General features: G+C 37.2%; 1 protein-coding gene across 2 annotated transcripts; it reads right to left on the reverse strand.

Moving 5' to 3' along the window:
- Positions 1-4,380: 4,380 nt before the first annotated feature.
- On the reverse strand, positions 4,381-51,021 carry LRP12 (LDL receptor related protein 12). Of its 2 annotated transcripts, XM_030444389.1 has the most exons (7): positions 50,645-51,021; positions 24,595-24,651; positions 18,360-18,495; positions 16,655-16,857; positions 11,055-12,156; positions 10,311-10,443; positions 4,381-7,600 (listed from the first exon to the last, which is right to left on the reverse strand). In XM_030444389.1, exons 1-7 carry the CDS (start codon positions 50,721-50,723, stop codon positions 6,737-6,739), a joined length of 2,574 nt encoding a protein of 857 aa, XP_030300249.1. In that variant the 5' UTR covers positions 50,724-51,021; the 3' UTR covers positions 4,381-6,736. The 2 variants fall into 2 exon arrangements, with proteins under 2 accessions (XP_030300249.1, XP_030300250.1); XM_030444390.1 differs by lacking the exon at positions 24,595-24,651 and having other exon boundaries at positions 50,645-50,975.
- Between the last annotated feature and the right edge of the window lie 21,068 nt (positions 51,022-72,089).

Genomic DNA, 72,089 nt, shown 5'->3' on the forward strand with positions numbered 1-72,089 from the left:
TTAGTCTGAACCTCCTCTAGTTCAGCTTCTGGCAGTTTCCTGTAGTCCTGTTGTTGTTTACGTAGGTGAAGAGGCCCAACACCCACCTCACTGCAACCTCCTTGCAGCCCTGAACTTGAATCTTACACTAATGCTTATGTAGTCTGCAGCAAAACAAATAATTCTGGAAATCTCAACACTGTGATGTCTTGTTTAGTGTAGCTGTCACAGAAATATTATCAAAGCATAAAATGTTATTAATTTCTATCTTCTGCTGTTATTACCTCATCTGATTCTTATCCTCCCTTTACTTCCATTTTCACATCCTTCCTACCATATGCTATTTCTGAAAAACCTTTCCCTTCTTGCATCACTCACTTTTTCTGAACCCAAAGATTCTTCCTGGCATTAAGTTTCAAATAAAAATTGGTGAAGAGATGTATCTCTGAATGCAGGAGCTTTGGACAAGTAGACTTTTGGACAAACAGTAAAGATGTTTAGTGATTAGAAGTAGACACTGATTATGAGCAATGGGGAGAAAGCTCAGCTAATGAAGATGCATAATTAATAATATTTTCCATTTTTGACAATTTCCTCCAAGGAAGAAAGTCAGGAGCATGAATCAGATATGCAGCTCAAGAAAACGTAACTAGTGCTGGATAAAGCACCTGGTTTTAGATAATCAATGTAAAGATGTGCTGGTTTGAGGTGAACTCTGGATTTGTGGAAGGGAATTAATGGTTCTTTTCTCATGTTCAGCAAGTCAGAAAGACTTTGAATTCTCAGCAGGCATTTCTCTGCAATTCCTATGAAGAATTCCTAAGACTTGTTCACCTAGGATTTACTTTCACACCCCTCTTTTCCACAGTGATAATTCAATACACATTCAGTAAAACCAGATAGTCTACCTGTAATTCTACCTTGAAACTCTTCAATAGTGTGAGCCCAGTCAAGTGCCTCTTGTGAAAACTTCCTAACTAGTTTTCTGAACAACCTCATGCTGACCACTTTCATGAGATGGTTTTGCAGACACAACAAAGAAGATTTTTAAAAATCTCATTTCTACAGGCTCCCTCAATTGTAAATGCTTTCCAAAAGTAGCAAGTACATCTTAACTGGTTTTCTGTAAGACTAAACAAAATACAACAAATACAAGAAAAGGATTTGATTCATATAATTTCATGGCATCTGTTCAACTATAAATGTGATGTCCTTAATCTAAGTACTAATCCATATCCAAACTCCTGGTGCCAGTCTGGCATCCCGGTGCAGTGATGCTACAGCCCATTAGCATCCAGCCTTGGATATCACATCTGTGACACAAAGGAAGGCAGCCAAAAGCTCCATGTGCTGAAGACCATCCTAGTCTTCTTTAAAGCAACAAGTAGTGACTATTCTATCTCATTTTCGTAAGACTGAGTTCTTCTTGCCCTGTGGACTTGCTCAACACATATGACTGAGTACAGAAACCAGCAGAACAGCACCTGGTGGATAATCTCAGCTAAAGGAAGCCAGTTCATAGCTGGGATTTTTCCAAACTCCAAGAAACTTAATGACAAAAGCAGAGATAAGCTTCCTTTGGAAACTCTTTTTACTAATGTAATATCTGGGAAAAAATCTGGAAAGCAGATTTCTATGTTGTTTTGGATGATCCTTTGACTCAGTACCTCTTTTGAAGGAGCTTTAGTCAGAGTTATAACTGCTACCCTACATACCAGGCAAGAGAAAGCAAAACTAAACTCTTTGGTTCTCCATACCACTGCAGAAATAAGATGTCTGTCCATGGCCTTCCTCATCATTCTCCAGACCCACTTCCCTTGAAATGCCACTGTCACAGGTCCTTCCTAATTGACCAGTGGAAAGATGAGAAACTTTACCAATCATTCTTGCTCCATTTTATGCACCTGAGGAAACAGCTAAAATTTATTTCTGCATTTCTGTTGGCATACCTTTGGTCATGAGTTGCAAGGTCCAAATGCAGATCTGGTCGTTGTTCTGCCTTACCTCTGCAACACTACAAATAAAAAATGCTGCAACAAAATCTGAGGTTTCTGATCTTGATTCAGATACCTACTCCTGTAAGAAAATATCTACAACGTGTCTTTATTTCAGGGATGTTTTCCTTATTCCTTTAGACAATCTTATTCTGTTGCCCTTTTTATTTTTGATAAGGAATTATTACTATGTGTTAAAGTAACTCTGAACCAGAACTCTTCCTCTTACACATTCCTGATTTGACATGCTCTACCCACTGATTTATTTTTGAGGGGTCTCTCCCCAGTTTCGTACTAAAAAAAAAAAAAAAAAAAAGACTTTGTGCAATATAATAGATTATGATTACATTAGAATTTCTAATCCATATTATTACAACTCTAGTTATAATTTCATTATTATAATTTAAATAAAAATATACTGACTCATCTTTTAATGGTATTTTTTTTGCCTCGCATGTTCTACCCTTTTCCTTCCTGCATAAGCAGCATACAGGCTTGACTGTAATATGCAATAATATTTCAAATTGAATGCAAGTGAAGTTCTTTCAAATTGTACCTTTGGTACTTTGATAATACAATTACAACTTGAAGCTGTTCTGCTAGATTTTAGCATGGGAGGGGTGGAAATACAAACATTAGTATCACGATATTCACTAAGATTAGTTACCTTTTGTTAGTGCTGGCTTTCTGCCCCCTCCAAGTGCAATTAGGAATACTCACCTAGCGTGTCTGTAGAGCTGATTCATTTCCCCCAGCAGTCACAGAAGTCTTCCCTATCTGAATTGTCAGACAATATTTCAAATTTGGTGAATACCCCCAAGTTACTCGTTACCAGACAGACCACAGTGTGGTATTGGATGTCAATGGAAGCCCTGACTGGGAAAATATATTGACATAATAGGAATGTTCTGATACAAAACTTGATATCAAGATAATATGCATGAACTTAATTTACTTTGATGAGGTAATGATCGCTACAGTAGCTGAATTCCAAAACAAGTTTTAACTATGGATCTGCTTACCTATCCATACCTTCAGTGACCTGGCAAAGGGACAGGACAGACTTCTCCCTTCTTTCAGAACCCCATTTTGAGCAACTGGACTGTAGACTGTAGGAGTTCAAGTTACCAACTGCTTATTTTCAAGAACTCACATGTGAGGAAGAAAAGGAAAACAGCCAAAAAAACCCTAAACAAAACAAAACAAAGAAAATCACCACAATTACAGGAAGATTAAAGCTGTTAGAGATTTATGGAAAAGAAAACACGCAGTACTTCCTCAGGACAAGTGCAACAGTCAAACTGCTGCTGGAGAATGAAACATGCCAGTAAACATCCACTTCAGAAAAAAGTAGAAATCCATCTCCACAGGAAAGTCCATGACTCATTTTGATCTGCAGTAAGCATTTAATCTAAGAACTCACTGAAAAAGTATTTAATTGTGATTTTCCTAGACTGAATCCAAGCTTTGCCTCAAGCTTTTGCTTTGGCATTTGGATAGGAAATGGAACATAAGATATTCTAACTAATTCCAACATCCTCTCTGGGAACCTGTTTTGAAAGAAGAGCTATCAACAATACTTGCTTAACTTGTACTGAAAATAGACTTCTCTTTGAAACAAAACAAGCCCTTGTAGCATCAGAGTCTCAGCCCCCTCAATGTTACAGTGAAAAATCAAATGACAAGAAAAGTGACATGTAAAAAGGAACAACGACAAACCCCTTCCATGATTAGAAATCTTTACATGAGGAGAAAAATCACCTCACAATAGCCTACATTCTTCAAAGCTTTCAGATGAAAGTGATTTATTACAGAAAAAAAAGATAATTCCACAGAGAATCATCCTGACTTTTCTTCAAATTATCCTAATGTCACAGCACACCTAAACCAAGAATCACTTAAATAAAACATTATTTTTAGCAGCTCCAAATTAAGAAATGAAGTAACATGACTCAAAACAACCAACCAAAAAAAAAAAAACCACCAAAATCTGTAGTGAAACGAGGCAACCAGGTGCCACTATTTGCCAGGTAGTGGGCGTGAGCTTGTGTTAAGCCCACCTGTGCCTGATTAAGGCAGGCCCCCACTGTGCATGAGCAGGACCAGGGGGCCAATAAAAGGTGAGGTTTAAACTCACAGGCTCAGCTCAGTCCTGAGCTAGCCAGCAGAGAGATCAGTCGCTCTCAGAGCAACAGCACTGATCCAGGCTAGTCAACCCTGAGGGCTATAGGCTTAGAGCACTACTCGTGAGTCTCTGCTGGAACACCTGGTTGGACCTTGAAGTGCCGTTCCCTAAAAGAGGTTCTTCTTGCTACAAAAATCAATCAACCAAAGGAAACCCAAGCAGAAAATCTGATCACTCCCTTTGAATTCACTAAGAAAAAAAAAAAAAAATCACCGCAACAAGTTAGCCTCATACAAATATGGATTTTATTTACAGTATTCCAAATTCTCAATCAAATCCAACTTCTCAGTTAAATATGTAGCATTTCTCCTTTAAAACAAATTAAACATTGTGTTATTTTTACATCTGCAATATGAAGTCCATAGGTACATGCTATTTGGGGCATCTAATGGAACAAATTTAGATCAGTATCTGTGTGTATAACACCAAAGGTATTCTGGAAAGATTCTTTCTTCAAAATGTACCTGCCCTGGGGACAAACAGTTCCATAATCAATTTCTAATGACAATAAATGAGGAAGGTTTAAAATCCTAGTATTTTATACCAGGACATACTGTTCAAATATATTTTAGGGTGGGTTTACCATGTTCATATTGCAAAGTTGCTCTATAAGCAATGCCACTGAAATCAGACTAAAGATTACTCACAGATTTAGATATTATTCAATGTGAATAAAAATGGCCATTGATGTCTTTTACTCGGGTATGTGTAATTATGGGCCAATCTGTACCTGATCTGGTACCAGTGTGATGTGATTTATTCTGAAACTTGAAACCACATGGGTCATAATAATAAAATCTTTCACAACTGTATTGCACATAAGTTCCTCAAAAGCACAAATTAAGTAACTGTGTACTGAACTCAGAATTTACCTGCTAACTTGCATGAATAAAATCAACCAGATGGTAAAATTGTTTATTTTTCTCATCCCAGTGTCTATGAAAGAAGAGAAGAGGGAGAAGATATATACAGTTTGGAATCCATTCAATTGTTTGGTTTTTTTGCATGTGATTTGTACTCCAGAGATGAGGATTTTAAAAAAATTAACAAAAAAGCCAGACAGACCTTGGATTTATCTTAAAAAGTACCTCAAAAACATAACAAAATGTCAATTTAATTTTGATACATATTAAAACATTTTAGTCAGTTCTGCCTGACAGCATAACACGACAGAAATGCACAAGACTTTAAACATGCTTTAAAATGACATTCAACAAAGTATTTAAAATTTAATAAATAGCATACAATCACACACAAATACATTTCATACTGGATCTTTAAGCCTACTAAAAACAGACTGGCAAAGAATAAATAAAACAGTAGTTGACATTTTTGTTTTAAAAAGGTGTAGGTTCTTGTCACACTAGTAGCCACATATTAACCTGCTTATTCAAAAAATTTGAAGTTGAGGGGGTTTTTTTCCACTAATCTTTTTTTGCTCCAACATGTAGTATCATAAAAATAAAAACACTGAATGAGATTTTTTTTTTTAAACAACCAGTCTGAAACCAAGTAAACCAGTTTTTAAATACTACAAATAAATAGGGAATTAGTAAAGCAAATTCAATTGCAACAAAAATGCAACACCCCAAGAAAAGAGCCATGGAAATATATAGCCATTGCAATATTAGACAATAATAGTACTTAAAGTGATAGTGCTTGTGCACTAAGCTCATTAGAGACCTTAATATGATTTTAGTGCAAATCCCTTGAGTCCAAACAAGCTTTATACCCTACAGCATTAGGGAAAGATCTATTACCAGTTGGAACTTATCCTGTAGTGTATTTGTACATATCGGATATTTAAACAACTAACACATATTGTAATATCTTCGGCCCTTTTTTACTTCAAAAAGACTAATAACTGGGGATTTTACATACTATTTGGCTGTACCATATTAGATTGCAGTTTAGGAAAGTCAGTGCTATAAAAGCTTTCACCACCAGTTTATCTATTGTATCTAAATTTTACAAATCATTGCATTTTGTACTTCTGAGAAAAAAAGAATGCTCCTGGAGAAAGTTTCTCCTCCCTTTAAATAAGTTCACATTATGATGAAATTCAAGAATATTTAGACAAAGTGTTGTATAAACTCAAAGAAAAGTACATATTTTACATTAACAATCCTTATCAGCATTTAGTATATTAACTTACAGGTATGTTGGCAATAATATAACAGAGTCAGTTCCTAAAGGAAAACAAATCTGTACAAATTCACCTGTTAATATGGGGTTAAACAGGCAGCCAAATAAGTCTTGAGCAGCCAAGTTTCTGGTTTGAACTACAGTACCAGGATAAACTAAATTTGAAACTAACTGGGATAACTTCAGTTGTAAGAGTAATCAGATTATACTGGGTAAACCCATTGTGTATTCAGAGCCATTAAAATGTTCACTCTCGTAGTTCCGTAACATCTTCCAGTATAAGAAATGTTTACTAAACCACAAAGGCTAAAATAGTTTTAACATAACGTTGTCCTGGATTTTTTAAAACTAAAAGCTAGTTTTAATTGTGAAGTACAAAACAATGACAGATATTGCTCCAACTTGTACACAATCTTTCCTAAACAATCCGTACCTAGCAGAGTAATAATGCCTCATCGTCACTAGTTTCATTTTTCACTGTTGCTTCTAAGCAAGTGTCAGGTATCTGGGCAGTGTGTACGATGCCACAGCTCTCACAGGGGCCATCTCGACTGCATGACCTTACACCGTGATGTGTTGCACTGTAAGGCTGCCTAAGCCCTGGTGCTTGATCTGAGCTGAGATCAAGTAGAGGTCTTGAACAGTCATTCATGTCAAAGTCTGATGCTACATCAGAGACTGGAATTAGCATTTCAACATCATCATCCTCTTCTCTTCCACTTACCCCATTATCAAGCTGTCTCAAAGGACTTTGGTTCTGATTCACTGAGCTTGATCTCCCTAAGGTAAAGCGTACCCAGCGTAAGCCTTGAGTCATGCGACTTAGCGCGCTACTGAGCTGGTGACGTGCGGGACTCGTGTTTGGGGGCTCTACACTTGTCACTTCTCTTCCACTATCCGTGTTACTGCTACTGCTGCTCTGAGCAGAGGAACTCCCACATGCTCCAACTGTTGCTTCTATTGCTGTTGCAGGAGGGACTTTCTGAGGCAAGGTGGCAGCAACACCACCAACTGCTCCTGCTGTGTCTCTTCTTTCGTTTTCTGTGTCTGTATCATCAGATTCAACTGAAAAGAGACTTCTGTGAGTATTATTTCTTTCAGATTCTCTACTAGTACTTTGGCTTGCAACATCATCTCCATCTGCTGAGACCAATGCCAACGATCCAGAATGACGTGACCTTGCAAAATTAAAAATTCGATTCCAAATGTTACTCGATCTGCCAGCAATAGGAAGTCTGATGGAGGTAAATCCAAGCTGAGATCGCACTGCCAGTCTCAGGTTTTCCAGAACAGAAGCCTAAATGAGAAGACAAGCAACAAGTAAGTCTTGACAGTACTCTGGCAGTGTTCTAATACAGGAACAACTGTTGTGCAAAACAGCATGTAACCACAAAGTTAAATGTAAAGTATTAAATATTTTAAAATGCTGCGTCTTTAATTTTAAGGATCTGGTATCTGTCTATGTATGTCAGACTATTTTACAAACAATGCAGAAACGAAGCCTAGGTTCTCTTGAGGAAAAAATATTATGAATAGGGAAGAGGCAATATGTGTGGAAAATAGGGGAAATAAAAGCACAATGAAATATATCCAAGGAGCACTAATTAAAGGCAAAATGAAAACCAATGCTCTGTAACATGGATGTGCAACATTGATTACAGAAAAGTACATCCACAGACCCAATGCTGACCCAGGACGGCAGGAATGCAAGGTCTGTTACATACAACCTTACCAAGAAGATAAAGTAGTCACGGTGGATTTTAGAGACAATACATAGAAACATGCCTCCAAAAGTTTAGGATTTAAAAATGAAATCTTCTAGAAACATTTAACAGAGGTGACCTTTCCTTATCCACTACCATGGGATAGTGCACTACCACTGCCTAGACTAGAGACTAAATTAAATATCCTCTCTAGCAGAGCCCTGTAGTTTTTTTTTTTCCCTCCCATTCTGGCATTATCAGCTAATTCCAGTTTCAAAATGCTTTAATGCTTCTGTTTAATTAAAATTATCTTATGTGTTCTAAATCATATGTTTCCCCTATTTGGTATACATTTTCTAGTCATTCAGCTACAGAAAAACGCATGCCTGAAATTTTTCACTTAAAACCTTGTGTAACTTTCAAATTGTAAGGTAACACAAACATATTAACACCTTTATCTTGGGGATCCCTTACTCAAACTTACAGAAAACAGTGCCTCAGCTAAGTAGCTCAGCTCTTAAATACTAAGGCAGAAGATATGCCAGATGTCCATGGTTCTGAAAATATTAATTGATGTGCTTAATTGCCAGATAAAATCCATATTTACATCTTTTAATGAAGATTATGAAAAAATATTCTCCAAAACCCCCCTTTTTAAGCCCTGTTAATCACTTAACACACATGCTTGTATTTCACTTTGTTTACACTGAACTTCGCTGTTGTCATGCTGTCATCTTCAGCTCACTTCTAGAACCCTTCTGACACCACAGGGCAGACACAGCACAGTATTCAAACAGTATTTCATACTCTTCCCTTCCCATAGTCCATTGAATGAGTTTTGAATTCAAGCATATAAATACCTATGTTCAGCAGCTCTACTTTCAACCCTTGAAAACCCAGCTCTGAAGGCATGTATCAGTTTTAGGCAAAAGAGCATTACATACAAACCAGAACAATCAAGATTAATTTCTTCACTGAAAGGGTTGTCAGGCACTGGAACAGGATGCCCAGGGAAGTGGATGAGTTCCCATTGCTGGAGGTGTTCAAGAGGTGCAGATATGGTGCTGAGGGTCATGGTTTAGTGGTGGGCTTGGAAGTGCTAGGTTAATGGTTGGGCTTGATGATCTTAAAGGTCTTTTCCAACCAAAATGATTCTATGAATTTTTAGGAAATCTCATCTAGTTATCTTCAGTCCTACACAGATTTGCAACCTTAAGATGCATATATTATGCTAAACAAAGAAAGCTGAACACTTCCTAACTTAATACTGACTCCCTCCCCCCAACACTTAAACGTACTAAAATTTAATTTGAGCTTCATGGTTTATAGAACAGAATTTACACTGCCTCTTAAGCTTTTTACTTTTACTGATGTTCTCTCCTTTGAAAAACAATTTTTTTAACAATGCAGCTTTGCTAATTAAATAAGTGTAAACATTTCTATCATGGAATTATAGTGCTTGTGAACATGTATGCGTGAAAAACTAAGTGAAATCTATCTCAAAATAAGTGTAAATGTATCAGTTTCAAACTCAGAAAAAACAACTACCCTTCTTACAGTCTTGTAACTGTTTTTCTTACGTGTTCAGCAATATTAGCTAACAGTAAACTTAACTGTATTAGCTGCAACACATAATACTAGATAATGCCAACTCTAATACAGCACCCCAGCACGATTCCTAGACTGAGTCTTTTCTTCTGTTTCACAAAAGAGACTTATAATGGAAAGACATTTTCTTAAAAACTGAAAAGGTTCTTTTGATAGCAATTCATTCATCAACCAAATAAGAACTGTGCTAATGATCCAGAGAACCAAGCTGGCTAGATACTCTTATTTACTAGCTTTTACTTTGTTACACATTCCTGTTAATGTTATATATTGCAGCCTGCTCTTGCCATCACCTTTCCTATGCTTAGTGGGGATCATCATACTTAAACACATATGTATGGTGGATATGAACTATCACTTTGCACTACAAGTCTCAATTCTTTCCCAAATTTCAAAGTCCTGGCTTGTAATCTCAACTTATACGTCAACACAGGACATACAGACAGATCTACCAATGTATTCTTTCTATGCAAGCAGAATTCTATAGTGTGCATTACTGGCATTCATAACTAGAAAAAAAAGCCTGCAAATAAAAATGAGTGGTGCTACCATATCAAGGTTTTGTCTAATGGCTAGTTCTTAGCATAACTGTATTCACCTGAAAGGGAAAAAAGGTAACGCTATAGAGCAAGTAAAGTATCTTTGTTTCAGTCTCCTGAAAATTTAAGTGCTATGCCTGATACTTTGGAATGTTACCTGATTTGGTGAACAAACTGGAAAATCTTCAACTGGTGGAATTAAACCCTGGGCAATTAACTGTCCATAGGATGGAGGAGCTTCTCTTCTTAACAGTTCAGCCTCAACCCTTGACAAATGAGTTTCAAATGATCTTTTAAAGAGAAAAGAAATTTCATAATACATAAGACTATGATGTATATATGTATTTAAACTACATCAGACTATTATAGTCTGAAATAATAAATTTCAGCAGATGAATTTTTATTAATTTAATTGAAATTTAATTGACAAGGAATATAAAGCAAGTCTTTGCAGTCACTCCTATGGGTCTGTCCTGCTGAGATAAGAGTAACAAAATCAACCCAACAATAAATTCCTTTAAAAAAAATAAAATCCTGGGATAAATACAAAAAGACACCACAAAATATACTTGTATTATTTTATAAAAATTGAAGAAAGGTTAATACTGGTATGATATAGTCTACAATAGAATCAACATGCTGTTAAATACAGAACTGAGATATTAGGGTGCAAAAATGCAGTGCCTCCACACTTCTTTTGGTAACAACATCTGAGAGGTTCTCTCTCTCAATAATTAAGTGATCAGAATACTTATATTCCCTTTTAGCTAGCTGTCAGAGAAGGGACACTCTCTTTAGAAATTACATGCAACACTAATTGTATATCAATGTTTCAAGTATAAAAATAAAAGATATGAAAACAGTGTAAGACTAAGTTCTTGAGGCCAAGAGTTCCGCTTACCTTCGCTCAAACATCCTGAGTGAGTACAATTTACAAGTACATCCCAGTGCAATGACAAGCAGCAATCCACAAATAAGACTCCCAATGACAGCTGCAGTTATTACTCTAGTGGGTACAATGACTGGGCAATTCTCTTCATCGCTGCCATCACCACAGTCATCTTGAGAATCACAAACCCAGCTCTCAAACACACAGCGGTTATTTTTACAATGAAAATTTCCTGGCTGACAGAAGAAACAGTTTTTTTCATCTGAACCATTAGGGCAATGATTCTGGTAGTTGCAGCGATCTGAACGAGGGTAGCACACACCATTGCGAGAGCAGGGAAACTCATCTCTTTGGCACATGGTGCAGTTGGTTTCATCCCTTCCATTGGGACAGTGCCAGTAGCCATCACAGCGTTGCTGCTCTGTGTAGCAACCCCAGTTTCCACCACATGGGATTTCCCAGGGCAAACAGAAGCCATCTACTTGATAGGTGGCATTGAATCCTCTTGCAGCATTCACTTTATCAGCACAAAAATGTACTCTTATCTGTCCTGAAGATGAAACAACTGTGAGGGGAGCATGAGAATCAAATGCTGTTAGCACACGCAACAACCTTTGTGGATTCTCCTCTAGTCCATCATATATTTTGACATAGTCTCCAAAACCTGTACCATCAAGTTTAAAATCAGTGAATCGCAAAATTACTTTGCGGTGGTCACCAGTGTCTATCAGCCAGGTGCAGTTGCTTCCAGGTGGATAGAAGTCAGGATAGTTGGGAGAACTGAAGGTACCATAAAAATATTTTAACCACTGCCCACATGTTGGCACTTCACAGTCTATTTCATCTACTAGGTCAAGACAATCAATGTTACCATCACATTTTGATGATTCTGGAAGGCAAGTGTAAAGCTTGGTGAAGCGAGAAAGACACTGGAACTGCTTGTAAGCACAAGTTTGAAGGGAAGAGGCTGATGGGGGATTAGCTTTGGCACAGATTTCTTCATCTGAGTTGTCTCCACATTCATCCATATTATTGCATTTCCAGCTTTCTGGAATACACTTCCCATTAGCACAATGAAACTGGTCACAATCACAATTCGGTTCATCAGACTTCCCTGGAAGGAAAAAAAAGAATGATAAAAATATTCTTTTTTAGAATTCAGCACTTTATGGTTTGTGTCACCATGTAGTTCAAAAATGTCAAGTCTCTGTAAATCATCACAACTTGCAGTAAGTTTCAAGATAAAACATTTATTTCAAGTCAGAATGCTGCCAGCACATCAGCATGAGCCTCAACCTTAGCTGCTTTTGGTCGAACAACCCAAGCAAGAAAACAATGCTCATTCATTGTGACTGAAAAATCTGTCTTCTAAGGTGCAATAAGTCAGAAAAATACTGTTTCTCTCTTTTATCACTCAAAATATAGAAGTTTTTTGTTCTGCAGTACTGGTTATCTCCTCAAATTCCTTGTAAAAACAGACAGGCACTCTTCTGTTTTTTTAGGTTCCTACTTTTTACCAAAGGATTTATGGCAAGAGAGAAGCTGACAGTTGAGTATTACCACCATCCACAAAAAAACCCTCTGCCCTCAACTCTCCCATTGCTCCTGGCTCTCTAAGAGGAAAGTGCAGCCAATGCAGAAACATATTCTTGCCTGAACACAAAATTGTACTGTAAAAGTTAAGGATCCAAGAAAAACATCAGTGTGTTTTTTTGTTGTTTTTCTGTGGTTTTGGTTGGTTGTTTTTTTTAGATTCTGCAAAAAAATTAGTCAAGACACACCTTTGGTTAAGAAAGTGTGGTCTACTGGCTCCTACCACAATTGCAACATCAAGAATATTTTTTCCAAGGCTTCATTTATGAAGTTGCAACCATGTTAAAGAGAAGCATAGCTGGGAAGGCAAGATGCTTCAGCTCTGCAACAGCTTAGCTGAGTCAACTACTGTTGTATCACCTATAAAAATCACTGCAATTTCTAGAAACCATGGCAATGACTGTAAAACTGGCTATAAAACAAACTACTGTGGTCAATCCTCAAAAAACCCACCTTAAATACTCTGCAATGCAGACGGTGCTGCACAGCAGCAATTCAGGAAATAAATTATATACTACACCTAAGTAACACTATGCTTTCGTTTTCAAAAAGAAACAGGAAAGTGTGGTGAATTTACTGAAATACAGACTTTCCCAGAAGGTTCCAAATTGCGTTACAACAGAACAATTCAAATCCCTGTTCTATTGCTATTTTAGTGTTGTTGAGAACATTTGAAAGAAATGCTTTACCTTAAAATATTTTTTTAAAAGATGCAACAATATCAGCATTTGAAAACTTTCACAAATGCTAAGGCTTTAAAAAAATTAATCCAGGAAAAACATGAAACCAACAAGAATGAGAAAAATTTAAAGTACTGCTGGCTGAAGACTGCCAGGGATTAAGTTTTAGGAAACATTTATTTCATTAAGAAAAATACCAATAACAAATGTAGTTTAAACCATCCAATCTCTTTGTTCTGTCATACACACATATTTATACATACATGTCTGTATGTATTTTTGTATATGCACTCACAGATACATGCACACACGATTCATATTAGTGCAGCAAATACTTAGTAAGGATTTTGACCTTGAATTTGAAACTTGGAAAAGTGTACTACTAGACCTGTCCTGCCTAAATTGAATGACTGTGTGCCATGGGTGGAGGGGCAATACAGAAAATGTTTAGGAATAGTATTGATTATAATCCAGGTCAATGCTTCTACACTGCAGAACCTGGATAAAGGCTGAGGAGAAAGACACAGCAATAAGCTGTAAATATTAATGGCAATACTGTGGTAATAGGAAGAGGACACTATTTCAACCTAAGCTCTTCCTTCTGCAGGCTTTTAAACATCCTAGAAAAGAGCTGCCTACTTGATCCTGATTTAGTATTTTTAATCATTGATGCCCAAGTCATTACATCAAGAAAGTTTACTTATGAGTCAAAAATTAGAGTGGTAAAAATAATAAAGACATGTACAAAGTAAGAAAAATGGACGCTGTACCTCAAAGACTCCCAGACAGTACAAGATAAGTAGCAGAACCCACGTGCAGTTCTAGCCAAAGGGCTAACACAGTCTCTATATGCATTTACAGTGAACATAAACCTCTGTACTTTTACTAACTTTGTTTTCCACTCTATCACCATCAATCTGTGTTCCATACTGATACAACTAAAGAGGCTGACAAATTAAAGAGTGGGAGGAAGACAGCAGGCAGAAAGACAAGTGACACAAAATTTAGTTTCTGGTCAATCGCTGTTGTCTCTGAAATGCTTTTTTTGTTGTTTTGTCTGTTTAAAATTAAATGTCAATATTTAGCTGGAAGATACTATTTATTTTTACACAAGAATTAATTCAAAGAATTCACTATCTTCCACATTAGACTTGAACATGGAGCTCCCTAATGATGTCTTTTAGGCAATGTAATCTATATTTTCCATCATTCCAGCACAAGCAGGCCTATCTTACATCTTTGTAATTCAAGTATTTACTGTTTTTCCTTTTTTTCTAAGATCACATGCAACCTTTAAGAAAAGCCTTAAAAACAATGGATTAAATAACTTGATGAGATGTTACACTGAGCACTACTGCATAACTCTAATGAGAAGAAATCTCACAACATAATTGCAAAGCTGAATGTATAGCAGAAACATTGTTAGTATTGCAGTAGACTCCACAATGGAAAGCAGAAATGATCAGGCAATCATTAAAGCAGGTTTTTCAACTCTTCTCCTATACACAGTTCAATTTACAGCATTAGAAGATTACTTTGATCACAGAGAAACTACAAGAATCACCAAGATCATGAAATACTTCCAAAGTACCATATCAAGCATGGAGACTAAGCTCAAACAAGTTTCAACAAGATTCATTAAAAAACAAATGAACAACCAAAACACCAACAAAAATACATACACCAAAAAACCCAAGAGACTCAAACAAACAAAAATTCAAAACTAAAGGAAAAAAATGGGGGGAAAACCACTTAAAAAACATTAAAGCCTTAATTACTCTAAACCAAGTACTTCTGTGTGATGCTACCAAGAAAGAAACAAGTAACAGAATAATTTTAAGAAAAAAAAAGTTATTGTTTAAAATGTTACAGAGGAAAAGAGAGGAAAGGATTCTCAGAAAAAATCTCCTAGAGCCTGTGGCTTGCCTCCTTGGCACATTCCACACCCTTATTCAAAATGTTCTTCCTTCACAAAGCTCTGGGACAGAGCACTCTCTTCCCTCCGCCTGCCAGGAGAGGGAGATGAGCAGAGCAGAATCAGGCAGTCCCACGAGGTAATGGTCTGTGTGTGGACAGTCAGTAAAACAGCAGTAAAGGATGACTCAGTAGATCTCGGCTTTTTTTTACCCATCATGTTTTTTGGTAGAAACAATAAGCAAAACCCAGGTAGAACATTGCCCTGACTGCTGAGCCAGCATCAAACTCAAGGCTGTGTTACTTCTGCCAAGACTTGCTAAGGTGCAGAGCTGAAGCATAGAGGAAACTTTTTGTAGATATGAAAATAGGCCATAAAAAAGGCATAAAAGCCTCCTGGAAACCTTAGATTGTGAAGGAGCTCTGACAAGGGGGAGGAAGCTGTTAAGCAGGAGAGTGCAGAATACAGAGCAGGGTTAAACATGGCTTAAGATAGAGGAGATCAGGGCTCATTTTACTGAATATTAGTGGAATAGTTTTAAAGATGGATGGCAGTGGATAGCTGTAAGAGAGTATGAATTGTTTTATGGACAAACTGAGTTAAAAGTGCACAGGGATTGGGAGCAGGTTGGAGAGTGGAATATAGGTATACACTGAGAAAACAAGAGAACATAACCATTAAAACAGAGGAATTTAGTTGAGTATTTTCGATCATCAGAATATAGAAAACCATGATCATGCTGTTACATAAATTTCTATTACCTCTTAAAGCCAGAAAAAAGTTTTGAACTGTACTTTACCCATGATGGTCTCTCTCCACTCTTTTGGCAACAGCTACTAGAGTAAAAACTGCCCACGAAACAGTCTTAAACTATTACTATTAGTGACTAGCTTATATTGCATACTTACATTACCAACAAAAATGTTTCTTGTACAAAACCATGTCTACACTTGACTAGAATAATTGATGTTAACAGATAAATTGTTTTTTTAAAAGAGTGTATTTTATGATAAATAATGATGCAAATGAAAAAAAAATTCTGCTGTTTCTTCCTTCTCTCGCCTTACTTCTGCTACTCAGAAGACTACCAAACTACTTTAACTATTGATTTTGTTCTGATGAAAAAATTTCAAATCTTAAACTATGCTAAAAAAACCCCTTCCAAGTCACCTAGTATTGATATTGAACTTCCGCCCACCCAAATCAATCACTCTGCTTATTACTGTGAACACAAATTCCCACTTCAACTAGATGAGTTGTGTATGGGATTAAAATAATCTATGCAACACATTCTTTCAGTAAGCCTTGAATTGATACAGGAAATGTATATACTGTACTGTACCCTGCTAAGAGGAAGTAGTTCTTGAAAGGGCAAACAAAAAAATGAAACCATGATACTGAACTAGGTATCATTTGAAACATACCAGCAAAGTAGGCTAATCTGAAACCTTTTCTGGAGATGCTATCATCTGAATGAAACCTGATCCAAACATGATCCTGTGAAGAGATGTATGGTGAAGGAATGGAGGAGCCACATGCTCTGTAGCCTTCAATATTCTTGTAGCTTCCAATTGTTAACCAATCTGAGCTGCATCGTCGGGATCCCTCAACATCAAAATCTTGAAAGCTGGAGGGAGGGGGAAGGGGGTAAGAAGAAAAAAAGAGGTCAAAATTGCTACCAAACTGAATATTACACAATCAAGCTGATGAACTGTTACACATACAAATGGAAATTGCCTGTAAGCTCTTTTCTTGTCTGAAATAAAAAGAACAGCCTCTTCCCATATAAGAGCAGGATTCAATCTTCCGGTGATGACACTTTTATGGAGACAGCAAGATTTTATTCTGTTAAAGAAAATAGTGCATCCACTACCTAAAGAAGCTCAGTTTTGCTCTTAAAAAAATCATCTAAATTCATCTAAAAAATAAAATTAAGCAATTCTGTTTGCGATTGTCTTAATGAGCCTCATTTAACGATGTTCCTATACTACACTAAGTTTTTTTAATAAAAAACCCAAATGTCATCAGCAATCTAGCTAATGTGGTATGACTTGACATTATAAATATAGCTGAATTTTTCAGAAGTGTGATTTCACGTAAGATTTGCTCCCAGTTGCACTACTCTGTTACCCATTAGGTTATGTCACAGAATGTCACAGTATGGCTACAGCTTTATCAAGACATGCTGCCATGGTAATGAAGTATGAAAGGAAGACAGTCTGGGTAAAACAGGTCAGTACAGACAATACAGCAGTAAACCAGAAATGAAATGTGAAAAGTATGCTAGATAGATGAGTGGAAGAAAACAACATGTGAGAAAAAAAAGTTTTATAAAAAATAAACTTAAGAAAAAGTTCAGAAAGCATTCTAGTAGATAAATAGATAAACTCTAGGTACCTTACATTGCATTTATGCCAGTTTAATATTTAGTAGAAAAACTGCTTAAATTAAAAAGCAGAACATTTTAGAAGTGTCTGGTATCAAAACAAGTACTTCATAGTGCAGAGCTGCTTCGTAGTTCAACAGGTCTATACTGCAAATCGAAGTAAACCTGCAGCCAATGCTTTACCAGCCTGTGAAGCAGTACTGATTTACATCTTGATGCCAAAACAAGCCTAGATTTCCTTAGTGACAGTAATGAGGAATGAAATGATGAGGACTTGAACCTACGATACAACTTTTTCACATTACTTCAGAAAAGTTACAAGGTAAGTGAAACTATAAAGAGCTCCCTGCACCAAAAGTCAGTTATTTCCAAAACTGCAATCATATCTGTTGAATATACCATTACTGTACTCCTTCACATTTAAGCACACCATGAGACTTTATAGCAATAGAATATTACAGAGATTCCCCTATCCGTTTTCAATACAAAATTATTGTATTTTAGAGATGTTAAATAAATTTTAGAAAACTTCAGAAAACTAGAAACTTTCTAGTCACCAACTTTCCAGTTGAAAACAAATGCTATCTGGCTGCGTAAGACAACTCATAAAAGGAAAAGCAGAAAACAAGACAGAATAGAAATGCTACATTTACAGGAAGGAAGAAGGAATTGTAAAATTGGCATTTATAAATGCTCAGTTAGTACTTCTTTAATCCACATGGTTAATCCTCGAGCACTCTCACCTTATAGTAATGATCTCTCCTGGGTTTGCATGGATGTACCAACTACAGTTGATTCGAGCAGGATACTCAGAGGGCCATCCTGGACTTGTGATTGTCCCACTTGGTGATCGAATTTGTTCTGGAATATCTCCACAAGCTAAAAAATGCATATATATTGAAAGCAAATTGATTAATGTAATTCTTTTAAAAAAAACAGACAGACAAAAACCAATCAACACTTCTCAGGGAACATATCACACTTGGATGAGGTAGCAATAAAAACAGGATGTAAAGGAGTTCATAATGAACACAGGTCATAGCATGTCAGCCAAAACATGTTTTCCAGTGCTACCAGTGCAAAAGTTTAAACTAATGCTGATTAGTACTACAGATCAAATAAGATTACTCTACAGGCTTTGTATAACTTCATTAGTAATGTGAAAGATTTTTCTATGTCCTAATCTTTTGAGCCTTCACAAAGCCTAATTTCAATTTAACTGTGTATTTACTCTTTAATGAAAAAGATGCATTAGAAAATGAAAAAAAAAAAAAAAAAGTTAAATAATCAAGTAGTCGAAATTTCCTATCTTAAGATGCCTGGCCATCATTTAAATACCCACTTCCAACCCTTAGCATGAAAATCATCATTACACACATTATTTCAAGGCTTAGAAGGCAAAGAGTACTGACTGCAGCAGACTTCATTTATAGATATTAGAATTTAGGTTTACATGAGATTATTCTTAAGATGGACGAGTAAATAATGTTCTGATAATGGACTAGAGAGCTTGTCTTTATAGGACTAATTTTACGCAACTGAAATAACTTAGCCACTTGCATTCTTACTTTATTATAGGTTTAGCTTTCTTCATTGGCTGTAACTCATTGATTGCTCATTCTCTACTGATTTTATTTCAAGAAATGAATTTATTTTGGTGGCTTTGTTTCACTGTTGTTTCCCATCACTACCTTAGCAGCCTTATATCCAACACCTGTCAAATAGCGTATTCACAACCTCTACATACACAGCAAGGTCAGAATAGTCTTGCTACAGAGCCTGGAATTATAAGGAAGTTTCAGAGGACAGAAAATACAAAAATATTTGCCCTCTGTGCCCTTATTTTAAAACTTCCTCACTGATAGTCCAAAACTTGTGGGCTCTTGAAATCTATTGGTAGCACGATCAGTTACATACTTAATTTAAGCACAAGAACGATTACAAATTTTCATTATTGTCTGATGATCAAAAGCTTTGAGATTTTAGAACTATTTTAATTTTTTTTTATTTTTAAATAAATGATTAAAATAACCAATGTGGACTGATGCAGTGAACAAAGAAAATGAAGAATGATCTGCATCTGTAATAGTGCAGAAGTTGTAATAACAACTTGTAGACAGGTTATTTTCTTTGTTTTTATCCACAATCAAGTATTTAGGATCATTTTCCAAGACTACAGGGACCTGAAATGACTGACTAGCTGTAATACAATAAAAAATTATACTCTTAAGAGATTAATATTACTATAAAATATTTTTACTTAGCAGAATAGAAATGTATTTCTAAATACAGGCTTAAAAGGATTAAAAAAAAAAGCTGAAATATGCATACAATTTCCGAATTATCTTAAAAACAGAAATGCAGAAACAAAATTAAAACCCAGTAAATTTACTGCTTTCACATCGAGCTGGAAAATATTGCTTTAAATAGTTTCTCACGTTTCATATTAGACCTTCATGCATGCTGTACAGGTAAGTGTTAACATACTTTGCCTGTAGAATATAGGACCTGTCCTAATATCTAGGGAGGAAAGAGTCTTACAGTACAGAAAGTTATAATTTTATTTGAATATTCAATCAACTATTTCCTGGAAACTTTGTTTTAATTTTGAGCAAATCCTATAGGTGGTGCTATAACACCATGAGATTTTGAAACACTACTCCTGTATGAATGGTCTGGATATACTTTACATGTGTTCAGACAAGAACTGGAAAGACTGGAAAGAAATACTGGTTATTTATAATTAAATGACAAAGTAAAATAGCATTTTTAATAGCTATGGAACCAGAACACATGCAAAAAAGGTATACGTAAACCATATATAACAAGCCTGCAGATCCTTAACTTCAGGTTAGCTACATCAGCTAAATGTACTTATATACTTGGTACACATTCATGCACTGAAATCTTATAATTCAGGAGACAAAATTTCCCATTTGCTTACAAAGTCTGTAAAGGTCAAGATCAACTGTGCAGAAACTGCACTTCAGAAGTGCTCTCATTTTGAGAGAGAATAATTTCTCAGAAAGATTTTTAAAATCAAGGATAGCCTTTTGAAATAAAACAAGTTTTAAAGGGAATCTACTATGTAAAGATAATTGCAAGCCTTCTAAAATCTACTGATGACCCTCTGGGTCATCTAGCATGTTTCTTCTAGAACTTTTGAGAATTTAATGCAACATTTTATTCATGTGTTTGTAAACATGGAAAATGTTAGCAAAATCAAGATGCGCAAAGGAATCAATGAGCAGAGGCAAGCAGCTTTTCTCTAAGTTGTGAAGAATTTACACTTCTAATTTCAATTACTTGTGGCCATGCAGGCATATGGCACAAAGGTCAGTTATGTTTATGGGAAAGTAAAAGTACAGAAAAAACTGACTAGGTCTGGAAGCATTTCTTAAAATTATTAAAAATCCGTAAGAAAACACCAGAATAAAAATTAGAGTCAGGAAAAGAGAGTTTGTAAATGAGTTTAAGAGGAGTTTAAGAGTTTGTAAGTGAGACAGAAGCACAAAACAACCTGAGAAGGTTGCACAGAGAAGCAATGATACATAGTGATGTATACCCAAAATGTTTATCTCAAACTTACGGCTTTTAAGATATTTGGGTAGGAACAAATCCCTCCTGCACAACCAATTGTATATGGGTGTTGTCTGCCTACATTTCTCTCAATCTACCTATATTCTTTGGAAAAACTCGAGTCATCCATCTCCTGTTTTCAAATTCTTTCCTTTGTAGCCTTTTTTTATTAACAGTCTGTTTGCAATTACATTTCTTACCTTCTATACCTGTTCAGTAAATTTCAACACTGTAATAAGGACTGGAGATGTTTCATAAAAGTATAAATAATGGTGAAAAAACCTGCTGAGAGGATAAGCTGTGCACATGGTTTTCTGATGTATATGGGTTTTCTTCTTGATTTAAAAAAAAACATATGCAACAGTTTTCCTTATTCCTTTCTTCCTGAAATGTGTTCATTGCCCCACATTACCAAACATGACAATAAACTACCTATAGGGTGTTGACTGCTAAACAGAAGAGAGCCCATGAAAACCTTAGGGTACAAAATTGAAGTTATAACAAGAAAATAAATAAGAAACCTATGCAAAAATTCTTTAGCAAGATTCAGAGAAGTGAAGTACCTGTAGTAACAGTGAACAACATGTCAAGTACAAAAGTCACTTCAGAAAAGCAGGGAGAGGGAGATTAGGGATTTATCTTCACACTAATGCCAGGAGATTAGTTTAAGAGATAAAAGAATTAGCTTTCAATGTGAACCACAAGATGATAAGGTATGCATTATATTGGACATCGTAAGGACATGAATGCAGCTGGATAAATGATCTGAAGGTGTTTAAAACAGCTTAGAGTAAAAAGAGAATAATGTTGTGATAAAGTCTAAATCATGAATAGGGAGGATAATTATTGCATTTGTAACTCTCAGGAGCCACTAGAAGTCTTATTTGGAGAACTAAGGAGAAAGAAAGCATAGGAATCTTTGCCTCCAGGTCAAGCTGTAAAGCTCTAATTTATAAATGCCCTTTGCTCTGCAATACAGAGGTACACTCAGTTAAAAGGGGTAATTTTTTTTTTTAATTGTTATGAACAAATGGTTTCACCACTGACAAAGTTCTTTAAAATGAGTGGATGGGGAAGGAGAGGGTGGCACAGATCAGTTTTGCAGATGTGACAACTGTGATGCAACATACCCCACAGACAGACCTGAAAATATTTCTTAGTTTTTCAGGCATAAAGACTTGTTCTCCAGTGCTGGCTTATACACAAGACCACACTCCATTACTGCTTTTGGTAGAAAAAGCATGCTCATTTATTAGAGATGTATGTGTAACCTGGCAGATATAATATACAGCAGAAGCATAAATACCAAAGATCACACAAAGATCTGTGTTATTAGAACATAATTTAGTAAGGTAGGTCATGTAGCTTTACAGCAGTAACATGACAGGAAATCTACCATCAAGACAATTATTTAATTTTAAATCCCTTCTCAGTAGCAACTGTCCAAGAAAATCACTTGCTTGTTTTCAACACCAAGTTAGAGTCGGATTTAGAAAGATGAAAGGCCAGATGTCTTTGTTTTTATTTTACAGACCCTCCGCTTAAAATTCTGATAAATAAAGAGCTGTCCACGTATGCTTGATGAAATATATAATCTGAAAGTTCAAAAACATGTTTGGAAGACTCTCATTGCTTCAAAGTAACTCACAAATCATTTAAATCCATCCCCATCTTTTATGCTTGGGCCATACACTTAAGATGTACATAAAAAGAACTGTAAGGAAAATGCCAACAGGTCTGCCTACACACTTTCTTCAGGTTTTCATTAAGAGATCCCTCCCATCTCCATTATCTCAAAATCTTTAAAAGTATATTTATTCTTCCCCATCTGGAAAGCTATTTTAGAACACAGGACTTTTGTATTTTATTTATTTTAATTGACTTTTAAATGGAAGTCCTCACTGGATATTTTTTCTCAGCAGTTAAAGGTCTGTCTACCACTTGGCTGTTATCTTGCATAAAAAGTACATTGTGTTCTCCTCTTCTTGGAACTCCCTATTCAAGCATGCTGGCCAAAGTACTGAAAGCAGAGTCAAAATTCCATTCACCTCTTGCCCAGCAGGTGCTTTTCTGCCTCTACTGTGACCTGTGACATGACTGCTGCAGTAATTAAAGGCATGAAGGGCTGTTAAAATATATCCTAAAAGCTGCAGAGGCAGAATTCGGGCTGTGTATCTGTACTATCCAATCTCAGCAATATTGTCCCAACAACATCAAGTATCTGTGCTATTATTTACAGTGTATATAATGTACTATGTATGATACCTGATGTTTTATTACTGTTAAAAAGCAACAAATTCGTCATGATGAAGCACAAGACTGTATGTCAAAAACCATCTAGAATTAGACTGTTGACAGTATTTGAGTGGCAGACAAAGAAAATGAAAAAGAAGGTAGTATGGTTTCACAAAGACCATCCACTGGCAATACATTTATCCAAAAATGTATCCATGTACACAAATAGCAATGGAATGTTTGAAGCGATACTGCAAGGATAACTAAAAGATATACAAGCTGTTGTCTAAAAGGACAAGTTTTCGTTTTGACTCTTATTTAGGAGAAAGGTGTGAAAATCTTCTTGATTTCCAGAGATTAGTGGCAGCTTCCCTATGAAAAGAACCAAATTTGTATTCTTCTGCTCACAGAAGACCTTTTATCTCATTTACACATGTTCTGAGTACAGGTATAACAAAACACAGGCAGCAGCTTAGTTGACACTGCTGAGCAAATGAAGAACAAAGACTGCACTGGCACCACCTAATGCTTTAATGGACACAGTCACATCACTAACACAGAATAGTTTTAACCATGGCTGCTGCCCAGAGAAGGCCTAAAATGACTTCCTGGAAGAGAACATGGCAACGTTTAAGCAACCTGCTCTGCTTTTATGCCCCATATACTCCCAGTGTCTCATCAGCTTCTCAGTTTCATGAGTTCTAAAATTCTTTTTTAATTCTGCAAAGGAAACTGCAGTCCTGTGTACAGTATTTTCAGTCACTGCTTCAATTTATCAGGTGAAACACTTACCTTCAGGATTTATATTACTTGATAATAGCAGTGTCCAAAACTACATTTCAATAAAGTTCATTGCATAAAAACTTAACTATGGGAAGAAAATGTCTATTCAAGTTAAACCAACTTTTCTTTTAGTTCAGTGTTTGTATGGAAAAATAATTAAGCAGTCCACTTAGAAAGGCATAATCTGTTCATGAGCATGCAGGTATCAATTTTATCTTATGAGAATTTTTCCATGTTCCAGTTGCTTCATTCCTTATTACATGCTGCAAAAGGCAGTAATAATTTTTATAGCCAAATATCTCTTCATAAGATACCAGGTGGCTTTCAATATTTACTATTTAAGTCATGCATGAAATTTAAACATTACAAAAAATGACTTACCCGTTGACACTCCTGAAATATGCACATTTTCAGAATGTTCTGCAAGAGCACCATTTCCTAAAATTAAACATAATGAATAAGCTAATTTCCAAGATAAAATTTGTAAAAATTCTTCAGATACCTTCTTACAGAACAGAAAGAACAAAACTCAAGTCGTTTTAATTAATATTAAACATTAAAGGTCCTACATTCATTTTATGATAAAACTTAAAGAAAAACTAGAGAAAAAGTTACTACACAATGAAAATAAAATCCAAGCAGTGTACTAGGAACAATTATATATATACTACAAAGCTAAGGAACAAGAGACCAATAGTACCAAAGAGTTTTGAGAAACTTCAGGCATTTTAGGCAGCAGATTTTGCATTATTTTGCATAAAATGCTATTTTCTTTTCAATAGAGATTTATTTCAATGCATCTTCACCATCCCCTCCAGGATCAAGGTTTATAAGTAAATGCCATGCAAATTAAGGACATCCAAATGAAGACATATTGCAGCTGATACCCTCTATTCAGGCAGGTAAAGCCAGGAACCAGATCCCTTCAAGAGTAACTCCCTTTCAATGTTCATTAAAATTAAGTATATTTGCAAACATGAGCAATGAGACCCATGTGGTCACCAAGAGTTAGAGACAAAGAAGTTATGCCTACAAATCTCATACTACTTTATATAACTCCAAAATAAAAGCAGTTTGCTAAAGAAAATATGTTTGCTGACAGGTGGTAGCCCTGTACAAGATACGAGAGATCAAGCTGTATTTCTACATATTTTTCCTACTTAACAGCTCTCATTCTAGTCTTCTTTATTTAACATCTTTCCTTTTAACCTTTACAATAAATTTTTAATAAAATCATCTGGGCATTTCAGGAAGAGAGAGCTACTTCCATAAATAAGCTCCTTTGCACATAGGAAGAGAATCTAAAATGTAAAATATGTCACTAAGCAAATTTAAAAACCACAGGTCTGAAGCTATCAAAGTTCTGTAATGCTGAAGATTTCTCATGTCAGACAGATTTCATACATGTAAAATCACCTGTCTGCCACCACAGCAATGTACAGTGATATGTTTGGGTAACAAGAGCCATAAACACATGAGGAAAATTCCTTCTATCCCAAGCTTCAAGACTTAAGTTGATCCAGTTGATCCTAAGCAAGCATTTCAATGCTCCTCCATTACCATGGTTACAAAGAAACTGTTTCAGAAATTACTTCCAAGGTTGACATCAAATGAACAAAGACATACTTATTTACTTCCTAAAGACATAAAACAGTCAGAAACCTGCTGCAGAAAAACAGTAAGTCTAATTTCTCTTCTTAAAAGAATAATTTCTTGGCCTCTTTAAAGTGATATGCTTCCCTCACCAACTGGATGTATTCATTTTGCTGCATGTATTTACATACCAATTTGCTTTGTCTCAATTTTTATAAAAAATCTACACTGTAGCAGTTCCCTTCAATGCTCAAAAACCAGAAGTATTTTACAACAAAAACTTTTTCAAATATGTGTGAGGAAATATTTTCCAATCAAATTATTCAGAAAATAAAATGAAGCAATAAGTTTTAAAAAGCAAGTCTCCAAATTATTTCTCCATTTTGCATAGAAATTCACATGCCAAGGAGCATTTGCTGCTCTGACTTCATGTCTTAAACAGCACCTATCTCTAAACTTACAAAATGAACACCATCTTTGCCATAGTGATTTTACTTGTACCTGATTTCATAAAAGCACATTTCTGATTGTCTTGTTTTCTATTATTTCCAACAATATAAGGAAAACATTAGCACATTTCTAGACCTCTTGTTTAGGTTAAAAATAGCTTATTGGTATTTCACCTTTCCATTTGCAGTTGGGATTATTACACATTCTGTATTTTAATAAGCATAAGCAACTATATTTGTAGTTGCTATTGAACACTGGAAATGGACATCATAACAAAAATAAATTTCCAAACATTATGAAGTATAAAAAACCCTGAAGTAATTACATTGAAGACAATATCTCAGCAGTTCTGATAAATATAACAAACCATGAAAACACTGACATAACACTTAAATGAGGGAAAGAAAAGCAATGTATGTATAAAAAAAGGATGAAACCCCTATAAATCAGTAACACTGAGAAGCTTATTAAAATGGGAACTCACACCCAAATCCTACACACACCGACTTATAATTAAGGGGTTCAATTAAGAAATCTTAAGCAAATACACAAACCCAGAACACTTTATCTTCCATCCAAATATACTTTATGATCTAACAATCTATTGAGATAAAAAGATGTCACATTTATTGTCACACTACAGTGACTAGTCAGAAGCAGCATTAATGTGTGATAATGCAGCTTCCATTCATATCCAAGTGCTGTGGTATCAAAACAAGGTGATTCTTTCAAAAATTACTGCCTTCCCAATGATCGTTACATGAAAGATAAACCTTAACCTGTCAGATTATTACTTAATTTTTTATTGGAAACTGTCACTGAAATAGTCTGTTCAGATACCATTTAAGTGTTAGTAACTGCTGACAACTTTATGAAATTTTTAGGCACTGATTCTTACATGAACTCAATTATGTCACATGGTCCTATATAAACTCATTCCAACAGAATAACAAGACATCTATTGCTAAGAAATCAATAGGTATAAGATAACAGATCAGTAATTCCAATAAGGTATAGGAACACAATTATCTTTGAAATTCCTGTTAGTCTATTTAATACAGCAGAGTACAAGTACCTAAAAAAAACTTCCTAGGTCATGAGTATGCTTTCATGTTTCTTAATGTTTTAAAGAAATATTTTCTACTCATTCATATTTGAACTCGAAATTTTAAATTGAAAGAGATTCCACCTAACAAAGGTTTGCCCATATGACTTACAGAAGCTGGCCAAAAGTCTGTGTCATAGCACAGCACTGTAAGACACACCAAGATGATCCTGCATGAATCCATTCTGCCTGCAGGAAAACCAAGAAACTAAGTTTGTTCTCTAAAAACCTCTTTCTCCACTTTTTTTTTTCCTTTTAAATTTCTTTTTAAAAAATCACTTGTGTAACCTGGACTATTATCCATCTCCTATATAACCTCTTATAAACACAACAGATCACTTATGTTAAGTGCTATTAAACAGAAAAGTATGTGTACTTCAGTTCTGCATCTCAAGATGGTCAGCAACTGCATTTAAGTTAAATTAAAATGAACATGTCTCAAGATGAAAAGGTGTTTACTATGTTTTTTTTCTTTAAAAAAAAAAATCAAAATAGAGTTTTTGATAAATAAGATCCAAGATATGTTAAACTACTGGTAACCTACAGATTAAACAAAAGCATGGCAAGTACTTTTAATGGCTTTCTACCTGAGAGCACAAGTTTGTTGCCACCACTGCTGGTAATATCTCTTAAATTAGACTCTTCATATATGAGTGTGTTTACAGTATGGACCAAACTCCAATTTCTGAGGTGCCTTTCTGTCCCAAATATCTTTAAAAATCGTTTTTCACAGTTTCAACCAGAAAAAAGAAAAAAAAGAAAAAAAAAAAGAAAAAAAAAGAAAAAAAAAAAGAAAAAAAAAGAAAAAAAAAGAAAAAAAAAAGAAAAGAAAAAAAAAAAAAAGAAAAAAAAAAGAAAAAAAAAAGGATTTCATTTTCACAGCACAAAACCAGTCCCTTTTGATCTTTGTCAATTTATCTGTCCCATTCAGATCCTCCAAGCTGAGACACTGCGTTGTCCTGGGAGCAGGCAGGAACAGACAACAGGTAGTGCCACAAGCACTTGTATTAATTCCTTTTGATATGTATCTCACAGCTGACTGACCACAGAAACAGGCTGGATGACACTAGGTTTGCCTTCAGGTTTTCCAGCAGTTGGAGCTCTTCTCCCCTACCAGTCTACATGAAGGGATGTTAAATATCCTCCATGTCACCCTGAAAAACCCAACACACATCAATTCCAAACATCCTGGTCCAAGATCCATGAACCTTGTAGTCTCCTGAGTCTTGAGAGGAGAACAAAACTATGAGGAATATAAAAAAACATGGCCTAGGAAAGTATTTGACTCACTAATATCTCAGTTTCATCACAGACAGAAAAATAAACGTAGGCCTGGGGAGCAGGTTTGTCAACAAGGAAAGCACTGCAGAGCAAACACTCCAACCAAAGTATAAGGGAAAAGTATGGAAAAAACAAAGCTTTCACACTTGAAAAATATTACAGGTTTGGAAATTTGCCAATTTCTATTATTTGAAGCCCAGACAGTAGCAATGATGGACTTACCTGGAGGCTAACATAAGGGCAACTCCCATATATCCCTCCTTTCCCGTAGCCTACACCAGTAGTACAAATGCACAGTGAAGCAATGAATATTTTCATAGTGTACCCAAAAACTGGTGTATGTGATTTTGTCCACTATGGTAAAAATAAAATTTTATTACTTCAGTTTCGAAGAACAACATGTATCTTAGGACTCAGTTAAATCCAGATTGGGTTTTAAGGAAAAATTAACTTGACTGTGAAACAGGACTCAGTTAAATCCAGATTGGGTTTTAAGGAAAAATTAACTTGACTGTGAAACAAAAAATTAAAAAAAAAAAAAATCCATAGTGGCAAACCGCACATTTAAGATGTATTGATTTTTGCTGTTGGACTACTTACTGTCCACAAAAAAAAAAGTCACACACACATTATCTCCATTGAAGTTAAATTCTTTTATATCAAGATTAAGCCTCTGCCATCAGCTATAACAGCCAAACTACCACCCTTCTATAAATAGAGCTGCATAAAGTGAGGAACTGCTGTAACTGAATGACTACAAAAAGAGCTTTTTCTAAACTACTTTGAGTTAAAAGGTACTGTGGTACATAATGAATGCTACATAAGCAGAACAGACAGGATATTTCTACTGAACTGCAATTACAACAAATCAACACTTCCTGTGTATCACATGTTTCCAAACACCCTTTATCATGGCACATCTTCAACTTGCTTTACTTTTAGACAATGTACTTCATAATCAAACTCCCTTACTTCAACCAATTCCCCTAATTCTTGTCCACTCCATACCTTACAAAGAGTAAACTTACCTTGTTTACACTGCCTCTTGTCACCTGAACTTATCTTGCATTAATCTGCACCAAATTTTGCTTCTAGCTGACTAAGCGTGGATGATGCCACCAAAATAAGAAATTTACTATACATTCCACGGACAACTGGTGCTGCCTTACACATTACCCCACTAAAGAGCCACTTAGCCATAGTGCTATAATGCCCTAGTCCATAAATAGAAATATCTTCCCTGATCTAGAAGCACTCACAATGCCTATTATTCCAGCATGCGTTGTGACAGTCCCAGCCAGTGGACATCCCACCCGCTCACTTCCAGCAAATCTCTAACCACAAGTTGTGCAGAAACCAGCTCCACCTGAAGGTGCTGTGTGACAGAACCACAGTCACACTCATCTGCAGAGTCTGTGGGGTAAAAGTGCAAAGGTTAACTGCCTATCAGTCATACCTGTGGTTAATCTAAGGTCAGGATGTTACAGCTCAGAGTAAGGCATGCAGGAGATCAACAGAAAAACAAGTACTACCACCCTCCTTCAGATAAACTAGGTGATAAATCAGGTGATCTTTAAAGGTCCCTTCCAACTCATTCTATGATAAAAACATTAGTTTAGTATCTAACACTAACCCAAATTATTATACTGAATTATTTACATGCAGTTAATGAGCCAAAAAATTATGTAGAGTCCTCCTTAGTCTTTTGACTTATCATTTATAAACTCCTCACTGCCTGAACACTTTTTGCACATATATTTGTTACAACTATTGTGCATTTAGAATTAAATGCATTAGCTTCAGGATTTAATGCTGTAACTGCACCAAAGAGCTACATATCCAGAGGTGTATGGCCATACTGCAGCCAAACTCTCCTAAACTGCAGAAAGAGTATTACACAGTAAATTAAGATTGTGCAACTGTAGGGGGTGGGGAGGAAAATAATTTTCTATAATTTCAAATGAGTATGAGTAGAAAAAGGACTAGGTTTTTCATCCTTTATAATCTACAAGTCTCTGTGTACTTTCTATCTGTACAAAACATGTTCTCCTACCACTGCTAAACTGTATTATAGAAACTCAGACTGTGCCTTCTTCAGAATATAAGAACAGAGCTACATGTGAGATTTCAACATTATACGAAACAAGAGACTGAAAGTGGAGCAGATAGAAAAAATAAAAGGAAAACTAATTAAATAATAATTAAATAAGAGCAGTATAGGCATTTGAAACTGGCCCTCCCAGAGCAATTAATGAAATAAACAATATTATTGCTACAGGGAATGCTTGACATTAAGGTGTGGCAGAGCTCAGGGTACAGAGACTGTTGAAGCCAGGCATTGTTTTTAAGTCTCCACACTCAGCAACAAAGCAAAGCAGCAGGGCCATTCTCAGCTTCCTACAGAAACCAGCAACAGCCTTCAAGGGTGATACACTTATTATTTCCTGCCTTCTGGTATCTTAGTTTGAAATCACTGAAACCTTATGATAAGAGATAAACATGTAATCAAATTAATACACTTGTGCACCAACATGTATTTGGATTAACTACTCAAGATGAAACTCATGATCTACCACTACCTCATATTTTCATGTGTTTATTTTTTTCAAGTAGTGCATTGCATCTTTGACCAGAAGCTTTTGTCCTACACACAACTGCTGTTTGCTTACTTCCTCGACAAAGAGCAATACATGTTTTTGCATAAGTTTGTGTATTTCACAACAAAAGGCAATTTTAAAAACAGTATTCCCTTTTAGACATTAACTGATCAATAATCTCCAGTCTGGCTGAAAAATTACATGACTTATTGAGAAGCTTTGTAGTATTTATTTTTAAATCGACAGAGTGGTGTTATGTAATTACATGCAGCTGTCTTCTGTATTTCCTGAAGGTTAAGTAATGGAGTCACAGGAATTTCAGCTGGTCAGTTGTAAAACAGCATTAAGGTATTCAGCAAGATGTGAATTATCCTTCAAGTAAGAGAAGGATTAAATAACCATTTCTTTTAGTGTAAAATTACGCATGCAACAGACAGAAAGCCTTACTGCTGTGCAAACACCAGAATTCCCTAGTAAAGACAACCTAAGCAACAGTGACGAGATTTATTCCAAATCCCTGCAACAGAACATAAGCTACAAAGAAGGTACAGTAAATATATCTAAAATTCCAAACAATGAAAATGAATGTTCACGTGAAAGAGAAAGTGTTGTATACTTCAATACTACAATGGCATAATTCATTTATTTAATTAAAGAAATAATAAAAATGACTAACAGATGAAACTATACTGGAATACTGGCTTATTTAAATGTGCTTATGATACAAAAGCAGGAAATAAGCACATAAAATTTCACTGTAAAAAAAGAAAGCATAGAATGTTTATAATGTTCAATGCTGTTATTTTATATTGGACCAATTTTAGAACTGTGATTCTATTTAGAAAACTAAGACAAGAACTAGAAAATCAATTTTTAGTTGTTTTCTGTAGGGTTTAGATTTTTGTTTTCTACAACAGCCACTATCTACCATTTTGTGCTTAGAAAATTATTTGGTATAAAACAATGTGTACAGTGCTGCTGAAAGTCTGCACTGTATACTTAAATCATTGTGTCCAACATTTCACTTTTGTATCACCTCTCATTCCTATACAGTCCTTTCTTCCTCACACAGGGGCTTCAAATGGCATGTACTCATTAAAACCAGTTTTTTTTTAATCTCTTGCTGAATAAAACACAGGCATGAAGTTCCCAAATCTTTATTCATTGTAGAGAGACTAAAGCCAACTTTAACCAGTAGTACACCAACAGTGAATGCTGCTGCAATGCACAAAAGAGAATCTACAATATTCCATATAAACTATAAGATGTAAGTGTAACACGAACTTAACTTATATGTTGCAAGACAGGTGATGCCAGAGTTTCAAAACACAGTCCTCAGCACCAATGGGATACATAAATTATTTGGAAGATGCTGCATTCTACAATGTGAGCTCTTGCATTCTTGCTCTATAGGTGTGGCTTCTCAGTCACTTTCCACTCTCCTATAGGAAACATATATTTGTTTCTTCTTTATTGGGAAACAAACACACAAAGCAGCCAGCAGTTCTGTAGTTGGCTGTGTTAAATGCAGCACAAAACTTTTCTCTGGGTGTACAGGCAGGAGAGACTCTCACAGGACAGGGAACAGGAAGCATTTTTATAAGATCTTTGCACACCAAATTAGCAAAATAACCCAAGGTTCCTTTGACCTAGGCTGCAGAAGAAAAGCAAGAGTAGTAACTATGGCAACTCTGATTTACTGCTGCAGGTGGAAAAAAAGCAATCTGGCCACACCTGTAAATCCCACAAGACCATTTTTAATTGTTCAGTTTTCATTAAAATTTTAAATTAATAACTCAACTAACTCAAGAGAAGGATTTTTCGTGAAAGCTTCAGCAATAAAAACAGTTAAAGCTCCTCAGTTTGAAAAGATGGGGACAGAAAAGAACCTGACTTTTATTTATTTATTTATTCTCACTCAAAAATTCCACAAACTATTTATAGACAGCTCTGATATACTTGGCAGCAAGCAGTGGAAATTGGAAATCTAGCAGAGACATTGGCTCAGCTTCAACAAGATTCCTGAATTTAAGCATATAAGTAGTGCTATTCATGCCAAACCCTATACTTCTGTTCAGCCTGGTATAAAAAGTTACTTGACTGACCACTGCCTGCAAGTTGTACCTGTGTTCTCAGGCGTTAATCTAGCACAGGATTCTGGAAAAGCAAGGGAGTAGCAAAAATATAGTGATAAATCTTAACTACTTTGAAAAAATAATAAATTTTTAATAATACTGTAACTAGAGGAAAAAGAAGTAGACCAGGAAAAGTGTGGGAGGTGGGGAACACATGACAGGACACCAAGAGAGACTACTGCCTACCCATCCTTAAATGAACCATCTCCTTGCAAGGCTTATGTGCCTACTTATTATACATATTATATATGTGCCTGATTATACCCTATGTGAACCTAACAATTTGCCCTTATATTTGAAAACATTCCAATGTGGTATTGCTTACAAACTTAAAAAAACCCCAAAGTTTCTGGATACTTTAAACAGCTATGTTTAAATTAGTAAGACTTAATTATTTTTAACAAAGGACTATTCAGAGCCTTTGTACATGTTCAACTGCAGTAACTATTCTTTTTCTCTAAAATTCTATTTTGGATACTAAAAGGATTTCTCATTTGAGAAGTGCCAGACTAGGGTCTGCACAGTGTGGGGGCTGCACAGTGCTTATACAGTAGAGGGAAGAGGATTTCAGGTTGATTCATACTCTTCACATTTTTTATACTTCTATCTACTACAGTTTCTTTACATTGCTGTTGCAACAGAAAAAAATGGATTTGTTTTTGTTCCATGCAAGTTTAGACTGCTTTGCCATCTTAACTCCTTGTAACTACAGGAACAAATGCCAGTGGACCACAGTCTATATACAGCATTTATATTATATGAAAAAAAAAATCCCCAAATAAAACCCTAACATCTTCATTTAATCAAAATATTTCAGGCCTCTATCAAAAGCTAGATGGTAAAAGCAGGATCTCAGGTCATTTATGGTTAAGATACAATAGTGCTGGTTGTCCTGTTTTCTTCAAGCTATTTGATTCAATTCTGTCTTGAAAAAGTGCTAACAAAAGAAACAAAATCATCATTCATAAGCTAATAACTGCAGCCACCATAAATCTATTATGAGCTTGCAAAAAATGAAAATATCTGCTATCTGTGAATCCCTACCAGGAACCCTCAATGCATCCAAGCTTTAGTTCCAAATGACAGCATGACTCAGACTTACAACTGATTTTTTTTTTTCCAAAAGACTTAAGCAGTGTAGGACTACTCGATATTGAAGGTGGGGGAGAATCATGAGCATTACTGAAATTAAGGAAAGCACTGCTCCACTGCTGGACCTTTATTATGGAACCTACATCTCATGTGACTAACAACTCAAAACAGAAGACAAAAAGAAAACACTAGGCATGATAGAAGATAAAAGAAAATCACCACCTAGGATGCATAAAGAGAATGGTTTCAAAATCCAGAAAGCTCATTGGATTAATAAAATAAAATTACCAAATCTACTTATTTAAGCAGAAATCAAGGAGGAAATTTCATACTTCTGGCCAGAGGAAAAGCAGAGGATTGACAAATTTAGCTATAATTTTCGTATTTTCTACATTCTCTCAAACGCTAGCCTAAGCAAACCAAGGAACACTGCAGTCAAGAGTATATACCTCTTGAGTTTCAACTCTACCTTCACGAAGGTAACAGCAATAAATTAGAATTAACTGCAAAGCATCCCAGTTGTATTCACTGAAATGACATAGCTGAATTGAATGCAAGCTATTTGCTGGAAAGAGTGGTGAAGCTGCAGTGTATTTACAGGCACATTTTGCACATACATCAAATACAAAAATCATAAAAGCACAGCATGTGTATTGCACCTAAGAAAAATACCTTCATTTGAAAGATAAAACTGTTTTTTCTTCCCTTCGTGCTACTTATTACTAGAAATAAAACTTTGATTTTGACAACCTTTTATACCCTTTAATGTGTTTTGTTTTTTCTGATAGAATTAGAGAGCACTGCAGAGTTCCAAAGAAAGCTTGTTTTCTTAAATTTACAAGAAAGTTCACCAAATCATAGACCTTGCAAATACTTGTGCAGAACTGTTTATGGAGAAAGGGGGTTGGGAGTTTTCAGACCCCAAATAGAGTGAAACTGAACTTACACAAAATATCACACAGTCTGCCCAGCTACCTTCCAGTAACACAGGACAGAGACTGTCCCTTAATAAGACTTCACTGAAGTGCAGAAATACCCTTGCACAGCTTAACTCAGCACACCATTAGTCATATGGACTGTAAAAGCAGCCAAAAGAGAGAAGAGCTCCTAACACAAAGCACTTCTTGCCTGTGCCTTCAACATCCATAAAACAATGCTTTTTTGTTAATCTCATGAAAACATCCACCAGCAAAATTAGTTTCATTATTTATTATGAATAATTTGATACACTCTGCTTAGAGCAGAGAGAAGTGGAGATGTCACTGAGTTGAGAGAACCACAAAATGCAGATGCTTCCAGTCTCACAATTAAAAAGACATTAATCCCCACAGCTCTTTCTCTACTGTAACCTGTCAGCTTCAAAATTTCAATCACTATGATAGCAAAGACCATTAATATGTGACACTGATTTTCTAGACTTGCCTAAACTACCCTGTTTAGTAAATATCCTTAGGACTTAAGAAGAATAACAGATGAACTTGCTATAACTTGACAGTCATAATTTACTGCATTCCTCAAAGTACACCATGAACAGTTTCTATTAAAAAAAGATAGAAATTAAGAGAAGACAGATTACCTGCAAGATACGACATTGATTTTACCCAGATTAATATCTTCTTTAATTCAGAATCAGCTCTTAAAATAGCCAAGGCACGCTCCTGGTACAAACGTGTGCACACATACTTGCATGAGCACCCATGTTAAGAGCTCTGTGCATGAGTCTTGCTATTTTTACATTCTCTTTTGTTTCAAACTTCTTTCATCAAACCAAACAAATGGAAACTAACTGGAAATATGCAGTAAAACTTACAATTCAGTAAAACTTATTTTCTCTCCAGTGTTTTATGCATGATCTCCATACACCGAGAAAACAGCTACTGCATTCATTCAAGTAATTAATTACAGAATAGGAAACTCTAAAATATCCATGGGGATCCCTCAAAAGTCTAGAAGTAGTCTATATGTATTGTATAAATGTATTGTATAATTCTAAAAAAAAAAAAAAAAAAAAAAAAAAAAAAAAAAAAAATTGGATGTAAGTTTCTAAGACTCAAACTGGTATTTCATTCCCTCTCTTTGGAAGACAAATCTTCTCTGTCCCTTCCCTTCCATGTTTCCTGCTATTAATCCCATGATTCTTGTCCTGCAAGAACAATGCTGGTGCTGCATTTCGCACATTAGCATGAATACACCTGTGTAAGAGTTTAACACCTGTTATTTCAAACACTATGCTTTGTCAAAATTAAATTTGCAAAAACTTTAGTCTTCTTTATTTGGTTTATGATACATACAAAACACAGTAACATACTACTGCATTTTTTTCATAACGGTACCAATATGCTTTTATCATGATTGTAGGTTTATTGTGTCAGGAACTGTGCAAAAAAACCACAAAAAACAATTCTTGTTCCACAGAGCTCACTGCTTTATGAAAACTGTGTATGTTACATTTGTGTTAGGTAAGGAAAATGACAATAAAAAAGCACAATATAGAATACAATTCGAAATCTCAGTCCACCAAATGCCAAAACATAATCAAATGTCAGTGCTTTATAGGCACAAGAGAGTTTGAGGAAAGCAAACATGATGGCTTTGTTTCCCACAGACAGACCTGCCAACGCGGTGAGAAGCACAAAAAAAAAGAAAAAAAAAGGAGTTAAATTATCTCTAAAATTATATAAATTAAAAGTAATGTTAATAAATTATAAAGCTCTGAGTACTAAAAAAGACACTGCAGATCAACAGGATCTGCAAAAGTGAAACAGAACTCTGTGTTCTATCCTGTGCTAATTACTCCTCATTGTGCCTCACCTTCTATCTCCCCCAAATCACTCAGAACAAAGTTGAAAATACTGAACACCAAAAGGTAAAGGTTTGTCCCTTTTCCAAAGTGGAAACTTTATGAAGCACTGGGGAAAGTCTGAGTTAAATTATTTGTGTTGGAGGTAGCTATAGAGACAGCTTAGGTGTAAACAGCTGTAAATCAGCAAGTGGAATATAAAGACAATTAACACTGCTACCTTTATATGCGATGAAAAGAAGTGCACGTCTGACAGCTGGAACACCTCTTGTCACATTGCATAGTACAGCAGGGTACTGGAGCCTCTTGTGATGGCAATTCCCAGTAGTTAGACAAGAAACATATCTTCTGCTCCCAGGAACTGAAGACAATAGTGTTGGATAGTACTATGACGCCACAATTGCATAAAGAAGCAAAGCTAAGTAAGCTTTCTGTAAAGCTAAATAAGCATTTGACTTGAAAGTTTAGGGAGCTGCAATTCAGCAGAGTACAGCACACTTTCGAGACAGCCATAGTGTGTATATAACATTAGTCAAGAGAAAGTTTAACTCAAAACACTTAAGTATATAATTTCCCTGCTGTCAAACTACAAACTTGAGACACACAAATTACCACTGGAAAATTATGCATGTGTTAAAGTAGACACACAGCTAATTTACTACATGGATTCTGGTTTTGGCTCTTTGCAAGACAAGTATTTTTTACAAAGTTAAAAGACCACAATGATTTGTGTATAGTGCAGTGTACAAAAAAGGTTGCTTGTATGACTCTATTCTCAATAAAGCCAGTAAGAAAAAGTCTCATTGTAAGGGTTACAAAATTCCAAGGTTTTTTACATTACAGTAGCTCTAAGCATGCAAGAGAAGTCCAGCATTCCTCAGCTTTATCTCACTCTTTCTCATAACATGGGATTTTAACTAATCTTGCTTTTTTCCTCAGACACACACAGATGTTCCCACCATGACCCTCTGCCAGCCACAGATCTGTGCCCCGAAGTGCAGCATAATCAGCATTTCAATTGGAGCACTTAGCAAGAAATTGGAAACGTCTAGAAAATTCATGATATATGTTTTGTTTATTTCAATAAACCCAACTCTGACTCTTTGTGCTCTGAAACCTTGGTGTTTTAGATGAGAGTTCACAGCCCTTCAAAAGAGCAAATATATTTTTAACAAGTTACTTAGCTGAAAGACACATTTACAGGTGTTACTTGACTCATTCACCTCCACCTAATTTTACCATCTTATTGAAACCGTCTATGAAGATGAATGACAAAGAAATAAGTTGCTTCCTTTCACCAAAATAGCCAGGCTCAGTGCTGAACCATCCCCAACTAGCTTCAACACAGCTGGCATGAGGCTGCTGAATTCCAGAAGCCCTGTTCTCAGACTTAACTACGTGAAGGTCCCACTTACAGAACAAGGAAAGGGGGTTCACACAGGCACGTGCTCCCCAGCACCTCCAGTTCCTGGAATATTCATGAAAATACAGAGAGCCATACACTGTGGTATGCTAAAAAACCTTAGCAAAGCATGAGCTTCCCCAGGGAGGGAAAAGCAGCTAGCCATGGATGAACGTGTATACACTAAGTCTTGGACAATTCCTATGACAAAAATACAAATATCAACAGGGGATTAAACACAATGAGAGGAAAGAATATCTTGGAGAGGAGAAAGGTATTTCCAAAATCTTTAACACCATTTACCCTAATATTCATAATTACGTTTTAGTCTGCTATCCCTTCACCTACGACACCTTATCACCAGAGTTTTGCCTTCACACAAGCTCTACTCACCTATTCCTGTCTTGACCAAAAAACATCTCACTACATGATTATACGACTCATTTACTTTCTTCCTGAAAACAGTTTTAACAATTTTTTTTCTCCACTCCTGCTTCAAAAAAAAATTAAATAAGTGGGATACTATACAAAAACATTTTCATTTTTCCTCTGAGGAAACCCCTACCAACAATCATTCAGATATATACAAGATGACTGAACATCAAGTTACATAATCACTGCCCACCCCCTTTATCCCTCCCATTCACAACTTGATAAACCAAAACCCTGTTTAGTTTGCATATATTAACACCAACCTGAGCCTAGTTTCCCATGGAACATGCAGCTTTACAACAGTTGTATCCATTCCCCAAAACTTCCAGATACTTTGGACTACTACCACATTTGGCAGAGTAGTCCCAAAAATCCAGTTAATAGGAATAATATAAAAAAATTGCACATTTTTACTTGTGTCCAACATAAAGGTTTCACTGTAAACTTTCTTCATACTAAGAGATTCCACAGAATACAATAATCAGTGAGAAAAAAAAATGTTCTGTCTGCTTTTAGTGAAACAGGTTTGAAGGAGTTCTTTAAGTGGCAGAAGCAGATCAGCACCAAACCTTTTAAAACAGTCTGTATCCATTTACTTAAAGACAATAGCCAAAATAGACAATGGACTGTGTTTCTCAAGAGCAGGAGAAGACTGGCTTTTTGGGAATGAAAGAAATTAGCTGGTAGTTGTATTCATGAAAACAGACAAGGACAGGAGCTGGAGATTTAAGTAAAGTCAGACAGACACACTGTTCTAAGAGCAGCCCACTTCCAGTTCCCCTACAAAAGCTCAGCAACTGCATCTTTCCCAAAAGGATGCAGTTTTCATGTAAATCCTTCCTTTAGGATCACTCTTCAGCATTCACCTTCTTTCTGAGGGAAAGTCTAGTCAGCCTACACTAAGACCTGAGACTTTCTCCAAAGATCAGATCAGTAAGTCACATTCTTGTAAGACCACTTTTTTCCACATGGTCTCCCCATTACACACTCACTCACAAAACCAGCGCAGGATTAGAAACGTGGAGGAACAAGCTCTATTTGTGCACAACCACAGAGCACCTATTTATTTTCCAAGGTTTTTGCTTTTGTGTTTTGATTTGGTTTTTTGTTTTGGTATAAGCCTATTGTTAAGAAGGTCAGTACCAGCAAGACACAATCTGATAGACAAATGCTCTTTTTAAGAAATGCTACGTATGAAATAAAAGCCAAAAGAAACTTAAACAGCAGCTTTATGTTGGGACACTTAGGTTCAAAGTGTGTATGAATGAAACAAAATTATGTTTTGAAGTAAAAGATGAAGAATGTTTTGGAAATACAGCTATGTGAAAAAAATTCCTTGCCAGTTACCATATTTGACAGGCAGCTGTATTCTTTTGGATGTAGCTTCTTTTCAATTTGCATGAAAATCATTGTTACACTTGTGCATTGATAAAAGCAGATTACATCCCTTACAATTCCTCACTGGCAACTCTGCCTAATGAATAATAATAAGCCACAGTTTAAGGGCATTGGTTTCCTTGTGTGCTGGCTATGCATTCCTGTTGGCCTTTGTTCTCTCAAAGCAAACCAAACTATAGGTTTCTAATGTGGATCACCTGCAACAGTGATAAATGTCCTACAATACTGTTGGATGGGCAAAACTTTCAAATGCCGCTTTTTGTAAAGATAATTTTGAATTAATAAACACACCACTGAAAGTTTCTAAGGTCTGAAGTCAGTTTCATTGTTCATAATTATCAAACTACAAGTAATAATTTTAGTACATTTTTATAAGCAGTTCATTTTTATTTGACTTTTAGCTTATTGATGCCAGTAGTAAAATTTAAACTGATCACAACAATGCACAGCAAAGTCCAGGCTGAGTGACAGTAAAATGCCACATCTTCCCCTTGACTATATATATACATATTCAAAGCAACCACAGGACTTACTAGTACTTTCACAAAATCATATGCAAGTTGGAAAGCCCAAGATTTACTTTGATTTTGTCAACTTCCGCTGACACAGAATCCTGGATGAAATAAATGACTAACTTGACTAAGGAAACGTTGAAAAGTTTAAGTAGCTATGGTTTTCATTTTTAAGGATAAAAGAGGAAAATGGTGAATTAGGCTTCAATGCACTAATTTGGCTATGAAATAAAGGGTAAAAAATTACATATACAGGCAGACATTCCACTCTATTAAAAGCCAACCTGCTAACAAAATTCAGCACTTGCTCCTACACCCTTTTTAAAGGTAGGCACCAAATTTTAAAATAGCAAAAAACGGAACATAGCATGGTGACAAGTATGAGACCAATGTCAGACATAATTCCGACATGTTAGAATTTCTATTTATCTGCTTTTATATAATGGTACATCTCACTCATTTAAGTACATCCCTCCTGTTTAACAGCAGATTTCCACATCCAGATAAAAAAGTAGACAAAGCAATGGAACCCCATAAACTATAAAACCCAAACTCTGATTACACACCAAAGTAAATTATCTTCAGCCACTTCAAAACCACATCAAAGTATACAGTATTTTGGTGCAGGCATGAAGGAGTTGCTCAAGTATATAATGCCTTACAGTCATAGCAATAATTTACAAGCTATATTCAATAATTCACATTTAAAGCTAGTTCAGACATCTTTCCCATGAGAGTAGCTTACCTCCTTCAAAAAAACAAACAAACCAACCCCGATGTGATTATTTTACTCATAAAACACACAGACATGTTGAGAAACTGTTAATGCTTTTTTCAAATTAGGTGTTTTGAGCACTTTACTGGCTCCCAAATGTGCAGTATGGTCAGCAAGCAGGATCTCAAATTAAAAGTTTAAATTCAGCTTAATCTTGGATCAATAATTTCTGAAAGCTATTGCATTTTATGCTGAATTCCTTCATGTCCAATGCTTTAAATGGCTATATCCAGAGTTTAGATCCACTTTAAAAAAACCCACAAACTGAAGACAGTTTCAGAAAACTAGTGAAAAAAGATTCAGACTTACACACATCTTTCTGACCTCTGTGTTTTCAATAACGTTTTAAGACAGATGAAACTCATCATGATTTCATGATACTCATTCTAAAAAAATCACTATCGAGCACTACTAGAACTTTCTGTGAGGAGCGCAGAGCTGTGACCTTAACTTTTCACTCTGGGCAAATCTGACTTACAAGGAAGTTATCTACAGGAGATGTCATAGGACAGTTTGAAGCACTTCTAATCTGCAGTTAGAACACAGGATCTCTTATTCCAGCAAAACTCCTCATGGACCTCAAAGGAAAAACACATAAGCCATGTGGTTCCAACAGATAGTGGAGAAAGCAGACTGTGCTCTTCACTGAGGCAAGAGAATAAAGGCACAGCCCTTCTCCCAAACCTTATTCATCTACAGTGTAAAGCTGAATAGCCTTTACAGGCATCACTGTCCCAGACTTCCCACAAGAGATGAAGAAAACCAGAAAATTATTATTGTGAACTTAACAAGTGTAACACTATCACTCATCTTTAGCATACTGGATTACCATTTACATGAGAACTATGCACAGATACCTGGAAACCAGGGATTGGAGTGGGACAAGCTAGAAAACACCTCAGCAATGGGCACTGGAACAGAACTAGCTGGATCATCAGCAGAGAGGTCAATAGTAACTGAACACTAGAAACACACAGCCCCCAGACACATCCAGCAGTAAAGCTGCTAAAGTAGGCACAATTGCCAAATGCCAGTGTCAGCCAGAAAGAGGAACACTCATCAAGGTCACAAGGATGTTTCAAACATTTACGAAAGCCATGCGCTGAGTTACAAAATGCTAAAAAATCTGCTTGTTCATCGACTTACTTTCTAAAGTACAGGTAAAATTCAAGAATCTAATGTAACCTCATCCTTCCTGACAGCGAGCTCTCAAGCAACTGAACTTATCCTGCACTCAAACCCCTCTTCTCACTTGCTGGTAACTCATAAGAGTAACCTCCTAGATTGCTCCTAGACTGATTAGATGCTCACTAAGCCACCATAACACCCTTTAAAATAGGCTGGTTCTCTTCCTCCCTTCAACTTGCACAGCCTCTTAAAACAATAGCTGCTCCCCTAGTCAGGTTGGCTTCCTCTTCCACAATGAAGAACTGTTCTGCCACCTCTAGCTGTGAACATGCTTCCCAAGACATCCCAATCTTTCCCTCCCTTGACATCCCAACTCTTCAGGCCTCACGAATCTCTCTAACCACAGAAACTAGCTGAACTTTAACCATGGAACTGGTTACTCTTCCAGTGCCTTTAGATATGAGACATGAGCGATGGGAAGTGCTCTGACAAGTGCAGCCATTTCTACTGAACAGACAGCTACCCAAATCCACCCCAGTCAGTACTTCAGATGCATGTTGCTGTGATCACGAGACAGGTGACTAAGGATACTATCATTCATCTTCCTAACTCACCATTAGGCATCTCTTTCAGAATATTTACTCATGTTTGCATCATGAAAAAGAGAAATGTTCTGTCTCCATACACAGAAAAAAAATCAACTGTGAGAAAAAATGAAATAAGGACTCTTCCAAGTCCAGTTACAAATACTTCCATATGGTTTAGATACACATTTTGAGTTAAACACTGTGCACTCTCTCTAAGCACTTCTTTAGAAGTGAGCAAAAGGAAAAATGTAATTGCTTAATAGTAGGGAGAGCAGATTGAAGTAAATACAACAATATCATGAATAAAACAGCACATTAACTAGGACTCCAGAATCATTCTCTTTGGAAATTACTCTGTCGAGCTCCAAGTGCAGGAAAAATGGAGGGGAGAGTTAAAGCCTCCACTCAAAGCTATGTGATAAGAGAAATACATATATATGGATGTTTACCACATGTTACCTATTCATTATCTGCCTCAGTCCCAGTTACTCCAATACTACTAATTGAAGCTTTTACTTCCTTTTACTTGAGACACTCAAAACAGTTACACAGTTTCATAGAAGGAAAACACCCTATGAGGGTATAATAATTCACTGGGTTCTAACATAATTTGTAAAGTTAAAAAAAAAGATGTTAATCCAAGTCTTACAAAAAAAAAGATGTTAATCCAAGTCTTACAAAAAATGACATACAGCTAAAATCTAGAAGCCAGAGAACATCAGTGTTAGTGCATACCTTTCCTCTATGAGATACATCAACAAGGCTTCCTGTTCTAAAGTGCTCAGTCACTGAGTGCTTCAGTCACTGAATGTTCTTTCTTAAGGAGTAGCTCCTTAAATGAGTAAAACCACTAAGTTTTTGAGACACAATTGACTAGAAGAAACTTAGTACTAGTATTACTGTTTAAACTAAACTAGGGAAAAAAAAAAATCCTATTTTTCCATAAAAGAACTGCTATCACAGTCTGAACTTTCAGCAGGACTTACTTGTCTCCCAGTTGATTGATACAAAGCTGAAGTAAAAAAACCAAGTTATAGGAGTGTATAGCAGAGTGATTTTTTACCCAACAAACACAAGCAACTGTTATAGATGTGCACCACAAGCCAAAATATGCTTATGATGTTTGTTAGAGGATCTACTGTTTTCTGGCTTCAATTGACTTCAGAACTCTGCTCTGGATCCGGAGTCAGTCCAGGGGGCTTCCAGCTAGTGTAGGAAACATCAAACATCTCAGGGGTTAAAGGAAAGGCACTCAGGAGTTACAGACACGGAATGGGATGGCTGAAAAAATGCAGTTCACATGCTAATACTTAGTTCAAGTACAGGGAAGTTCCACTTACAGGGAAACACAATAGGTAACATTTGTTGCTTTGCTGAAAGTTTATAGTTCACTGTACAAGTTCGGATTTCTTGCAAATCAAGCAGATACCTAAGAAAGTACTGACAAGTCACAAGATGCTTAAATGAAAAGAGATATTATCTTATGACAACTCAAGCTACTAAACCAAATGTTTGTGTGACTTCTTCCCACCACCACCTCCAAAATATGCTTTAAGTGTTTTGTTTGTTGCCTTTTTTTTTTTTCTTTTTGAGGGAGGAAAGGGCTCTTATTCATGCTTAATAACTTACTTTCAATCCAGTAACAAATAAGCCAGGGGAAAAAAGGTTCTTTTTTTTTTTGTTTTCTGACTACTTCCAGAAAATTGTTCCTTGTCAAACAGATGATAAAATTATACAGGATTTCACTCATTACCTAAAATTCAGAGTTAAACAGAACTGCAAGAAAAAAAATCTAGCAGATAGCTAATAAATATGCTTGACTTGGTTAAAAAAAAAAAAAATCATCAACACATAAGCTTCGTAGCAAACAGCTACACTACAACCAAATTTAAAACAGAGTATGGTATCATACAGGTTGCTATAAATGCTATTAGCATTAAGCTATAAGATATAAGCATTTATTTCTATTGAGGGGATAAACACAGGATAGTATCAACTATTTCATAGTATTAACTGCATTGGTACCCAGTGTTTTCTTACAATCAGGTAAAGTAAGTAAGCTGAATCTTGCTGACCCACAGACACTTCAGTAATAACCACTAATGCAAATGTTACAGACAGCAATTCTGAAATGCATACAACTTAATAAAAAAATAATCAAAGGCTTTTGACAAATCACCCTCTTTCAAGTAATGCCTTCCTAGATATCTCAGCTGTTTCAGTATCTGACATCATCATTAACTATCTGGGACCACAGAAATGGAACACTAAACCTAAAAAAATATAGAGACATCTAGGAAAGCAAAACCACACTACTTACACAGTACAAACAGTACTCATGAATTTTTAAAAATACTCTAAGGCAAATAGTGAATTATACCTAACAAGTATGAAAATAAACTCTACAGCTTGAGAAACTGAAGTGTATGCTAAAAGATAAAATAATGTTTGGAGGGATGTATCTACCATGCCAAGGTATCTATTAATGAACCACAAGACTGATCATAATTGCAAGTTTTGGCCAGGACAAATCAAATATATTTAAGGCTCCGTTGAAAATAATGCCCATAGTTTATATCTACTTGATTCTAAAACAGTAGTCACAAAAGGAAAGAGTCCTTATAACACCAGCCTAGCAGAGCTCTTCCTCTCCTAGGAATGACAGAACATCCAACAAAGCCATGCTAATTATATGCTTTGCTGTGATGACAGGAATGGAGTCAGGTGGCTTCTGTCCTCATGTTGTCAAGTAGGGTAGTGCATAATAACAATCACACCAACTACCCTAACTAAAAATGTTTAAGGTCATTTTGCTACAAAGTTGTCTAGAATGTTCATTCTAGCCAAACGAACATTTATATTTTCATTGTAATCTCAAGCAACTTTTGTACCACTTCTCTCCTCAGATGAACACTTCTTTAAATATTGTCCAAGGGACCTCATACTTTGATTACAGGCAACTGGCTGATGAACAGCCAGTTAAATATAATTGTACTTGCACAATTTGATATATAATTGAATTGTTAGACAATACGAATACCTATGTCATTAAAATTAGTACTGTTCACTTCAAGGACTAAAGAACCATTCTAATAAATGAAAAACAACAGTTTTGCCAATAATATGATTAACATCTTAGCAAAATATATCTGCTCAATATATCACAACACTATCACTAAAAAGTGACATTGTTTAAGGTACAATAATTTATTAAGCCAAGCCATTCCTCTAGGGCAGTCTGTTCTGGCTTTATAGTTCAGCTTCTTTACAAAATTAAATAAACTGGCTGGCAGACTTGATTCACTAACATGAGTCAAGCTATTTTTTCAAATAAGGTGACAGAACCTGACGAATTATTTATTCCTCTTCATACCATCATTAGCAGACTAACACATAAAATTTGGGTCCTGATTGGTGAACTTTCATGAAACTTTAATGTGCCTCACCTTAAAGCCAAATGAACATTTATATTTTCATTGCAATTTCAAGCAACTTTTGTACCACTGGGACTTCGAATGGTTCTAACCCAAAATAAAGTGTTTTAAAGCTCACGTTAGCACAGTATGTAATTTTTTAATGAGCCAGAATAATGTCAATAGCATTCAAAAGTCTCAGGAGGAACATAAAACATTATTTAAAATACAATTTCTGGGAATAATAATTTTTCTGCCCTCCATTAATGTTTCTTAGTAGTTGGTGCTTCAAGTACTCACTAAAGCCAAACCCATCCTAGAGACCAGGGGAATTAAGACTGATCTCTACCTGTCCCCACTTCCACCGTGGAACTCTTTTAGTCTTGCTGTCCTACTATTGTAAATATTTTCCTTTAAACTCATTACATCTGCCTAAAGCCACGAGCAGGGAAATTTAACTACTGTTAGTAACTGCACTAACTACTACCTACTGTACAGAACACAAAAGGTTTCCTGGAGTCTTCTACTCAATGAGACAGAAATTCAAATCAGTATATCAGATGACAAGTATAGTTAAGACCATAAAATATTTGACTTTCTAGAAATCTGAAAAAAGCCAAGTACCCATGCTTCCAGACCCCTTTCCAAAGAAAATGCATGTCCCAGCTTTTGTACTGTGCCACCTTGGAGACTTTTCATAATTCAACCTCTCCTCTGTGACACTAATCCCTCCCACACTGGTCCTGAAAATTCTGCAGTAGGATATAAAACATCATCCTGCAAAGGGTTAAATAAAAAGGTCAAAACAGTAACATTAGTTATTTTCCCTAATTAGTTATTATTTTTTAGTTAAATTCAGTTCTCTAATCCAAGCTGATGTTTTAACAAGAAAAAAATATTAATTTGACTTTCAGCCAATCATCAAACTTTAATTCAGAAACACTGCCCTTAAGACTGTGATCAATTTCCCAAATTACACTTTTCCCCTAAAGAATCAAATCTGTGATACATATGGTTCTGTTTTGAACTCAGATAACATTTAGGACCTTTGAGATATGCAGAAATCGCTGCAAATTCGCCCAGTGAAAGCCATGCCCAGATTATAGACACATACAATCATTTCTTGGATATAAAACTCTCAAGCCAACAGGAAGACCAGACATATTAAATAACAAACACCACTGCCCACCAGCCTACCAAGCTATAATTCTCCTTAAGTCGGTGCTATTCCAATATTTCACTCATCAGCATTCCTCCTTCTCAAATTTTTGTAATTATAGTTATCATCAGAAGGAAGGTTTGAAAAATTCACTAACAACAAAGAAACATTCTCTGGAGAGCTCAATGCCTACATATCGACCTTGGTGAATTTAGTATTTTAATTACTAGAAAATTCTGGTTAGTATAGCTGTAAAACTGCTACAATGGAAGGCAACCAAAGTGATACACTATTGCTTTTCCAAGTATGTATTTACCTTGAGTATCACCTACTGTATTCAAAGCTTTAGCATGCAATAACAATCATACCCACAAGGCTCTGCTCAGGATCAAGAACACAGTCCAGAGCTCTGCTGTCAGCTGTGCCTTGCTCAAATTCATGCAGAGATTAAATTAGTTTAGTTTGGAAGAGCTAAAAGCAGTTATACAGAAAGGTAAAATGTTTTAATAGTCCCAACTCCCATTTCCTTCTCCCAAATGAAACAGGAGAAACCAAAATGACAGCTGGAGATAGAAATATGCTACACAGCAAATGCTTGCTTTCATTTTGGATGCTCTAACCTGGGGAGCGGAAAGTTTCTTTCCTTTGAGCAGTGGAAATGGTCAGAACTTCAGACATTTATAACAGAAACTGTTAGGAGAAACTAATGCCTCCTGAAGATGAACCAGCACATCGATCAAAATTGGAAGCAGCTTTTCTTTCCCGACAGTAGCGATAACAGATGGTGATATGTTTCTTAGCAAGGAAAAAGAAACGTATGGAGCTTTCATTCTTGGTTGAACTTTGGAACGCCTTGATTAAAGGTCTATGGAAAACTATTCAGCAAGAATTTTATTTGGTTGGGGTTTTTTTCCTCTAAAGATTACACTTGTGGTTTAAATTTTTCTAGTGAAGATGTGGGAAATACTAAGTTACAGCATCACAATCCAAATCTATCTACTGAGGTCAGGCTTATGACACATATCACACTTTAGATTTTAACCATTTACTTCAATTCTGTGGTGAGTATAAGAAAAGAAATACATTGTTTGCTAAAAACTTTCACAGAGAATTGAAATTTCTCAAGTACATGAAGTACACAAATGTAAGAACAGCTTAATATATCCTGATTTGGTATTTCCCTACCACTTCCTGCTCTAGCATTAGCTAGCTCCTTTGCAAGTGTGGCTTCACTGTAGCTTTTGACATACTCAATTTTTAAAAGTCTACACAGATATCAGAACTCTTCTCCTTGACGCTGTGTATATTTAGAAGTTTGGTCAGTACCTCACTCTGCTGATGCAAGTAGGTCCCCTCAAAAATTAAACACACCAGCCCAACTATTCAGTTACAGGCACTGGCATAACTACAGTTCTGTTTGAAGAAGCCTACTCTACTACTCATGTAATATGAAATGGGCAAAGAAAGCTCTCTTCACAAACGAACATAAAGTATCTTGATGCTGCTGGCTCAAGTTAATTTCCCTGAACAGTAAAAGATACTCCAGTTTAATATGTTCAATCATATTTTTAAAGCAGAGAGAGGCTCCTTACTTCACAAACTGCTAAACCAGGGCCCTGTTGCTGTTCTGCTCTGTGCCAACGACTGCCTCTCATGTCAGGGGCCTGCAGACACAACCCACGCTCGAGTTCGTAAAACAAACAACTCTGTGAGAAAACACGCGACAGTTCTATCAAGCATCTGCGTTTTGATCTACCATGTCCTACCGGGCCACTTACCCACTGTAAAGAACAATTTAAGTACATTCCGTAACACATTTAGACAAGTATTTTTCGTTAGCAGTTCTGATTAATAATGGGTCAATAACCATAAATCAAATGCCATTCGGGAATGAACTGAAAGCAGGCTGAGCAGAAGCAAAGGTCCCTGGAAGGGCTTCAAGGCCTGTGCTGATGTGTCACCAACCCATCACACAGCGCCAGCCCCCCCCGGGCCCCGCGGCCCCCTGAGGGGCTCCTCCTGCCCTCAGGCACCAGGCGGCCGCCGTCCCAGCCCGGCCGGACGTAGAACATCTCCCAAACATCCCCCCCATCACCCACAGACAGCGATTATTCGTGACTCAGAGGATTTGGGGCTGGTTTGTTTGCGTGGCCCCACGCCAACTCCGGAGTTCCCAGCAACGTACATCTGCGAGAGAGAAAACCGAGAGCAGCTGGGCCAAATCCCAGCCTCAGTTTTAAGGACTTCCCTGAGGAGATTTCCGCCCACTTCTACAGATACGGAAAAAAAAACCCAACTCTGGAGCGAGACCTGAAGCAGCCGAGCTCCAGAGGGAAGGACGGGGTTGGGGGCGGGGAAAGAGAAGTAAGGGCACACCAGCGGGGCCGCCGCAGGGAAGGCAGCAGCGGTGGTCCCGGGAGACGGCAGGGCACGGAGCAGCCCGAGGGTCCCTGCTGCCGGCCCGGGCCACCGCTCCGCCGGAGGCCGGCGGGGAGAAAGGCCGCTTTGTTCCCCCTCCCCCGCGGCCAGCGAAACAGAGGCGGACGAGTGGCGTCACTCCTCCGGTACCTACCGCAGCAGGAGACGACGAGGAGCAGGAGCTGCGCTGACCTCCATGCCGGGGAGCCCTCCGTGCTCCCCCAAGGGGCCATAACACCAGCCCGCAGGGAGGCGACGAGGAGCCGGACCTGCCACCGCCGCACCCCCGACACGGAGCCGGAGCTGCCGACGCCGCAAGAGGAGCTCCTCTCGCCTTGCCCAGCGGAGCTGCCGCCTCGGGGAACGCTAGCGGCCCACACACCCGCGCCTCATCCACCCGCCCGCGGAGCCATGAGCCGCTGCCGGCCTCGGCCTCCTTCCCTTCGCGCCGCGCCGCTTCCCCCCGGCTGAGCTCCGCTGCGGCTGCGCACTGGCGGCTCGAGCGCATGGAGTCGCTCCTGGCAGCCGGGGGCCGGGCGGGCGAGCGGGGCGGAGCAGAGGCCCCCAGACGGCGGGGGAGGGCCCAGGCCGCCACGCTCCGCCGCGGCACCGCCCCGCCGCCTCACTCTCCTCAGTCGTCGCCGCCAGGTTTCGTCCCGCCCTTGGTAGCGCTCTGCCCGCCCAGTCCGGAGCCGCCGCCACCTCCCCCGGCAGCCGTGGTTTGGTCCCGTGTGGCTGAGCTCCGTGGGCCTGGGTGTTGCTCAGCCGAGGAGGTGTCCTCCGAGGAGAAAGGTTCAAGGGAGGCGACGGGTGGAATCTTCCTGTCCCTACGGCGGCAGAGTTGCCTCCGTTCCTGCTTTACAGGCAGGAAAATAAATTAAAAAAAAAAAAAAAAAAGGGGGAGGGGATTTGGGTGCCCTGGCTGTCTGCTCTGAAGAAGACTGAAATCAAACACATTTATAAAGCACAAAGAGACCCCGGAGGCCGCTGTGTTTTTGACCTCCAAATCCACATTTCACCAATGAGATGGAAACGCTGCCTTGTGAGCAAAGGCATAGCTGCTGTAGGATGTGTAGCATCCAAACTTAGAGACCCCCCTTATGATGCTTTCTGTGCAGTTACTTTTGCCTGTCCTTCACCCTTCAATGCACCAGTTTCTTATTGCACAGTTATCTATTGCTCTCAGTTGTTTAACCGAGTGTCAAAACCAAGTGGGATGGTGCAATTTCATTTAGTTTAATAATCCTCAATGGATTAGACCCTATGAGGGATGTGACTTAACCTGTCAGGAGCCATGAGTATACATACAAAATTCATACTTTGAGGAAGAAGAAAACATATCTTTCATTTATAGGTTTAGACAAGTAAGTAAAGCATTCACAACGTCTTAGTCAACAATCATTTTGGTTTCTACTTGCAAGTCTAACAGACTTATTCAGCAAAACCCCAGGTGCCCTATTTGCCATCCAGTGTGTCCTCTTTTTGTTTTTAATGATTAGCAATGGAGTACTGGAGGGATGCTCAGGAATTCAGGTCTGCAGCTACTGAGACATTACTGCTTTTATGAGCAGATGCCACACAGAGTGAACCCATGTTCACACCTATGAACACACCGGGCCTTCAAGCACTCTCACAGTAATTACAGCTGTATGTGCTGGGTGTAAGTTCTTACTGGAACGTGTTAAACTCTGCCACAGAGATAGGTCAGCATTAAACAACTCAGCACATTATCCATAGTTTTCCTCCACTCCTCCCAAAGTTATTTTTGTCTGTCTAGTTCAGCCCAGTTTCTACCACCCAGCTGGATCTTACTGAGAGATATGACGATTCTCTTTCCATAGATTCTAGTTGCATAACAATACAGACAACAGTAATTATCTTTTCAGATTAAGCACTATTCCAAACAACCCAAATGACCCTGTTGGCAAAAGTGCTTTGCCACTTGCACAAGCCAGTGTCTAGGCTTTACCATGTACCCAGGTTGATCATTCATGGCAGCAGAGAGCAAAACAATTCTTGGCATCAGGGGCTTAGTCTCAACATTGTTCTCAAGCACGCAGTGTGAAGGATGATATGCTGAAGAGTCCTGCCTCTACTAAATGAGCTTGTCAACAAATCCCAGGTGAGATACTGAAGTAATGATCTAGAGAACAAAACTAAGCAGGAGTAGTTTGCCTTCATGTGAGATAGTCTTGTCCTGGTTTGATCCAGGATAGAGCCAGTTTTCTTTCTTGCAATTTTACTTTCAGCCGAGTCTTTTCTAAGCAGCTGCACTTGCTGAAATCAGCAGTCAGTGTCTACGTCTAGGACTGGTAACACTCAACGGTTGTAGTTACAGCTAGAGAACAGTATGCAGAACCAAGCCCACTGCTCAGTTCTGAGAAGCCTCTTATGCTCTGGAAATAGAAAGCAATAAAGGAGTCACACTTGCAACCCACCTTTAAGGGGGAGTAGAGCACACACAGATGACCAAAATTGACCAGATGTAGTATTCCATCCCATTAGTATCCCACTCAGTATAAATATGAAGGATTAACAAAGACCACAGACAGCCCTGTGTTAAACCATGACAGATCTTTTAAGTCCATGGAAGAGAATGAGTACTAACTGATTCTGGACACTCATTGACAGTTATTGCAGAACTCAAGTATTTTATCATTAAAAGTACATCAAAGATACTCAAAATATTCTTATTTTCTGATATTAATTTACCAAACCAAGTATTCACATGTTTGATGTACTGATTATATATAACCAATATGTTTATTTATTATTATTTCATTTAAGTATGAAAAATTAAGCACCAGAGGAACTAAATTTCTCTCCTAGACTTGCTTTTGTTTTGCAGCAGAGCATATGAAGAGTGGAACAAAAATTATTCATCCAATCTATTCAGTGATGTATTTATCTTTTTTTAAATGAACTGTTGTTTGCCTAGCAGTTGTCTTAAGACTCTTAAGCTAATAAACCAGATTTTTATTCTACATTGTTCGTAAAACTAGATCACAGCTACCTCAAATCTAGAGTTCCCTATATAAATTAACTAGAAAAAAAAGGTGAAAGACAGTAGAAGATGGTGCCAGGAACATCTGGCCATTTTTACTCAAAGTATATTCCCTACATTCTGCTTGTGTTGTGTAGGTGTACATATTAGTATAGCTGTTGTGCGCTGGAGATAATATCTCAAATGTGTTAAGTAAACATTTATTTCCCTTGTATTTATTATTAGAATCACTGTGCAGTCCAGAGGGCAATCAAGAGTAAGGTCTCATTATGCTAAGGACTGTAGAAACGCAGGACATGCTGTACATTGTGCAGAGGAAAACAGTCCCAATATAGCTCAGTTAACTGCAAATGAAGTATATCTGGAGCAAGTGATAGTGCAGCTGTATCTTTGTAGATTGCACCCGAAGTGATTTTATAGGGCATATGAGTTTAAACAGTGTGCTCCACCAACTGCTTCTGGGATTCACATTGATTTCTTTGAACCCCTGCAGAGCAATGAGAGTCAGACAGTGCTCTTTTTTCCATTCTTTATCACCTGGGAGCTGAAGATATGTGGACAGCTTGTAAGCTCTTGGTCTAGAATCTAAACAGAGTAACTGTATCCCCGTCAGGAGAAAGGATTTGTGTACAAGAAAATTTTAAGACTGCCTACAAAATTTGTTACTTCAGGTTCCTAATGTAACAGTAGCTATTTTTTCTTATTAGTCATCTGAATCATGACTGTGTCTCTTACATATATCATATATTATACTTTAAATATTGTTTCAACAGTTTAGTATTCAACTGAGTGTTAAGATTAAATCATGAGTTGTAGTCACAGGCTCTGCAGTTTCCCTGACAATAATAGCGTTTCTGTCATATGCTGCATGAATTGCTATTGACTAATTTTGTAGTTTTAGACATTTTTGGAAATGTTTCCCAGGCTTGTTCATTTATTAAAGTATGTTGCTGCTGCTGCAAGGACCATCAAACAGAAGGAACATCAAATTGGAATAAGCCATGTGACAAACCATGACCTAATTCAGCCTGCAATTACCCTGTGTAACATAATCCTTGGGTGAGTACCTACAACATGGTAACACCACTGGTGTTAAAACTGCTTTTGTTCTTTCCTTACTGTTAACTGAAGAAGCTTAACTCTTACTGTGATAATGGGGACATAGGTGGCAGGCAAAGAATGGTAGTACCTTAATTCCCATGCCTGCATCCTTCATACCAGCCCCAGAGGTGGCAAAAGAACTTTATTAGTGTTATTTTACTGAAAGATTTCCAGTGCACTACAGAAGCATCACTGGTTATCTGAAATAGTTGAATAGCATCAGAAGGCAGGAGAGAATCTGAGTCCACTGTCACGTCACATCTCATAAGAAGAATCTAGTTCTTCACTCCAGCGTTGAGAGGCTTAAGGCTTCTCTTAACATTCAAATACCTTTGGATTTAGCTTCTCCGGATCTGCCAGCTGATAACTGGAAGAAGCTTCTGGCACTAACTTTTATTTTTTTGAACCTATATGCTTTTTACACATGCTTACACATTGCCCTGTAAAACATTGTAAGAAACCCACAGCAAAAGCCTGAGTTTAAATTCTAGTCAAAACAATGAATATATAGGCAAAGATATTTATTTCAAACTTACAAATAATATTTAATAATTACCCAACCACAAAAGAGTACAACTGTTCAGCTGATTCATGGATAAAATGAAGAACTAAACTATTAATACTATTTTAATTTTGGAGCAAACTCAAAGACCAAGAGGAAAGGGAAGGCAAAAAATCTGAATCTGCCAAAGGAAAGAGAAGCCAAGACAAGAGACTTCATGACTGCAAATAAAAAAAAAATATCTTCAATACTAACAGAACATTTCATGATCAGTTTTCAGAACCTAAGAGGCTAAGCAGCTAGTATTGAAAAAGCTATTAAAAAGACTACAGGTTTTGTTTGAGGTTTTTTTGTTGTTGTTTGTTTGTTGTGCGTTATTTGGTGGGCTTTTTCATTTTCTGAATTCAGTTTATTTTTTTCTTATACAATTTTAAAGCAATTAACTTTTCAAGCTCCATCCTGAAACTGGTAATATTCTTGATTGTGCCCACTGGTCATTAAGGCAGAAACAGCATGCTGTCTGAAGTAGTGAACTACTTTTAAAGTATAGGCCAAAGTTCAAAGAAACAGAATGAACTCTAGTTTTATAACAGTAATTGTGTTCTGCATTTTGACAGGGCTGGAAGAAAACACAGCCAAACATGATGTGTTAATAGTTTGCCCAAATAGATTTTGTCTTGTTGGGTTCAGCTAATCTTTAGCCATGGTTCCCAATGACCTGTTTGTCATGTGCACTTGTAACCTCCAAGTGGAGAACTTTGAGTCAGAGGGCAGGATCTCAGCCAGAGGAGGTCTGCAGCCCTTAAATGCATTCAGGAATTTATGCCAATCTAATTCCCTAATATATGCTAATTTCTACAGTTCTCTGTGACCAAGACCAAAGCACTTTGGTTTTCCCACAAAATAGCAGTTGAGATGTTTCTGGTTTAAAATTCTTAACAGATTTTATTTGGCTTAGTGATAAGTATTGCCATTTCACAGGTGTTAACTGCAATTTGGAGAAAACCATGGGGTCTAAACTTGCAGAGGTAGGCACAAGCACCCTGTGGGAGAGCTTCTAGTTCCAAAGGAAGGATCCCCTGCAGAACTTAGATGTTTGGAGAGGGATTACATTACTTCAATGATACTCTTCCTTTCGGCTGCACCATCCAGTAGAAATTATCCTTCAAAGTCATAATTTGGCTTTTAATGTGTAACTGAACCATATTGAGCAAGAGAAACTCCAGACTGAAATCCAAAAGCAGTGATATCTCTTTGCTGAAGGGTCATAAGAACTGTGAGTCAGATCATGTAGCTAACTGTAATAACACCTTAACATAACCCACAGCTTAGCCGAAGTTAAAGGAGAGGGCTTCTAAGAGCTTCTCTCAGGCTGCAAAATAGGGACACAATAACCAACAGCTACTGGCTTGAGCAAAAGCATTCCAAGGAGTACTACTCCTTTCTGCCTAAACTTCTGAACATGACAGGTATTCTATCAAAGGTCCAAAATAATATTAGACACTTAGGCATACACACATGTGTATATATGTGTTATATTAATATATACTCTTACACTCTCCAATCTTTTCTAGGTACCTTTATCTTAATAGTACATATTGCAAGCAGTCTCAGAGTCATTCTAGGTCTCTCCTTCCCTTGCCTCAAATCACATGGTTATTAAAAAATCGCAAGACTCTCAATAAGACTTTGCATATGACCTGACACATAAAATTTGGCAATTCCACCATATGCTCACCCATTCAAGCTAAGTCAAAAAACATGTGGTAATACATTAAGAGTGCCAGAGGTCTGCAAAGCTCTGCAAGTCTCCAGGATGAACATAATGAACTTGTTAGTTGAAAGGTGTGTGCAAAATGCACATGTAAGTTAGAACTCAAAGCAGTTAGTGTATTTTTTTTGGAGTCTGTTACCATTCACAAAGGTATTTTATAGACCATTCTAGCCTACTCTGACTAAACTACTTTTATTTGAATTGCAATATACAAACTTACCTCAACTGTAAAATTAGACTTATGTTAAACTCCACAGAAGATGGACTAAGTGCATATTCCTAAAGATGTATTTCTAGTGTATTCAAGAGAAATTTTAAGCAATATAAATTAAAATAAAATGTCTTTGTTTTAATAATACAGGTTTTTTGTTGTATCTTAGGTGATATCTTGTAATGAAGAAATATGTCCTACTTTTTTTTTTTTTAGCATTTCTTTGTCTTTCAATTACAATACAAGCAATTGTGAACAGACAGTTAAGAGTAGGACATTCACATTCCGTCACCTGTTCTTCAGAGAATATGCCAATAGTGCATTTACCATCTAATCAGAAGTCCTACAGAAGTAAATTAAGGGCTGGGTGTATAAATCCCATTTGCATTAGGCCTTTAGGACTAGACTCAGGTGTTTTATATTTTAGCCTTCCACTGTGCCAGACACTTCTGCACTTCATTTTTCCTTTTCAAGCTTTAGTCCTACTATATTTTGTTGCTTATTTGTTGAAATGGTGTTTTCAATATTCCTCAGGCATCTAGAAGTCTTTGACACATTCCAAGTTCAGTAGCACAATAACACTAAAATATTTTCATGGCAATATTCAGAGATTGTAGAGCCACAGGCTGTATCATGAACTGCAGGAATTAGCATTGTTCCCCAAAGTAAATGAAGCTCCACTATATCAGCTTTTTCTGAAATTGCTCTTGGATCAAGGTCCAGATTTTCCATTTGTAAAAAGTTCAGCCATTTGATGAAGTTTTGCTTGTCTACAAACAGACAGATGGCTTTTTTTACTCAGTGGAAAAAAAGTGATAATAGACAAAGGCTTGTGTTTGTTTGCTACAAAGCAGCTGCTTCTAATCTACCTTGGACTCACACTAGTATTGCAATATCAAGGAGGATGTAAGCAAACAAACAAGAGGGCAATGAGATCCTGAAGGGCAGATTTCCAGCACCAGAAAACCCACTAGTAGTGGATTCAGATGCAATCTGATGCAATAGCAATGTAGTTCACTGCAGTCATTTATTATATTGTCTTTTAGCTCCAAATGTGCAGAATAGTTTTCTACCGAGCCTGCATAATTTCATTGGAGGAGATACCAGGGACTCTTGGAAATGCTGGCAACTGGGATAATTTTCTTCTGAACTAGCACATGAGGCTCTTAAAATTCAGGAAGGCATTTTGTTATTTTTCACAGTGTTCAGATTTTACTTGTTTATTCACAGCTGTCCAGGGCAAAAGGGTAAAGACAAAGGCTGTCAGTAATAAAGCCTCCATCACTGCCTGCAGTCCTGTCCAGGATAGCTGGTCTGTGTCACATGAACCCAGCTAGCTGACAGTACAGCACCCATCTCTCATTTCATTCCCATTTATGCCTCCCCTTGCTGCCTTATTCATTACAGATCTAGAGCTGGAATGATAAGAAATTGAGGGAAAGCCAATATTTTCTCACTTGTAATCTGTGTGTCCAGAGACAGCATACACTCTGGCCACACTGTTAATCTCTAAATCCTCTAAACAGATAAAGCTTTCTAGAGAATCTGCTGTAGACACCAAGGATAAGATAAAATTCACTTGCTTCCTTCCTTGGAAGACTTCAGCTTCCTACCCTGAATGTGGACATAAAATGCAGAAGAAAATCCCTCTCTTGGTCTGGCAGTTCCTTCCTGAAGGAGGAGATAAACCCTGCTGAAAACAGAGGCAGAACTAAAAAAGTTCATTCCAACAATAGGGGACATCCAGAAGCCCATGAAGAAAGCCTGCAACTTGGCAGGTTGTAGCAAACATGCTTGATTTGATATAGCCAGGGTGCTTGTGGCTCTGAGGATTGAAGCTTCCTTGACAAAGGAAAGGTCACTGAAAGCTTCATAGATTGCCACAACCTTTCTGTGAACTCCAAAGCTCTTCTCATTAGTTCTTAGTTATTAATTATTTGCTCTTCCAGCCTTTAGCATGGAGTAGTGGAATATGCCACAGATATTTCAGTTTGCTGTCTCCTTCCACTACCCATTAAACAGACCCACACCAGTCTCACACTCTGTACAGACAATAGTGCGTAGGCTACTCCAGCCTAGCTGTAAGATCTACTTAGCTCTGTGACATTTGGGACATTTAGGCTTTGCCAGAAAAGTTAAAAAGGAAGGTCAATAGTACAAGATTGGAGGGCTGCTGACAGGACATCCATGCCATGATCTGTTACTTTTTTTTGGTACTTTTTTTTTTTCTGGTACCTTTTTTGACTCTGCCACAGTTAATCTCAGTGACTTTGAGAAAAACCAGTCTTTCTGAGCCTCAGCTTCCAAGGTAAGCAGTGAGATTAGACCCCCTGTCCATTTAAACTGGGATGCTTTTTGTGGTGGTTGTCTCATGGCATGCACGCGCAGCACCCATAGTTCAAGGATTCTCATTTCAAGTGTGCTGTAATGTGTATAGCAAACTGAATTACAGAGCTGCTTTTATAAAAAGACAAGTAAATTAATGAAATCTATGTCTTAAAATTTGGCCAGCTCTTAATCTAACTCATTACTAGAAAGCCTATTCATCTCTTATTTTTAAAAAAAAATTACAGAGTGAAAGAGGCATCCATGAAGCAAAGAATCACAGAGAACAGAGATGCAATAAAATGAGGCCTCTGATTCATTTCACAGAATTCATAAAGTTTCATTTCTTGGGAAATGCTCCCCATGTATAGGTGTGCAACAAAGACATGGAAATCTTTTGAGTGAAATTTATAGCTGCTAGTGCAAACTGCTTGCAGATTAGGTTTCACTGGAGTGTCAACATCCTCCCCCTCCCTTTATTTTCCTCTCTCCCAAAAACTCCCCAGCCCACCTAAGGAGTATACAAACATATTTATATACATATATAAATATGCATAATTTATATGTTAAGAGAAAAAATGCTTTAAAATGCAGTGCATTCAAAACGGAATAGATTTTAGCAATGGATGCACATACAGCCTTCATTCTGTCTTTATACTTGTTTGCTACATAGCATTCTGCAAATAATAAATGGGTATTTATCCACTGGTCTTTTTTGGTAACTAGCAGATAATATCCCAGTATCAAATGGTTTATTTTTTAAAGTTGTTGGTAATCTGTTCAACAGACTACTCAGAGGCTATATGTCTGGGGTAGAAACCCCTTGACTAATTATAATTAAGTAATGAAGAATATGTCACTATATCTGGTGATCTGGCAGGTAAGGGAATACATAAGGATGAGCCAGTCTAGAAGATATGCATCCTGTGGTCTTCAGGGTATTCACTAATAAAATTACGGAATGACTTGTAATTATATTTTGTAAGCTAAGGGAGAGCCAGAATCATATCTAAGGAATGGGAAATTAAAAGATGGACTGATTAATTTTTTTGTTATATATAGTGAAATACTAGTAATTACAATTTACGAAACATATCTCGAACTATAGTAAACTTAATTAAGGTAATAAATGAGGAAATCTATGTGTATCTACACCAGTAAGGACTAATACAGGTCAAAAGATGAGGATGCAAAGACATACGACACCTTAATATTTTAGTTCAGAATGTGATCAGATGGCTAGTAAATAAAACTATAAAAACTCATTGGACTTTAGGAGTCATAGAAAGAGGAGCAATTTCATAGTCAACAGCAACATAAATTTGAGATCCCTCACCAGTGAGACAGTACGATGATTAAGAATAAAATTCAAACTTGTCTATGTGGAGAAAGCCTTCAGCTAAACAAATAATAAAATAAGTAATTCCAAACATGATAGAAATTTTCAAGAAAAATTTCCAATTAGCTTGGAATAGTGTGGGTGGAATTCCACATGGATTTGACGTCAACAACAAAATAACCATTAATTCCTGTGGGGGCAGAAAATGTTTCATGCTATTTTATTCAACATACATTTTTACACTGTGTTAGCTGCTGTAGTCTCTGAGTGTCTTGCAGGGGATCAGGGAGACGCCTGCTGTCTGTCATCTGTCTGCACCCCTGGGGCAGAAGTGAATGTGTGTGGGGTGGCACACGTTGCTCTGGAGGTGAGATGGAAATATCCCACCAGGTATCTCCAATGCCTCTTTAACAAAAAACTGCAATGCATGTGGATATAGACAGTCAAGTATATCTGGAATCAGGCACATTAGCCATGTGGCTACCATGTGAATTCTGCCACTGTAAGGAGCTCTACAGAAATGCCAACCTACAGATGGTGACAGGAAAAAGGTCTGAGCCCATCCCTGCACCTCTCCTCACTGGCTTGACTGTGCAGGCACTTACTCCAAGCCCGAGCAGAGCCAGCAATGTGTAGCTGCAAGGATAAGGGAATTTACCATCACATTTCACTTTCACAGCATTACACTGCCAGCCTTTCATCTCCTGGGTTACCTGACCTATATTTCATCCTCTTCAAAGTAGCTTAACTTGTAAGAAACTTCCTCCTCTTTTTACATTTTTAATTCAGAAGAGTAGCTTGTACTGATTATACTACAGGACCTCTGAGTTTTAGCACATGTGGAGTAACTACCTACATTTATTTAGCCTGCTCAGCAAATAGCTCTTTAAGAGTAATTATTGACAAATTAAAAAAAGTCAAGTTAACTGTTGCAGAAATACAAAGGAATCACACAGTGTCTTAATGACAAAAATACCATTTGAAACAAGACATCATCAAAGACTGGTAAATTGAAGATGTAAATAATCTGTTAGGTAACCCATTTACCATTTGATCTACTGTCATAATGCTGCTTTAGCTGCTCACTGGAATAAAGAAGATGAAATTTCAGCTATCAGGTGACTCAAAATGAAAAAAAAGAAAAAACAACCCCCCCATTTCTTAATTTCAGAAGAATCTAAAGGTAACCAAAGGAAAAACTAAAACTATATCTTCCTAGTGAATATTCAGTTTAAATGTTGTACTTAGATTATATTGCTAGCTCTGCAGAGCACCAAAATAACAAATCAGTCATCTTACATTTTATAAATTTGAAGAGTACCGATAATAGATCAGAAGTTGCATTTCCTCAAATGCTGTTCTTCATGAATCTGAATGTGAAGACAGCAGGTGTGATTTTATTGTAGCAGACAACATTTTATAAAAGAATCCAAGACTAACAGTCAACAAAGTCATTACACATGCAAGAAAATTAAATATCATCATATTTTGTTGTTACAGTTATGAAAACATTCAGCTTGTGTGTCATGCACTCCCTGCAGGAATAACAAAGTTGAGCATTATATAAACAACGGCAATGTTCTTAACAGTGGGGAATCTAGGGAAAGTCACACCATTAAATTTCCAGTGTAAAGGAACTAGAGAGGTTGTCTCCTCTATGCCATTCACACGTTATATTTAAAAGTTTGCATTTTTCACACTGGCATCTACAGTAAAGTTTTAGTTATATTAAAATAGTAAATAACTATAGTATCACAGATACAAGTCAGTCTATTGACTACTACAAAATATTGGTATTTAAGTTATGAAATAAAAAGTGGGGCTTTTTTTTCTTTTGATATATCTTCTAATCACAAAAATTTCATTCATTATAAATATACTTGGTGGCAACAGTCTCGGAAGTAGACTACCATCAAAATAGACACCACAGCTAAGATTTAAACTTTGGTTCTTTAGCTTAAATGCTTTCATGTCCTTCTATATACAGTTATAGGTTAAAGACTACCGTCTTAAAAATAAAAACCCCAGATGTTTGTAAGTATAGGTCGTCAATATTAGTGCCAGGAAAGACATTTACTTAATTCCTCCTTTTGAAGTTTTCTTGTTTTCTGACCAGCAGAAGTCTTTTTCCTTCTCTAAGGAACATTTACATTCACACTTGCTTATAAAGTTCACAGTATTTTAAGTGAATCAACCGTGCTTTTTAAAGATCTGGATTTATAGGTCTCTTGCATAAAACTAAATAGCCTCCACTGCAATTTTTTGTGCCCTTGTAAATTCAGAGCTCTTAGCAGCGGTGGTCCATTCCAAAACTACAGTTCTGATGTTGGCACACACACATTTCTTCCCAAACTTAGTGTTCATACTCCTACCTTAATCCACATGTGCAAAGGGTCTCCCTTTTCATTTTGAGGGGATGTTTTTTGTGTTGTGAACATAAACATATATTATGAGATGCAACAAATACATCAGTTGAAACTGACAATATCATACTTTTCTTATACTCTCTGCAGGTGCTAGCCATAGCAATTAGAAAAAGAATCAAATATTCCCAACATTAAAGTAGTGGAATTTTAGGAAGCAGTTATTCCTAGTGTGCAGAGAGAAGCCATTGCCTGTCATATACAATTCACCAGATGGAGCCCATGGGCAGGTAGGGTGGTCTTGTTCCTGCTAAGTGAAGGAGCTGTTGAGCTTGAAGCTAAAGGCCAGAGGGTAGGACAGCAAGGACAGAGCAAGGCCAATTTCACAGCCAAGCAGATTAACTAACAGCAGATATGTGCAGCTGTTGATCCAAGACAAAAGGGGAGAAGGAGAGAGGGCAGAGCCATCACTCCATGGGGCTGTGTTTGTAGCTGTGTGGGGTAGAAGCACACTTTGCTCCTCAGGCAAAACTCGTGGGAAGGGACAGCTTGGAAAATGTGAGGAAGTGAACTGCTTGCTACTATTTGTTCTTAGTATGTCCACACAAGCAGGACACTGTGTAGATATCTTTGTAAGTAAGCTGAATTTCCCTAAAGAAAGACCTTATTGTAAAAATCAGTGTCCCGTACCAGCAGGGCAATTGGGCGCAGCTTTGAATACTGGCTAAGCACTTGAGTAAAAAAGCAACAAGATAAAGCTTTGAGCCTGGTGGAAGGATTACTAAAAGAACCTTTTCAAGCCTATTCTGGAACATTACACAAGTTATTTCTTCTCCAGACTTATCCCCAGCTCTCACTGCCACTGTTCTCTGAGGTTCCTTTCTCATTGCCAATATGTAAAAAGCATAAACACTAGAGATAGTCTGCCTTCCTACAGCAGATTTCTTTCATGCCTCTTCAGGTTTCAAAGCAAAGTCCAAATTCAGATGATGTGGGAAAAACATCCCTAAAAAGTGGGAAATTCATGGCAAATAAATGGGTGGTGGCATAAGAGGAATACTTCTCTCTTACCAAGGTTTGCTTATCTTTGCATCAGTATGGAAGTCAGTATCACTAGTCCTGACTGTTTTTAAAGGGGAGGTTTACTTCCTCCTGCTCACAAACCACCCAGCTTGTCCCTCCATACCTAATGTCATCACACAAAAGCATAACACTTATCTTCTTTAAGACCACAGGACACTATTAACCTGGGGGACTTAGAAGGTGCTATGTACATGTATGTGTAGATGCCTTTTTGATAAAGCCCTATACTCAGAATACATTGCTAAAGAAATAGTGTTATTCAACAAGCCTGTGTTTCCTTGTCCTTTACTCCAAGATTAAGCAGGCTATCATGCAATGGTCATAAGAATACAGTATCACCTGAATGTGTGGGGATTTAACAGGAACAAAAGACCTCCCTCATACAGATGTGTACACTAAGCAGCTTCACCAACTCTAGTGAAATTACTCCCTGTAACTTAGGGCAGTTTATATTTTTAAGTGTTTAAATCTATTGCTATGTCTTCTTCAACCTTGAGACCATTGGTCAGGCATATAAAACTTCATTTGTACTGTGTGTTGTTAATTTGTTTATGTGAAAGTACATTTCATTAGTGAAAAGATTCCTTTTGTTTAGAAACACATTTTGAGTTTGAGTCACTAGATAAATAATAGATAGTATAGCAAACTAAATAAATTAACATTTGCACTACGAATTATTTTCTTTTCTCTCTTGTTGAAAACATTGCCTCCTTCCCTGCTAGTAACCATAAATCTTTTTCTGTAATGCTCTGTTAGCTTTAATAAGTACAGCACAGTAGCCAGTGCTGGCTTTCACTTACTGTAGCTGAATGTTAAACAGCATTGCAAAATGTTAAATTGCAAGATAACTGACTAGTTTTCTTAAGACTTTATAGGGAGACTGAGAATTAACAATGCTTCTCACCTCCCTCTTTACACTCCAATAGGAAAATGCTAATTTACTATTAACCTCGTCACAGCTGTCTCACATTCCATTTTCTCTGTTTCACAATTCAGACAGGAACATATGTGCTGGCACTGTGCGTCATTGATGAAAAAGTAGTTGAAATTCCTTTCAGCAAAGATTCTGCTCACAAAACTTAATCCAAGAGAGGGAGAAAGCTTCCAATATTTAGAGCATAAAATCCATATATAGGAATTGCAATGCTTTCTCAGATGATCTTGTTGATAACATCCTGATACTCTGTAGATAAGTTCTAACTACAGATTTCTATCACTGACTCCTGAAAAACAAAATTTGACTTTAATTCTCTTAACACTGCTAGTGCCACTAGGTTGGAATAAATTTCTTGAAGGAATCCTAGTCCAGAGTCATCCATACTGTCTACACGTTGGTATGTCTGTGAGGAAAAGTTTGGAGGCAGGCAGATGGTATTTGCGAAGGGTCACAGTACATCACTGGATTCCAGCATATGTGCCTGCTGCCCCCCAAAGCAGCCTGATCTCTCCGTGACATGCACTGCTGGATGGAGCAGCTCTCACCTTCTCGTGTCTGCAGTAACAGCAGAAAAGGTGGTGAGGATGAGCACTAGTTTCTGTAAGTGATGGTTTGGTTGCAGTGAATCTGTCCCAGACCTGGTACACACAAATCAGTAAATCGTTTCACTTTTGAAATAAAACTCCAATGTAGAAAATTCTTGTTAAATTCTTGTAAAAATTCCTGTTAAAAAATCATCAGTCTGGATGATTTCACCTAACCTGTTTATACTGGTTTCCAAGACACAGGAGACAGATTATTTCTTCCCAAACCCATTCTGTCACCGTGGCATCAAAACTTTTCCTTGCCTCCAGGACAAGTCAAAGCTAAGCTGCCCAAGTCAGCCGTGGGGCAATGTTCTGCCAGTGTGCTGAACATGTGCTGTGTGGAAGGGCATCCTCTCAGTCACTGAGCTGGTCTGAATGCCTGGGGCTGGAAAGGCTCTCCAAAAGACTCCCTCTTCTTCCAGTGTCGTCCCCATATGCATCTTTGTTGTTCTCCCTTCATCCACCCAGCAGTAAAGCAGTCACGGTTAAAGGATTATATACTCTACTAGTCACACTTGCACCTCCACAGACCTGTACTGCAAACCTAGTCCTCACCTATCAGCCTCACCTATCTATTTAAATAGACAAGTTCCAAGCCCTGATAGTTTCAGGCTTTGGTAAACAGCCTTCAGTAGTTATAAGACTCCAGGCTAGACCACTTTTTGGTCCAGTGTGGGTCAATGTGGCATTAAGCAGATGAACTGAAAACATAGCACACCATTACTCTACTAATCTCAAATGCCCATTTTGACATATGAAGCAGCCACGGGCTCTCTATGAATGCAGATGTAGGTCAAGCACCTAAGACAGACTGCAGTTTGGTATCACTAGCATGTAGTCATCAAAGAGACAGCTGCCTGTCAGGTGCCCAGGTATTGCCACTTGGGGCCAGAGATCTTCTCTAGGCAATTCTTCTGGAACAAGGTCTACAAAGAAATGAGCCCAGACATGGAAAAGGAATGTGAGTAGTAATCTGGCAGGAGCATGACTTCTAACATAGATTCTGCTCTGTCCTCTTTTCCAGCATATTGGGAGACAAAGAAGATTGAAGATTCATTCCTGGGAGACTCCTTTGTGGCTCCAAATACAGGCTGAAACAGGCAGAATGAGGCCATGAAATCAGGGGCTTGAAAAATATGGACATCAGCACTCAGTTTCTGTCAGGAAGAGCACTCAGACCCAGAAGATGAGGAAGAACAGAACATATTTTAAGATCTGAAAGACTAACAGGACACACTAAGTAGATAGTCTGGAAATCACAGACTTGATTTCCAGACGGAACATTTTAGAAGATTTCCAGGCCAAGAAGGAGAGAGAAGGATAATGAGATTTTTGCCTTTTGGGTACAAGAATCTCAGAAAGAACAGTTAAACACCACATGTCCCTATGGGTAGGACTAGTCTCATAAGATATGTCCTCTCTGTGATGTGGAAGACAAAGGGTTTTCTTTTGTATCCAGGTTGATATGACCAGCCTAGAAAGGTGGGGAATCAGCAAAAAGTGCATGACAAGGATGAAAAGTAAGACTAAACAATGAGTGTTACCACTCAATATATAGCCCACACTCTTGTACTTATTTTTTTGGCTGTATACATAGTTGTCCCACTGTACGCAAAAGTGAATGGATATTTAATCTGAGTAATGCCTGAATACAGACTCAGAAGGGCTTCTAGATCATGGGCAAATATTGAATAACAAAAACACACACACACATAGAGACTAAATACCTTAGCAGGCTTAAACAGCCTCATTTATAGCATCACATTTTCTCAGATATGATAGGTAATTTCACTGAGATTCAGGCTTTCCTGGTGCAAAGGAAGAATTTAATTGCCCACATGTATTTTAATGGTCCTGGTTTTAACTGTTAACTCCATTAAAATCAGAATATTATAAAGACATACCAAACAATTTTAGAATAAATCATTAGTTGTTAATATACTCAAAGACAATTTTCTAAAGCACAAATGGAAATTTTCAATTTTCTGAAAATCTCAAACTCTAATATCTTGCAAGACTATTTTATGGAACTTAAAATACGAATTCTATTAAAAACAACGAAATTTGATTTGATGACTGACAGACATCTTGCCAATGATCCTATTTTTCCTGTATTAAAGACTGAAATCACAGGCTAATTATATTTCCCATGTTACCATCTCTATCTGATTATTGTATATAAAGTGCCTACTTATAATATTTTGGATTGCTCAGTCACTGAAGCCAAAAAAATAACTTCTAGGCAAACAACAAAATAATTTTAAGAATGCAATGAGAAACATGAAATTACAGCAGGGCTTCTGCTGTGACTGTAATTCAATTTCTCACTGAGTGTGATCAGCTCTTCCTCAAGAGAGGATTGAGACAGGACCTGAAGCTCACTCTGTGAGCAGATTTAAAGCTGGTGGGGCAAATTTTTTCTGTTGGTGACTGTATTGGCTCACCAAAAATATTATGGCATATTAATCTGCTAATTACAAAAATAACCAGTTGTTGCACTGGTGGTCCTTTCACCAGCATTAGAGAGGGTATAATAGTGTCACCTATTGATAAAGCCCTACACTACACAGCACATGTAGATAAAGGCAATGAAGTCTTTCTTTTATTTCAAGATATGAAATAATTGAATGTGCCACAACCTAAATTCCTCTGTGTTGGAGGGAGAGGGAAAGGCTATGGGAGGGCCAAAGACGAGCAAGAGAGGGATAAGAGGTGGCCAGTCAAGCTGCTCTCTCTTCTAAGTCTCAAAACTCATTCAGTTGTAAATCAGATGACCTTTGTGCTACTTTCCCATTTCCTTTTCTTGGAGAAATTCATAAAACCCAGTCACCTAAAGCAAAGCTTAGCAAGCCAGGCTGCAAGTCAAGGCTTGTTTATCACGGCCATTACTCTTTCAACACTTTCTGAAATAGTTTTCTTGTACCCACATGGTAGATATTTTATGATCATTAGAGAAAATGCAAAACTTGTCTCAAAGAGCATAAAGTTCACAGTACTTGAAAGTATATAGTTTAAAATGGGCTGCAATCTTGGTGACTGAACTTGGCAGTAAAATTTTCTTCTATTAAAATGTAGCTTCTACCCCATAAAACACACTTTTCATTATGTCTTTTTCTTGACTTCATAGAAGAAGAGAGTATTCAGAAGAGATTCAAGGCATAGAGGGCAATGGGATATAAGAAGTGACAGGCACTGTACATGGAAGCCTGCCTCATATAGACAATAAATGGGATGATGCAAAAAGACAAACATTGTTAGAAAGGTTCCAGAAGGGAAAAGAAAACTCCTTTTGATAGGATGAAAAGGGAGGCCATCTTTAGATGGATGCAGAGGTGGCTGCATTTAGCCTGTGCTAGTGGGAAGACATTTAAGGCTCAAGAAGGTCACACTGTAGGAAAAGCTACCATAGCCAGGATGGGAGATTATGAACACCTATAAATAAGTTATGATTCAAAAACTGCCTAATAAGATCTGAAGGGTGAAGTGAGGGCTTGATTCCAACTCAGTTGGAAAACTTTAAGATTGAAGTAATAATTCGAAAATCCACAGCAGAACTGAAGTGCAATGGAGCAATATATTATTAATTTCCCTCTTTTTCTGTATTTCTCTTTTCCCCACTGTGCTGCCAGTGTGAGCTTACTTTTGATTCATCCTTTTCTTCTGGTAATGACTCTTCCATTCCCATCCTCTTTCTTTCTCCCTAATTTTCCAAGGGTCTCTCCTTGCTTCTGCTTTTTTCTTGATTCTTGACATTCATTTCTACCTACTTTCCCCTATTTCCTTACGTAGTGCCATGTCCCTTTTTACCACCCCAACATTAGTCACTGCTTGCAGTTAAGAAACGTGAGATTCATCGTTGACTCTTCTTGTTTTTAGATGCAACTCCTGATTTCAGCAGCCAGCAGCATTTCCTTGTCGTGATGCTAGAATAACAACAGGGCTGCGGGAAGGGAGTTTGACTCCCATATTTACATTGGGTAAAATTACAGACTTCATAAGGCTCAAAAGGAGTCGAAAATCTGCATCATGCCCTTACTCATGCAGATGTGTCTCCTCTCCCAGCTTCACCTCCAGCATATGGGGTCAGGGTGCAGGAGGAAAGCTGAAACTTGCAGTTGGGAGGACAAATATGGTGCCAGGAGACATCTCTTTAAAAATTACTGACTTTGTTTCCCATGACATATGGCAAGCTGCAGCACTGCAGTAGAATCAGGGGGTAAACCAGGACACTCTTAACTGTGAGCAAGGCTACCAAGTGTCTAGGTTTGGCCTAGAATTTTCTTCTGTTCCAGCCCTCAAAATCTTTCTGGGTGAACATTTCATGATAAAATTGTTGGCTAAACTGTGCTTGGTTGTCACACAGTAACATTGGGATGATGCTGCTTTTAGTGGCTGTTAACTAGCAAAAAAGATCATATCCTCTGGTTTGGCAGCATGGTTCCTAATCCTGATCCTAATGATTGTCAAAATTTTCCCTTGGCCAAAAGACTGAGAGTTTAATGCAGTGGTGTACAAAGAGGAATATAACGTTTAGCTGCAAACTGGGACGGGGTGTACTGCTGGCCCTAAGATGACACCAAGGTAGTATTTGCATTATCCAACTGTGTCAAGCAGTGCCACAACCTCAGCTGTATGAGGTGGCCATGGTGCAGGCACAACTCTTGAACTCTTAAATCAATGCAGCCAAAGATCAATCTGATGGGATGTCAAAGACCAGTCTGATAAAAATGGATGATTCAAATGATAAAAGTGTGAAAACCACTGTGTGTGCCTTGCACAGCCACAGCACCCCTATGAACATGAAGGAAGGGTGGGATAGTTCCCAACAGAGTCTGCCTGTGACTTGCTGTTTCTGGCACAAAGAGTCACACAGAAACAATGGGCTGAAATATAGAGGAAACAATGCCATGCATCAACGTGGAGGGGAGACCCTTGAAAAACCTAAATACAGCCAGCAAAATATATTTGGGTTTGCTTGCGGTTTTTTTGTTTGTTTGCTTTGGTTTGGTTTTGGGGTTTTTGTTTGTTTGTTTGCTTTTAAACTATCAACATATTTTTTTCTGGTTGCATTGCTAGTTCTGGTTGCAAGCTAGTTCCTTGGAGCTTTTAGTAGCATGACTGTAAAGCAGCATGTGTAAGTACTGCTGAAAAATATAATTCATACATAAATTCTTCCTCTGCAAAAGGGACGATTCCTTGCTCTCCCTTTGTCATTTGTACCAACTGTTAATAGTTTTTAAAATGTCTGTCTTGTGAGCAGTATGTTGTCCCAGATGTGACACTATCAAAAAATGTGCATAAATTAGGCACCTTATTTTCAAACCCGGCTATTTAAACGTAATTGTGTAAATAGAACTGTGGTCAGTAAAATGCCTCACTGGTCCCACTCAATTAGCGATGATGAGAAGTATCAGTTCTCCAGAAAATTAAGGCTACATAAAAATAATCCAGATTTTTCACTTATTAAAAATGTCAGTGGTTGCTTTAATGATATATTTTAATATTGGGATGTTAAAAGCAACATAAATGAGATGTCTGCAGAACTAATACTCAGTATCTAATGAGCATTCAACTGCTGTCCATCAGTTTATTAATAATTACCACATGCATAATTTGAGTTAAAAATTTATCTCTACATTTGGAACTTTATCTTGGTTTTAATAAACTGATTTACAGAAGGCCTGTAGCATATCATACGTGTAAAAGCCTCCTTTGCCCTGAGCTCAGTAAGATTATTTTTAAACCCTTGAGAGCTTTTGTTGGTTAGCTGTTAGAGCATGTGGGAGGACAGGACCAAGTGTGCAATTTTGGAAAATACAGCTGCCATTAGTTAAGCACAGAGCGTGAATTAAAGTGTCTGTACTGCTGAAAATGTTCAGAGCCTTTTTAAAAAAAGCCTTCATTTTACATCAGTCAATTTAAATACATTAGTTCTGAGGGTTTTTTCAAATTTTCATCACAAGAACTCAAGATATTTTATGCTCTTTCATACAGAAAAAGTGTTGGATTATGTTAAGTACATTATATATATATTCCATATAAAATCTATCTTCAGAATACACAGAGACTGTAAAACCAGCCAAAGTTAAATGTGTCTGCATAACCTCTTGCATATTCATTACATGCAGGCTTTTTGAACATATACCTTCTTGCTGCTGTCTATGGAATATTTTAAACTTGTTTTCACTAGTAAACCTTCCTGTTATATAGGAACAACCATAGCAGCACATCATCCTAGAGCAAGCTTTTGCCATATTTATACAGCAAGTTGCAAGTGCTCTGCTGGGAACTGTCACCATCCCCCATTTTACAGTTAGGAAAATCAGGGGCCCTTCCTTTCTGAACCTGCTGCCAGCATGGCCAGTGGATTCAT

The sequence above is a fragment of the Calypte anna genome, chromosome 2, assembly GCF_003957555.1.
Source record: "Calypte anna isolate BGI_N300 chromosome 2, bCalAnn1_v1.p, whole genome shotgun sequence".
Taxonomy (NCBI): Eukaryota; Metazoa; Chordata; class Aves; order Apodiformes; family Trochilidae; genus Calypte; species Calypte anna.

Bases quoted from the DNA above. Each gene is read 5' to 3' on its own strand.
- LRP12 (XM_030444389.1), bottom strand. From the start codon at position 50,723: ATGGCCCCTTGGGGGAGCACGGAGGGCTCCCCGGCATGGAGGTCAGCG. The intron at 12,157-16,654 runs GTATGTTTCAAA...TTTTCCTTCCAG, and splicing joins CAGATTAGCCTACTTTGCTG to GGAAGTCTGATGAACCGAAT. The intron at 7,601-10,310 runs GTAACATTCCAA...CTTCTCATTTAG, and splicing joins CAGTTTGTTCACCAAATCAG to GCTTCTGTTCTGGAAAACCT.